General features: G+C 34.5%; 1 protein-coding gene across 1 annotated transcript; it reads right to left on the reverse strand.

The window, feature by feature from the left end:
• Positions 1 to 22,827: 22,827 nt before the first annotated feature.
• Positions 22,828 to 49,399, reverse strand: LOC150099329 (uncharacterized). Its single transcript, XM_090404371.1, has 8 exons — positions 49,138 to 49,399; positions 46,242 to 46,599; positions 45,301 to 45,417; positions 44,168 to 44,327; positions 43,396 to 43,557; positions 35,921 to 35,985; positions 25,363 to 25,457; positions 22,828 to 23,386 (listed from the first exon to the last, which is right to left on the reverse strand). Exons 1-8 carry the CDS (start codon positions 49,397 to 49,399, stop codon positions 22,917 to 22,919), a joined length of 1,689 nt encoding a protein of 562 aa, XP_090260497.1. The 3' UTR covers positions 22,828 to 22,916.
• Between the last annotated feature and the right edge of the window lie 22,690 nt (positions 49,400 to 72,089).

The following is a 72,089-nucleotide window of genomic DNA, read 5'->3' on the forward strand; positions in this document are numbered from 1 at the left end:
ACCCATTCAACGATTACCACGCCATTGATATCAAGAAAAAAAAAACGATCAGCATTGCCTTCAGTTTTGACTTGCTCATTCTCGGTGACGTGGAATTTTTCCAGTGCATCGATTGTCTCTTTGTTTCTGGATCGTACTGGAAAAGCCACGTCTCATCTGCAAACTTCAGCAAACTTCTAAATTACCAATTTTAACAAACCTAACTTCTAATCTCTAAACCTTTCTTCCGTAGACTGATAATAAATTCAGAGAAGATATTATATTCAAGATAATAAATCTAATCCTTGGCAATACCGACTTCACTTGATATAATGAACACGTCCTTTCTTAGGATAACACTGAAGTCTACTTTTTCTTCCCATACTTATAATATGTACATCGTTCTCTCCACCTTAAACAGTTGGTTTTCACTTTGCTTCTTTCTTTATTTCGTTAGTCAATTATCTCTTTATAATTCACAAATCCTTTTAGTAATGAAATCCCACATTTCAGGTTGTTCCTCTGGAACGCCTCGAAAGTTGACTAAATGATGACCGCTGTTAAGTCGAATGATGACCCATTTCTCATTGTGTATCATCATTCTCTTTCACACAAGCGTTCAGTTGTTGCTGTTTTCATTTTGAACAAATATTTTCGTTGATGGATGAATCTCAGAGTTAATCTGCGATTCATCCATTCTAGTATAAATCTGTAAGACACGTATTTAAATATGGAATGCAATTTTTAATATAAAATATAGAGAAGTACATTGGTTAAAAGGAAGTATGAGTAATCTCTTTAAAAAGAAAAGTATCCTATAGAAGCAAAATATTTAAAATGCATTTTACTTGTCTTGTTATATCCAATTCATGAACGGAGTATTAACAAACGAGACACGTGTTAAACTAATGGTTATTGCTCTGATACCGCAGATCTTCGCTAGGAATCCATTAATCAAAATTGTTTATCTCTAAATTGAATTAGTCCATGATATTCATCATCTATTTGTTCAAAAGCAGTGTCATTCCGTTATCTTTCATAATTAATTGAGATGGCTTTAATAATTGGATAGCTTAACAGAAGTTAACTGATAAACAAAGAGACTCCAAGATGCTTTTGCATTTCCAACTCATAAAAAGGAACAACAGGATCAATTGCATAAAACGCCTTACGATTGATCAAATTTAACTAGATTGATAAATACTATACATGATATTGAATTGCTTAAAACGAATAATTAGTTTATCCATGTAATAAACAGCAGCGTGTTTGTTACTAATGAACATCCTTTTTTTCAGATGAATGATGATATAAGAAAATCTTTGTACGAAGAAGGATGATTGCTTGAAATTTATGGTAATATAAACCCAAATTTCTGAATCAAGTAGTCGTCTGAAGAAAGCAAAATGTTCACATTTTTGTTCTTGCAAGATAGAAGAAAGAATACTTATCAACGCCTATGGAAAACATGCAGCAAGAAGTTAATTATTATCCAACGCACGCAGCTTCCCACCATCATTTTAAAAATTATTTCGTCACGTAAGTAAATGTATAATTATCTCGCACACTTGCAGTAATAAATCATAAAACTGAGAATAACTTATTAGAATACACAATGTCAGGTGACAGACAAAATATCTTCATTTATTCAACCGTATATTTCCTTGATAATATCTAGTCGAAAACAAGTTTAGATTAAAATCTAGTAGGAAACATGACTATATTCTTAGTTCATCAAATAATGAAATAGTAACTTATTTCGTAAAAAGGGTTAATACCTTAGACTTTACAGAATGGAAATTATAAAGCCCAATTGAGTTTCCAAACTGAACATTACTCTTGAATCTTGGCGTTTTTTCTTTGTATTCTTAATAAATAAAATAAATTAAATAACGTATAGGACAAGAAATTAGAGTCTTGGAAAGCTGTAACCTATGAGCATTATAAATAAACTACTTGAAACTCTTCTGTACTCAGTCCGTAAATCAGAGCACGAAAACACCATCCAATATCTAATAGATTTAAAGAAGCTCTCAATGGATCATTAACCTCTGAAAATTGGCCTTCCGATATAGAGAGATTCTTTTCTTTTTATACAAGCAACTCTTAATAAAAAGAGTAGTCTCCATACATAAAGTGACAGTGTTAAAAAATAAATAATAATAACAATAAAAAGACAGAGAAATTTTACTGTTTGTAATGATGTTATTAATGAGAACAGTAAACAAGAGAGTTGGTGATAAAACCAAACCCTGGAATAAATGACTGCCATGAATACTTGGCTCATTGAAGACGCTAGGAGATATGGAGGCGCTTCAAACCGAATTTATGATCCCCTGAGGATATGAAAAGGGGTAACTGACTGTTCAATGACGTGTTCAGGGAAAGGGGCGGGATTAAGAAGTGATGAGATGAGATAGGTACAGTCCGCGAGTATCTTCCCGGTTGATGTGGGGGGGGAGAAGTGTCGGTGGTGGGGGAGGGGGAGATGGGAGTGAAAGGGTGCATCTATTTTTAGGGGATGGTGGGCTAGATTTCTATACGTATATTATTTTGTGTAGTGGGGAGAACACTTCGGTTTTCTAGTGTTGTTTCTTTGTTGTGGTTTGGATTTTTCAATGGTTGGGTTGTTCTCATGTTTGGATGGGAGGTAATATAAACCCAAATTTTATTTTATATGAGATTATATAAGCAATCAGTTATATCGCATTGATGTTTTAGATAAACAAATATCATTCCTAGGTTTTGGATTTTTTTTTGCAGAAGATTGGTTAGTTATTTGAGATTCTCATTTGCTAAGGCTGTAATTGAATTATAATTTTTATTTATTTCATCGATGTCCAGATGCATTGGTGTGATTTCTTGAGAATTTAATGAGTTTTCTTTTGTAGTATCGACTGCCAGACTTAAACAAAAAATCACACAGTGAGAATTACAGAATCAAGTTCAAATTACCCACAGCGTAAAAGAAACACACACTAGATAGGCTGACCATGCGTACCGTTTTGAACGGGACGGTACCGTTTTTTTTTTTTTTTTTTTTCATATTTCCCGGCCGTCCCGTCGTTTTAATAAAAATGTCAATTTTGTCCCGTTTTTATTAAAAACTATAAATATACTTTAATATTGGTCAATCATAAATTATTATTCATAATCTATAATCGTATATCAATATCATGGATACCAGTCATTTATATAACCATGGAGTCGCATTGTTCGATACTAAATATCGATATCTGCAGTGATTTATTCAGAGAAAATAAAAAATACATGTTGGCAACACTTGCGCGTCTCAGAAGCGGCTTCTGTTCTACTGTTGCGTTAGTTTTTGTTTTGCCTATATGCTAACCGGTGGCTTTGCTATTCGATGCCGGTGTTTTAAATTTTATATTTTTTAAAAGTTTTAGTCTCATTTTTTTAAAGCTTTAAGTCTATCCTTGCAATGCCAAAGAGACGAAACTGCAGTTTTAATAACGATCTCCAGAAAAATTCAAATTTATTAAACTGGACAAACTGTGTAGCGATGGAACAAAACTGGTATGCCAACATTGTTCGCCTACCTCATGGAGGCAGAAGCGACATCATCCAACATCTACATAGCTAGAAACATAAGGATGCTGAAAAGACTTTGGCTTCAGTTAAAAACATCAGCTCGTTTTTGGTGAGACGTGATGGTGATAGGTGAAAACGATAAAATTGAAGCAAGTGAAACTCTTGTTGCTTATCATTCTGTGCATCACGGCCAAAGTTTTTGCGCAAATGAATGCTTGTCGACATTGATAAATAAAATTTATGAAACCGAAATTTTCTTCAGCACGTGCCAAATCAGAAGCAATATTTACCAACATTTTATCACCATGCATATCGGGCAAAGTAATAGAGGATTTGATTAAAACAAGAATCATTGCGATCAGTTTAGATGCATCAAACAAAAAAGACAGCAAACTTTTTCCAATCTTTGTGCCGTACTTTTTGATTGTGGTGTTCGGGACAAAATTATAGACTTTATTTCCTTACCTGGTGAAACATCCGACCTACTGCGTGCTATGTTGAAGGAAGTGAGTGACAAATTTGTCTTACAAAACAGAATTGTTGATTTGTTTGCAGATAACACGAACACCAATTTTGGTTGGTGCAAAAGACGTCAAAAACTTGACACTGAACTGAAGAGGCAGATTATCGGTATTGGTTGTTGAGCAAAAATTATACACAATTGTCTCCAGTGTGCTGTCGACCGTTTACCAATTGATATTGAATGTTTTTCAGTGAAAGTATACAAATACGTCAATATATATATACAGGGTGTTCGGGATAAATTTGACAATTTCGTAAGGAAAAAGAAAATCTTCTTTGTATCTATTAAATTTAATGAATTGACAAAAAAACATTACAGGCAGAGTTAATTACAATACTATCAACAAGATTTACTCAAAATAACCACCATTAGCATCGATCACAGCTTCAATTCTGCTTCGGAACCTCGAACAAGCTGATGCTACAGTCTCCCTGGGAAGGGCCGCAAAAACTGTTTTAATTTTATCCATTAACTGGGCTTTTGTATTACTGGAAGTGCGATTGGTGTCTTTTTCAACTGCGCCCCATACAAAATAATCCATGGGGTTAAGGTCTGGGGAGTTTGGAGGCCAAACATTTGGACTGGTGAAGTCGTAGAAATTTTCAGACAACCATTTTTGACTTTTCCCAGAGGTGTGGCAAGAGGCCGAATCCTGCTGCCACACATACGGCCTACCATTGGCTACCCTTGTTATCCAGGGCTTGACTACAGTTAGCAACTCCACGAACAAAGCCCGAATTCCAATGCCAGGGTTCTTCAACACCTGTTCCTGCAGATTTGCGAGGAATTCTGCTGTACGAACGCAATCAGATCGTCTGCTAGGGATCTTTCTTCTTGCTACATCCTCGTAGTCACCATTGCAAGTCTCTAGTTCATGCCTGATTGTTTTTACTGTATTCAGGGAGCATTGGGCAGCAGTCGTAATATCCTTATTTTGATGGCGGGCACGAATCATCATGATACAAGTTATTCTCTTCCATGATTCAGGTGGGTTCCAGCTATCCATCCTTTCTGACATCTTGTATGTGAATGAAGAAGGGTCCAAACTTTTAAATGAAGAGAAGTGTGTGTTAATACATGTAACTTACGGAAAAATATAATTAATTATAAATATGTCAAATTTATCCCGAACACCCTGTATATATATATATATATATATATATATATATATACACACACAGTCAGAGTTTGAAGAACTGAAGAACTTTTCTAACTTTGCATAAAACAATTACGCTAAATTATTAGAGCATGGAAATACAAGATTTTTTTCCCCTTGGGTCCATCACTTGACAGAATTTTAAGCATGTTTAATGGGCTTCGTTCTTATTTTCTTTCTCAAGAAAAATGCCCTATTATGTTGCAAAAATTGTTTGAAGATCCCTGTTTGAAATTGCGGTTGTCGTTTGCAAGAGATCAAGTGTCTACGTTCCAAACATACATTAGCTTAATTGAAAAAAAGATAAGATTTCAGCTACAGAAGTAGCCACGAACATTGAAAATCTTGTAAACAATTCACAGTCCAAAACGAAATCAACTGTTTGTAACTACTGATGTCAAAAAACAACAACTGAAAAGGTTAGTACATTCGGAAGAAATTAATGAGGTTAAGAAGACACCTAAATGGACAAACATACAGGACAGCTTGAACGAATGACTCATCACACCCACAGAAACAGAAGAAACTCGTGTATTCGATCAGTGGAACCTCATAAAATTTATAATTGTGAGGCAGTTGGTTACATGGAATAAAGAAAACATCCCTGTATCTGATAGATGGGTACAGATATTTTTCTGAAATGAGAGATAAACGCCTAGACTTCCAAGTCTTTGGTAATATTGTAGAGTTTATTCTTTGTCTTCCAGGAAGTACAGCGCCTGTTGAGAGAATATTTTCTGTTATGAACAGTAGGTGGTCAAAGGAGAAATCTAGATTAAGTGTTGAGACAATGAGGGCTGTGTTAGTTGTAAGACAATACTATTTCACGGAGTGTGAGAAGTTTTGTGATAAGGTGTTGAAATACGAAATTTGCTGCGTAAGATCACTTCATCGGAGAAATATTCATGGTACGATCGTGGTTAAATACAGTCCCCCTCTAAGTCTACCTAAATTTTTGTATGGGTTCTGTCACTGAAGAATAATGGTAAGCTCAATATGTTTATGTAATAAAACTTTTTTTATCATCTTACTTTTTCATGAATATACAATATTACATAACCTCGTCCCGATTTTGCCATCCCAATGTCCCATTTTTGCCTCAAGGAAATATTGTCAGGAAACAAAAAATCATCAAATAGACATTTTTCTATTCCTTCTTCGCACGGAAGACAAAGAGAAGGTAATTTTCGGGTTAGGGAACATTAAAATGTTCGCAGAGAGCAGGAGGGAGGGCTGTAAATTACATTCTACACAGCTATCCATGCAAGCAAAGTGACATAATTTATTACACTGTCTACCTTTGAGAAGTGATGTAATTTATTACTCTGAGATCACTTTTAGAAATGTCCGATCAGCTCAGTACAGATGAAGACAGCGTTGGAACCTCCCTCCTTCTATTACTCAGTCTTCCAAGAAAGTGCGTGTTCTGTTGACACTAAAGAAAGGAAGAGAATTTCACAACGTATGCAAATATTATTTCTCATTGAAATTTGCAATCTCCTTCTTACTAGTCAGTCACTGGAATAGTTATAAAAGAGGTTTTTTGTGAAACTGGTATGCTGAATTAAGAACATGCGGTTCTTTAAATCTTCTTCTTCTTCTGCAGCTTCTCCCACTTAAGTGGAGTCACTGTTTATAATGAGTCTCCTCCACACCTTCCTGTCTTGGGCTGTCACCACATCCAAGTTCTTCATCCTCAAGTCCTCTTCTACCAGCTCCCTCCATCTCTTCTTTGGCCGCCCACGCTTCCGCCTTCCTTGCACATCCATCTGCATGACCCTTCTTCCCACATATTCGTCCTCCCTCCTCATCACATTACCAAACCATCTCAACCTTGCCTCCTGTATTTTCGCTCCTAAGTTCGTAACTTTCACTGTTCCCCTGACATAGTCATTTCTCACACGATCCTTTCTGGTCACACCGCACGTCCACCTAAGCATTCTCATCTCTGCTACTTCCATCCCGCTGATGTTATTTTTCCTCAGGGCCACAGGTTCTATAGCATATGTCATAGCTGGCCCCACTACTGTCCTATAGATTTTGCCTTTCAGATTGATCGGCACCCTCTTATCGCATAACACTCCAGCCATCTCCCTCCAGTTCCTCCAACCCGCTTGTATCCTGCATCCCACTTCCTTCTCAGCTCCTCCATCTTCTTCCACTGTTGAACCTAAGTATCTAAAGTCGCTCACCTTCCTGATGACATTTCCTTCCAGCTCCAGATCTGTCTCCTGTCCGCCGCCCACTGTGCAACACATATACACAAACACATAACATGCGGTTCTTTAAATATATCGATATATTCATGTAGAAAAGATACGTTTCTCTAGAACAGAGTTCAAATAAAATTAAATATGAGTATTGCTTTCCTACTTTTGTAGAGGGGGAAAAATCATTTTTTCAGCTTCTCACGCGATGATGTCTGCGTTTCTTAATAATCTCGATGTGGTTTTTTAGTCATGTATTGTTTCTTGATTTTGGTTTCGAGAGTCGGTTTTAATATTTGACTTTACGCTTATTGTCTGTCAGAGCTGTTTTAGTTGCATAGGGAGAGTTGGAATTTTCCTTCATGAAAAGAGTTTTTTTTTTTTTTTATCGCGGTTTTATTTTTTTAAAAGATGTATTGTTGTTGTTGTTTTTCGTTTTGAAAGTAGATTGGAAAATTTCGTTCACCTCTACTTGGTTGATAGTTTTCTTATTTTTGCCAGCTGGTTTATTTTAGTGTATTGTTTGTGTGAAGAGATTAACGGGTCCCTAACCCAAAAAGTATCATCGCTTTGTCTTCCCATGTGAAGAAGGAATAGAACAAAATGATTTTCTGTTTCCTCTAACGTGTGTTTCTTTAACCCTGTGAGTGATATGAACTTAATTCTGTATTGATCACTGGGTAATTTCTTGTTTAAGTCCGGCTATCGATGCTACAATAGAAAAATCATGAAATCGTCAAGAAGCCACACACACCAGTGCATCTGAACATCAATAAAATATATACAACTTATAATTCAATTACAGCCTTAGTAATATTGAATTCTACATATAGACAATTCTTTAAATCCTCAAGAAATCAATGCGTATATGAAATAAGTAACCAAACGTCTGCAAAAAATGCAAAAACCCAAGAATGATATTTCTTAATCGAAAACACTAATGCAATCTAAGTTAGTCATGTAACCAATAAGTTTCAGTGATTATATTAGTTTGAAAAATTTACTAAATTAACGCGAATTCGATATGTGCGCTAATCAGTTAGCGCGATTGAGTGAAATGATACTATTTCCGCTTTAAGCGAATGATATCGGTTAAAGCGATTTTTTTTTACGTGATGCGAAATTTTTTTGTCGCCAATCTGCGACGAGTGGAAAAGTTGGAAGTCGTTAAGAGACGTGAAAGTGGTGCTAGCAGTACAATGATTGTGCGAGATCTGGGATACAGCGAGTCTACAGTTTAGACTATGTTAAATAAGAGCAAAGAATACAAACAGGGAAAGTTGCTAACGCTTCTTTAAACATGCAGATCATCCGAAATTGAAGCCATTTAATGATCGAGATGGAGCGTCTTCTGTCACTCTGGATTGAGGATATAACCAAGAAAGAATACCTCTTAGTACAAACAATATTCAGGCAAAAGCTCTCAATATTTTTACATCATTGAAAGAGACCAAATTTCAAGAAGAATACGAAAGCTTTACTGCGAGTTTAGGATGGTTTGACCGTTTTAAAAAACTGGACTACGTAACGTAAGAATAACTGGAGAATCTGCTAGTGCTGATAAAGATTCTGCTGCCAAGTTTACTGAAGAATTACAAAGGATAATTCAGGAGGATGATTATGATGATCGGCAAATATTCAACGTCGACGAAATTGGTCTCTTTTGGAAGCGTATGCCAACAAAAACTTTCCTAACTAAAACTGAAACATCTCAACCAGGATACAAAGTGTCTAAAGATCGTCTTACGCTTTTATTAGGAGGAAGTGCAGAAGGCGACTTTAAACTCAAGCCTGTGTTAGTTTATCGTGCGCAAAAATCCAAGATCTAACATTATTGAAGAAATCAGCATAATTGGAAAAGAATTTGCATTTAAGGAACTGGATAATGAAGATGTGAGAAACTCGCTCGATTCCCATTCAGAACAGTTAAGCGAGAATGATCTCCTTCGACTAGAAGAACAGCGTGTATATGAAGAAGAAGAATATAAGGAATGCTAACAAGAAGAGAATGTTACGACTAAGAAGCTAACTGCAAAAGAACTTTGCTAGTTTTCAATCACATTGAGCATGCTAAAGAAAATGTTTTGATGCTGATCCTGATATGGAACGAAGCTTCGAAGTCAGCCGAAATCTTGATAAAGCGATCGTCAGCTATAGCACATTGCATCACAAGATGAAAACATCTAGCTCGATTCTATCTTTACGTAATTGTTTTGTAAAAAAAAAAAAAAAAAGAGGTAGCTCAATCAACTGTTTAGACATTAAACAAAAATTCAATTGATTTTTATTAACTTTGTTATTTTTTTATCCTCTAATATAGTTTATACTGTATTTTTTTTAACTTCACGCTAACTGATGGATGAATTATAATTATTCCTAGTGTTTGTTGTATTCGCTTAACGCGATTTCGCTTAGCGCACATGAATAGATGGATTAATTAATCGCGTTAAGCGAGGTTTTCCTGTATCTCGTTAACTTGGGTTATAGCGCATAAATCGTGAGAAACTTCAAGTGTTATATTAGGAACATTTTCGTTTTAAAGGGAAGAGATATACTCGTACAGAGGTCGGAACTCCATGGTTGCGCCGATATCAGAAAGGCGCCAGTCACGTGATGTTTTATGACAATTGTCACACTAAAAGAAGGCGCGTAGCTACGAATTTGCAACAACTTATATATCGCACGCCAGTTATTTACCGTATTCACCACAGGAAAACAGAAGAGTTATATTTTTTCTGGTTGAAATGTTCGCAGAATGCTCCGGATAGTCGACACTTGAATTTAGATTATTAGCACTAATAATGGGAATGCAAAGAATATGGTTGCAACGCTTAAGCTGTTCAGAGTTATTTAAAAGCCAGCTTGTTATCGCAAGGGCAATTTTATTTGATACAGAATATGTGGTGCCATCTACAAGCAACTGAGAAAAACACTATGAAGTTTCAATTTGAAAACATCGAATAACTTCAGTCGAATATTGTGATTCGAAATTCTTTAAACCTTTATACATATTAAGTTTCAAATACAGTATATTATTAATCCATATTTTTAAAATTATTATTATTATTATTGTTATTCGATGAAATTCGAATGCGAAATTCAAATTTTCTTTAAAATGTGAGTGTTCAGATTAATTTGTTCGCTACTGTCGGTATTTTTGCATTAGGGGTGGAATGCTAATTATGAGCCCCTCTAAAATTTTGCGCTATCTTTTAACCACACGTTATTCTTAGTTTTTATTTTGAAATAAGTGAAATAATATATTATTAATGCGTTTATGGATATGTTATGTGAAAATGCAAAAATTTCTAGCACAGCATATAAAAGAACAACGTATAGAATAACGCACCGGGCACATCACCATATGGGCGATGCAATGCCTCAGCTCTACCTAGTCATGTACTTAATTCTTCAGATTCAAAGGATAATTAGTCTACAAGACACGTAATATAGCAGGACGCATCAGAGATCTTACCCCGGTGTTATAATAGGACTGAAAGAAAGACAGAGTACTTGAATTAGTATACTTGCATCAAATGAATCCTCGCGAAAAGGGAAAATATTTATGCTATTAAAGAGCATAAGAATAATTAATTCTAATTTTTTTTGTCTGTTTCTTTTTGCATAGTTAACCACATAATCCTCGTAATCATAATTTCCGCTCACGCGTAGACCACGCTTTTTACCGTGTAGGCATTCGGAACCGAAAATCCTACGGAATAGGTTGGTTACTCCTAATTCCAGGAGGATCTTATGGCTGTAGCCGTGTGTGTTCACAGGGCAGGTTTGTCTGTTCTGGGTGGAAAAAAAAAAAACTATACCTCCGTATGAGACCGTCTAACTTACCTTTCGTCGAAAGGGACCAGATAAAGGTTCCTCACATCACGAGCGAGAATCGAAGCCACGTCTTTTTGACCAAAGGGCTTTGTCTATATTGACTGAGCTACGGAGGCTCCTAGCCATATAAACGAATATAAATGTCTTGCAGCCGAAAAAACTTTTGTCAAGGAATAAATATCAAACACTAAAATAAAACAAATCCTCTAATGCCTTTAATTCCCAGAGAAAATAGGAGGAGCTCCCTTAAGTCTTGAGTTAACCAAATCTTTGCAGACCAGTGGCATCCAGTCTCCATCCTTAAAGGCATCACTGGTAGTGAACCAAACTATCACTGAAAGAAGGCATCTGAGAGGGGAAAGCGAAAGGACGGGCAGATAGCTGCTGCTGCCATCTCGTGGCCCTATTCTATAATATTCGTATTATAGTGTTTAACAGTGCGAGCTCTACAGTTAGCTTTTTTAAGCTGTCGAGTGAAAGCACGAAAGGATCTATTTCTCAAGCTGTCACTCTTACTGCACAAAAATCTGATTCTTTTTAAAAACATTTGGAAACAAGCGCTCGTAATTTTCTTCCAGTTTCCTCACTTGAGTAGAATCCAAACTAGTCAAAGGAAATAGTGATTTCAAACCTGACGATATTTTTTGAAGGACATATTATCAGAAGAAATATTCCGATCAGAAATCTGACAGCATGAAGCCTCATATTTCATATTTTCGAAATTCGTATGATGATTCAGGTTGCCTTTGGTGTTAGGGGCATCTGTTGTAGACTTCGCAATGATCTGACCTCCAAGGATGATGAACGAATTTGTGGTGCACGTGCCCTGAGCGACAGACCTTGCAGTCGTGGTTGCCGATAGTGTAACTCATCGTTACTTGGCCTAATAATAACAGTTACTTTGGACGTATCATTATGAAACCACTACTGCATTGATCTGAAAGATCGGAGAAAAGCTAAACAGGAGTTACTTCAAATAAGAGTGGAATGCCGGGTTCGATGTCGCATATCATACCTTGAACAATTTTACTGGTTGATAACTCGAGTAGAAACCAGTAACTAATACTTGACTATATCTCCATAATACTCATATATCTCCATACGAGTCTGATTCTACAGAATGAGGCGGAACGTAGAATTCCTCAGCAGCAGTGAGAATGGGCTGCTTATTTGCAACCAAAATGAACGCCGCTCCCTTGTGCTGTCAACAGATAAAGATCCACTATCTGTTGTCATTGCTTATACCATTAACTAAGGTACCTTCATTTCGGGTACAGTATCTTCGCCAGGTCGCGCTTCTACCATCATTGACAGGGACTTTCAAAACATAAGCTATTAAAGAATAGACTGCACGCAGATAGCGCTATTCTGCGAGCCTTTAGCTCCTCGCACACAGTCAAGTCACATCTATCATACAAGCGCTTCACTAAATAACATTTGATCATACAGTTAACATATTGAGCAAGTTTCCATTTTTATAAATGAATTACAATTGTTCAGCAAGCTTAACGCCAAATAATGCTAAGTTGTAAAAATGCAACACACCTCTCAATAACTGATTAACTCGGATATATTTTCACTGGCGATTAATTCAATCAACAAGCACATGCGAATTAGGTTTAGCAAGGCACAACCACGAAACTCTCAAAATCTACGAAATAATCTGCAGATATTAATGACTTTACTCACCTGAAATCCTAAGAGACTTCCGATCATTTACGAATCATTAATATAAATCAACTTCTCTATAAACTATAAATACAAATTACCATACACGTAAACAAAAAATTCAGGACATTATCCAATGCGCCACCTAACTAGTAAATCTCATTTATACGTATTACCTGTTATAATTATCTCTTCGGTATTATTATGTATCATTTTTTCATTGGTTCATTTTAAAATCATATAAATTAATAGTAATTTTAATAAATATAAATAAATAAAATAGATTCAAATACGCCTCCGAATAAAATAAAAGAAAATAGAATAAAAGAAAATGTATTGAATGATTTGCAATTCTAATTTATTGCATAAAAAATAATTATTACTAAATATGAATTAGCATCATCTAAATCTACGTAGTTTGTACATTATATAACCACGTAAACACATAATAATGTAATATAAATTATAAACAAACTGTTATTTGAAAACATTCACAAAATAAGAATAATTTTTAAAGTGGTTCAAAATACTAGAATAATGCATTTTTTTTAATTCCCCACAAATTCTCAATGGGATTTAAATCTGGTGAGTTTGCTGGCCAAGGAATTACATCGATTTGCCTTTCTTTCAGCTATCTAGGAGTGGGTCTTGGAAGTGTGACAAGATGCTGGATTTTGCTGAAAAGGAAATAACGCCATAATCTAAAAAGTACGTAGATTTAGATGATGCTAATTCATATTCGGTAATAATTATTTTCTATGCAATAAATTAGAATTGCAAATCATTCAACACATTTTCTTTGATTATTCTAATTTTTTTTTTTTATTAGGAGATGTAATTATGTATTTCGTGTAATTGAAAATGCTTCCCTTTTCAAACTTAAATCATCTTAAAAGTAACGCAAGTTTTGTGTTTTCAAAAAAAAAAAAAATTAATTTTCACCTGCAAATCTAAACATCATGGAAGTACAAAGTAATATCAATGTCTGTTTCTTACTACTGTCATTGATATTACTTTGTACTTCTATGATGTTTAGATTTGAAAATTACATTTGTTAATTAATATGTTATACTTGTAAGTGACAAGTATGAAATGTCATACTTGTCACTTACAAGTATGACATTTCATAATATGGTTCATTTTTAAAGAAGTTTGCATTTCAAAATCATTTGATGCAACTTGAGCGATTTTCCTAGACTATTAATTTCGCATAGCAACGTACTTTCCTGAATGGCCTGTAGATGGCATAACACATCTCAAATAAAATTTCCTTTTCTAAGTTAAGGGATATTACATCCCATATTGTTTCATAGCTGAATAAGAAACTCAAAGAATTTCATACCGAATATAGAAACTATATAAAGTTCGGCGATTCCAAGCGTAAGCAAATACCTGGATAGTGCAACACCTAACCCATTTGGTAGTGCAACACTGAGACAACTCATAGTAAGGGTGGAGCAAGCTCGGATCACTATTCTTGGTATTTACCCAGCAACTTAAATAAGTTCATGTCGCCGAATTGAAGCCTTTGGCTCTTCATATAATTAGTAATTTATTAGGACAACTTCTTGGCAATTCTTATATAGTTCGCCCACCGATTAGAGATACCTCGACACTTCTGCGCATGTCAGAAAAAGGAGAATCCATTTTGATTAGCAGGTAATCAAGCTGTCTTCTGGGATGAGTTTATTTATTATTACACGTCGGAAAATTTAGCTTTTCTTTTACAAAGATTGCTGTTTTTAAAGTGTAACTATTTTGCTTGTATAACAGTTGGAAAAATGTACGTAGAGTATTCACAAAATTAAAAAAAGGTATAGCATGAAACAAAAATTTAACTACGTTTATTTTTAAGAAAGTTTTCTATAAAATAAAAATAATTACACAGAAAAACAGAAATTTTTTTAAATGAATTTAGATATTCTAAACTTACAGTTGAGAGAACTGAGACACTTTAATGTCCTAAACCGATTAATTATTTATGACTTGTTGTGACTCTTTTAACAAACCCATGCAAAAAAAAAAAAAATGTTGGAAAAAAATACCATTATCATCTGAATCGGTGTCCGTCCGAATCGCCATCACTTTCACTTAAACTGATCACCAAAGGTTCGCATAATTCTTCGATAATTCCGTCTCTGTCCTAATACATATTTTCCAATGAGGTGACATGAAAGCAATATTTTCCCCAGTTTTGAACTGTAATTCTTCCAATCGCCTGTTCTGAAAGCTTAAAAAGTTTCAACATTTCAATATCCCCAGTTACGTTGCGATGGCGAATGAAACTTTTCACTTCTGTCCAAACATGCTCAATAGCATTAATATCGCAATGATATGGTGGTAGCCTCAAAGCTAGAAATCCATGCTCTTTGAGCATCGTGTCGAATTTAAATAGTTTAGTTGTGGGCGAATTTCTTTTGACCAAATTAAGCAATTCAGTTTTTCGCATATCTGGGAATGAGGAATGTTATTTGCAGAGAGCCAATCCATAAGAACTTGCTTCTTATTACACCAATTTGGAATTTTGTTCAATCGAATTGAGTGATATGAAGCTTTATCATTTATAACAAGAGCATTTTTAGGATGGTTTGCAATAAGTTTTTCTTCTGCCCACTTTTCGAAGATCGTAGAATTCATTTGCCCATGGTAATCTCCAGTAGTTGAATTCGCTTTGTATAGTAAGTTTGAATTCGGTAAAAAAACCCATTTCTCCATCCGCACACAAAATTATTATGCGCCGCGAGGCATTTCCGGTTTGTAGCACTCCACATTCTTCTTTAGACTGCCAACATTTTCCATAAGTTAAATTACTCTCAATCCAAGTTTCATCTAGATACACAATCGGCCTTTTCTCCTCCCTGAAACGACTTATTGCTCTCAAATACTACGTTCTAGATAAAACAATGTCACTTCGCTCCTTGATAAGTTTCCTTTTATTCTGGGACTTCTTAAAATAAAATCCGATTGCATGAAGTATTTTTCTTAAAGTTTCTCTTTTCCGAAGAAAATTAATTTTTTCTTTAAGCACAGGAATCAATTTCGGAACAGTTGGCACTCTTTTCTCGACCACGTAAAATTCGTGAATAGTTCTTATAACGTCTACATCAAAATCTTTCAACGCTACGGTTTCGATGGTTTTCTTTCTCTTGCGCTTTTTTTTTTTTTTTTTTTTTTAGGAGATTTAAATTTTGGCTTACCTTCATCTTTTGAATCCCTACGAATTCTTTTAACAGTCGACCCCGATACGCCCGCAATTGCGCTTGCACGTTTTATGACTTGAGAAAGGGGAATAAGGAGATGGCCTTCGGACGATTCTTTTTCGCAGAATGTCAGCACGTTATTCAATATTCTTTTGCAAGAGCTACTGAAACGTTTAACAACAGAACTTGTTGACTGTAGTAGATCCATTACACAAATTAATAATAATAAAAAATGCAAAAAGGCGACAACAAAAATCAAGCTAGTACTACTACAGCGACAGACAAGAAAGCACGTGATTTCGTATGTTGGCGACCAATTCGTACATCCTTCATTTCTTTCTCCCCTTCAGCATGAATCGACTATTCTGGGCAAAATGCCATGGAGAGACCTACAAACGGTGGGCGAACTATAGTAGGATATATGTAAGTTCTGTTTGCTACAAACTTGGTATTATTTAGGTCTACCTACTCACTGATGAGACCTCGTCTGGGTAGTGACCTTCCTCATAATGTACAACAGTAATACAGCTCCTAGGAGCTGGGTTTCACATTATGGATAAATACCAAGAATAGTGATCGGAGGTGGTCCGCCCTTACTATGAGTTGCCTCAGTATGGCACTACCAAATGGGTTAGGTGTTGCACTATCCAGGTATTTGCTTACGCTTGGACTCGCCGAACTATATAGTTTCTATATTCGGCATGAAACTCTTTGAGTTTCTTATTCAACTATCAAGCAATATGGGATGTAATATCCCTTAACCTAAATAAGTTCATGTCGCCGAATTGAGGCCTTTGGCTCTTCATATAATTAGTAATTTATTAGGACACTTTCTTGGCAATTCTTATAGTAGGGTATATGTAAGTTCTGTTCGCTACAAACTTGGTATTGATGGGAATGGTGAATCTAGAAGATCGACCGTGAGATGCGGTGATTAATACCCTTGGAGGGTAATGGATGGCAATGCTGTAGCCAATGAAGTTTTAACTGAGGCTCGGCAATTGCGGTTACCCTCTTGCCATGATCAGTGCTTTAATAGCTCAATAACACCTTATCCCTTCATGCCCTCTACAGATAACGGGAAGATGAAAAGCATTCTTGCTTCGCCCCTTTAAGCCAGTCCTTATAAGGACTTAAACTTGGTATTATTTATTATTGGTATTATTATTGTAGGTCTACCTACTCACTGATGAGACCTCAATAAAGGTTGAAGCCGGTGCGGGTGAGACTTGGGTTCTGATAGGCTTTGCTTGGGGACAGGTTTTTTCCTGTCTCTGAGTGGGGCCACTGCTGAGATTATGGCTCTGCTTGGTGGTGGTGGTGGGGGTGAGCCTGTCACTGGGTAGAGCCAATGCTGAGACGTTCTTCTCGGTGACGGGGTGAGCCTGTCATTGAGTGGAACAACGCGGAGTTGGGCGATCTCTCGAGATCGTCTTATTTTTAGAGCCCGTTTCACTTATTCATAAGGTTGAAACCGGTCTGGGTAGTGACCTTCTCTCATAATGTAGAACAGTAATACAGCTCCTAGGAGCTGGGTTTCGCATTATGGGTAAATACCAAGAATAGTGATCGGAATTCGCTCCACTCTTACTATGAGTTACCTCAGTGTGGCACTACCAAAAGGGTTAGCTTCTCGTTTAGCATTTCCGAAATTCAGCTATTTCTATAGTTTTTTTTTTATCGCTAATGATTTTATTAATATCAATATATAGTAATGACATAAATAAATTACAGCTAAAATAGGCTATAATTATTTTTTTTTAAAATCCAAAATGACTTGCTAGCAAAATAAAGTTCAAGTAGTTTATGTAGATTGGATTATCTATATAATAGAAGAAAAAATGAAAAGACAGTTTAATGTTTGGCACTGTTTTGACTGCACACGTGCATTCAAAATGGTAGGGAAATGATGCAGTATTGAATCAACGCCTGTTCGCTAAGAAAGTGATACCTTTTCTGATCAGAAATTCATTGACTTTTCGCTTTTGATGGTAGCAGGAAGATTGCTGTAGATTTCTTCAGACAGCCATATAAATATTTTTAAATCTGGAGCTCTGAAATGTCACTGAAAATAACGCCTTAGTGTACGGAAACTAACTATTGATTACAGTTGCCTCGATGAATATCACAGTAGATTCTTGTACGATATAGTTCTCAAATGGGAACAAACCACATGGGATAAAGTTGATAGCTCGGCAGAGAATGGTGAAGAGAAGCCGTTCGTGGAGAGAACGACACTTCACTGGGCGAAAAAAAGACATCTGTCACTAACATTTAAGATGTCTAATAAAATTTGTCTAATAAAAAGGATGTTTCTTTAGTTCGTGACCTAAAGCCCAAGTTTAAACCCACATTGAATGTCATCAAAGACAGGAATGGAGCACTACTAACAGAAGAATTGGAAATCAAAAACAGATCGGAAGAATACTGTGAGCAATTGTGCAACAGAATGCATAAAGAAAATTTGGAGGAGACCTCTTGCCAGGTAAATTTCGATTTGGAACCTCCCCCACTTAGGCATGAAGTTAAAAGAGCAGTTAAGCAGCTTGACAGCAATTAGGCCCCAAGTACAGATGGAATCCTAGCAGAGGAGGAGGTAATAAAGGCCACAAGGGATGGAGGGATAAGAATATTTCATAGAGTGATTAAAAGGATATGGGAGACAGAATCATGGCCTAGAGCGTGGAGGAAGTCTGTTTTCATACCACTACATAAGAAGGGAGATATGAAGGATTGCAAATAATAGAACTATTAGTTTAATATCTCGTCCAAGTAAGATTTTATTGAAGATCATGCTAACTAGGATTAAGGCCAAAGTTGAGACAGAGATACCCGAGGAAGAACATGCAGGTTTTAGGAAATTTAAGGGTACCAGAGATCAGATCCTTTGCCTTAGACAGATCATAGAAAAATATAAAGAATTTAGACTTTCTCTATGGTAATATGTTTCCTAGACTACTCTTTTGATTGTGTTCAGCATGTGAAACTGTGGGAGATAATGAAAAGAATGGGTTTTCCTGAACATATTATCAGGTTGATAGCTAACTTATACAGGGAGCAAGAAGCCATGGTAAGAACACTGTTGGCTAACTGATTGTCTTCAGGTTGAAAGGGGGAGTTAGGCAAGGTTGTTTACTTTCTCCTCACTTATTTAGTATCTGTGCTGAGATATCATTCGTGAAAATTGGATGAGCTCATAGCAGGAATTAGGATATGTGGTAGATTGATCAGTAATCTGAGGTATACTGATAATACTTTACCCTCTGTAGAGGCATACTAGAACAAATTCTTGACAGAGTTATCGAGATCAGTAATAACAGAGGAGTTCGACTCAAGAAATACAGACAAGAATACTCCTGAGAAACAAGCGTATCTAATTTGAGAAAGAATTGAGGAAGTATCAGCAAGTTCGACTACTTGGGATCCATTATCAATGTGAAGAATTGCTGTTAAGAAGATGTCAGAAGAAGAATAGGAACGGCTATAACAACAGTCAGAGACTTGTCTATAATCTGAAAGTATGGACTATCTCCATGGTAACAAAGTTGAGGATTTTGAATGCATTAGTTTTTCCAACAGCGACTTATGGATGTAAGACCTGGAACATAAAGAAGTCAGATAAGAAAAGGATAGCTGATTTTGAGATGTGGTGTTACTGAAGACTGTTGAGAATATCATATACTGATACATATATCATATGCAAATGAATGGGTGTTAAAAAAGATCATGAGAACTTTAAGGCTCCTTAAGGATATTGACAGAAGAAAGTTAAAATACTTTGAACACATTGAAAGGATAGAAGGAGGATTCTGAGAACTGTAATAGAAGATAAAGTTCCTATAAAAAGGGGAATGGTTAAACTGTCAATGAGATGGATGGTTGGCTTGTGTGGAGTGATTGATATTCAGAGAATTTAAGTCTCCGGAAAAGCATACAAGAGAACCACATGGCGAGGATTGGCGTGCACATCACCAAGCATCCAAGTGACCATACGGCATCTGTGGATGTCCAATGAACAGATAATGATGGTGAATAAACTTTTTCTAAGTATTCATTCTTTATTCACACCATTTTTGAGCTGATTATGTAGAAAACCATAAATGACTGCACATTTTTAAACCGAACTCTTAACTTTTTTTATATTTTTAAAAGTACCACCATTACTAGAACTATGTGTTGTTAGGGGTTTAAAAACTCGAACTTTATTGTCAATCCATTTTCATCAAAAACTTATTTATACTTGTATGTACACATAAACAAATGCGCTCAAAAATGGTGTTATGTAGGTGATAGAAAAATTCTCTAATGAAATATCCTGCTCCTGTATCCAAGAATCTTTAACGCAGTGCTCAAAATAAAAATAAGAAAAGTACAGCAAATCAACCATATTACTTGCTATTGACTATCCACGCATGTTAGGTTGTATATAAGTACTCGTATATAGTCATAGCTTTTCTCCTGTATTTCATTCTCTTATATACAGGGTGGTCAAAATTAAACTATCACTGTTTAAGGCCTTGTGGAGGACAACCCAGTGATCCAAATGTTGCGAACTTTTCAGGCATGCATTGTGCGTCATTCGGATGCGAAATCCGAGAGAGAAAAAAGTACCAAAAAAACACTTCTAAAATTTGCCACTCTGAAATTCGGGGGGCGCTGTATGATGTAGATGTAGTAATATAGATGTAGTAATTTCTCTGTGTGTAAGAAGAAAAGCGACATAAGCATAAATAACACATTTTTATTCTCTTCCATTATGCATTCATGGGTTGTCCTTCCCAGTATGCCACAAACTGCATCCTTTGCACAATGTTCAATGGCAGAATGCAGCTGGTGAGGACTGATATTGAGCACGCGCTATATTGCGCACGTGCTGCATTACGGTGTCTTTCAGCGCAGGCAAGTTATCAGAATGATTCCGATAAACCCGGTCTTTGAGAAATCCCCAGAGCCAGAAGTTACAGGGGAGCAGATCAGGTGAAGGAGGCGACCATGCAGTGGAAAACGCACGTCTAATCACTTTGACTTCCCCAAGATGTTCTCGAAGAACATCCTGTACAGATCGACCGATGTGTATAGAGGCCCCAACCAGCATGAAAATGATTGAATCCAAGCAACAAGAGCTGCTGTAGTTGTGGAACAAAAATTGTTTATCATATCGCGATACCTCTAGTCACTAGCTGAGCAGGTCACAATATCCGACTGGCGAATGTCCTCAAAGAAGAATGGTCCAATGACAAACGAAGTTGTGAAACCGCACAGACAGTGACTTGGGTAGATGCAAAGGAATTTGTTGGATTACATGTGGGTTTTGCGTAGCTCATATTTTTTCACAGCTCCGTTTCAGTTGAAAATAAACCTCATTTCCCCACAAAATCATCAACGGCCACGTAGCTTCTAACTCCACTCGAACAAGAAATGTTAAAGCGAATGTCAGTCGACTTTCAAAGTCCCGCAGGCGCAACTCCTCGGTCAGGGTTATCTTGAATGGGTAGAAATGTAGAATCTTCAAGACATCTATGTAAGGCACATCCGTGTGTCTTGACACAGCACGTATACTGCAGGAATCAACGCTGTTATTCATGGCCTCTTCCACAACGGCAGTAACAACTTCATTCACTTGTTATTAACTAATTGATTTGCGACCTCTTCCAGGTCAAACTCCAAAACAACCCGTGTCAAAAAAAGATTAATCATTTGTCGCAGAGCACATGGAGATAGTGGATCTCGTCGACATTCGGACCATATGACGAAATTCGCGAAGTCCATCAACAGCATTGCAATTGTTAGTAGTACAGCTTCATGATCAAAGTACGTTGGGATAGGGTTAGTGCACTGTGGGCAATATTAACAACTAGAATAAAGGGGAAAATCCCGTGTCCATTTCTTTGAACCTTCTTGGTGCCTGTCGAGTTGCTTTCCATGCATTTAGTGTTTACAACGCTCCTCGTGGTGAATTATAGAACCACTTTTGTTGTTTTCTCACATATCGCTGCAGTATGATGCACTGTGTATTTCTGGAAGGTTTTAAGCATTTGGACCATTGGGTGGCGCTCTACAAGGCGTAAAACAGGGATAATTTTTGATCACCCTGTATATATATATATATTTTTTTTTTTTCATATGCATTAATATTTACACACAAACACATTACCAACCTTCTCAACATTCCCAATTAAATAATCATTACGTAGTAGTAACAGTTAACATCAGCAATCACATACATCTAATTTTTTCTGAAAGTGAGATAAATGTCAGTAAAAGTCAGATAATCTGCTTACACGATGTATGATGGAATAATTAATTTATTTTCGCTATAAAAATGTGGTTTTTATTAAGAAAATTTCGTAATATTTGAAACCGTAAGAACTATTCATCAACTGCTTTGGTCTCTAACACAGCAGATGGTAGTTTCTAGTTTTGCTGCAAGTGAATGGAGTGATCAATAGCTGATCTAATTTCGCGCTCCAAGTGATTTATTTAGATTATTGGTCCGTTGGACGCAATGACGTGAGCTCCTGCGCGCCCACCCACCCAAAATGATGATCTCGATAATAATAATAATTTACAGGTAATTACATTTTTATAACGCCATCTATCTAGAGTACTTTTAATGTATTTCTACTTTCTATAATCACTCTATTAGTGTAGGAAATTTGATGCAAATTAATTAACACAGTATTCATTGCCTCTTATGTAGAAGGATTTAACATTTTAATACAACATACTGTACAAAATAACACCTCGGCGGTGAGTGAGTAATTCTTACAGAATACTATACAGGCATTAAGAGTTTACGTTTTCTGAAGACAATGCACAGGACCTTCCCTAATAAATGCAGTCATCGAAGTGGAAGCGGGATTACTGTGTACAATTGTGGGAACCACTCGAGCAGTAGGTTTGCATTCGTCTCTGTTTGCTTCATAACCAATGAATCCGATTTGTGGAGGTGAAGGAACAGGAGAAAAGTAAGGAACGGATGGATAAACAGCGATATATTTCGGAGGAGAAAGAAGAGGATGATGTGGTGGAGGAGGCTGGATTTCGTTCCATCCTGTAACTAAATTCATTTCCGGTGGTTGAAATGCTGGAACCGGTTGCAAAATGGGATTAGCAGTAGCCACTGGAGACAAGGGTACTCGTCCATTTCTGACAGCGTTAACCTCGAACCAAGGAGATCCGTAAAACTGGTTTCCTTGGACAAATGAAACGGAACTGACAAGGCCATTCCTCTGAACTGGTGGAATATACTGCATTTGTCCCACTGAAAAATAAAACAGTTATTAATTTCGATGAATATAAATAGTGATTCTATAACTTAATTAAAAATAACTATTATTACCATTAACTAAAGATGTGGTATATATTTATGTGTTACTGACTGCCAGATTATCAGTTCCGCAGACAAAGGATTGGTTATAAAAATAATACTTGCAGTTTTTTTATTAAATTAAAATACGTTTAAACAATCAATAATCTGAAAAATATGAAATAATTTGTGATATTCTAAAGAGTGAAATGAGGATAAAGCAATAGAGAAATTGATGTACAGCAATACAACAACACGTTAATAATCTCGTATGTTTTATTAAAATAGTAAGAGACGTTTTTGTTAGTTGTAGTTGTAAATTGAACTCATGAATTTTAAAAAATGGTAACTCCTCAAGCATGCAAATTCGCACTTGGTTAAAATTATCAACAATTCCTCCTGGGGATTCGAACTAGGTACTAAAACCATATTGGTTTTGGTGTCAAATTGACTGCATGCCTCGTAAAAATGCAACGGATTCAAATGACACAGCTCATAAAACATCACGTTTGCAAAAATTCTGGATAATTTTATTGAGCTTACAGAGTTTGCTGTTTTATTTGCGTTTAAAACTGATTTAAATTTAAATAGAAAGCGGCTATTCCTGTTTTTTTTTTTTTTTCATAATTTTCATTTTCATTTTCTCTTCCAAAAATTCTAATCTACGAAAATTTCCCAGTTAGTTTGCAACATACTTTTCATTTAAATGGATCTGAAATGATCTATAACCTTGAACTAGACTGATTCCAGTGGAATTTAAGATATGCAAATTTTCTTTATTTATTTAAATGCAATATTTACTTTTAGGTAATACTGATGCTGTCCTAGTGTATTTCGGTGGAGTCTATCCTGTTATTAATCGTTTGCTCTTTTAATTATTTTTAAATGTTCCAGTTAAAAACATTACTGCATTTAGCGTCAGTATTACAGCTCTAGAGCTGTAATACTGACGCTAAATCCATTTAAATGAAAAGTCTAGAGACGTTATGGCTAACGAATATTAGCATAAAATCAATTTTAATTAGTAAGAACTCTTCAATCGGATTCAACAACTCTTCTAAGGATTTAAAAATCGGTGTGAATGATGATCAATGTGCTTCTTCTATTGATTGCAAAAACAGCGATGTATGCTGACAGGACACTACAGTTTTATTTTTCTCGAATGCTAATTTCCATCAATCGCACATTTTTTTTAGTTGATGTAGAGTGCCTAGAAATAATCATCGAGAATAATTTTTGCAAGGTCTTGAACAGTGTTCGCTGGAATCATTTTTACAGACCAAAATCATCTACTCTTGAGACAGGAATCATTTTGGGAAAGAAAAAAAAAGTAGAAGTCGCTGGAGTAGCGGATTTATTTAAGTGAGTGAAGATGTTTTCAATACCAGTGACTTAAATTCATCGATGTTCATCTGTTCTCAGATGAATACCAACAATTTTGAATATTTTCTTTTATGTGAAACAACATGGAACATTTTGATGATTGTGGATTTGATGAAAAGTAGCTCAGGGGAATTTCTGTTTGTTGTTTCTTGCGGTTGTGATTTTCGGCCAAAATGCGAATGGAACTTGAAACTCTTCGAGTGGAACATTCTGTAGATGGTATTTCAAAGATTGTCTGTCGTTTATCGGTGTATTTTTTTTTTATTATTTATTTCGGTCTTAGCCAACACGGCAAAAGAGATTCGACAGTCTTTTGTTGCTGTTGCGGAATGATTTTATTCTCTATTCTAATCACAATTCCAGCAATAAAAGTACCATAAAACTAATAAATAAATAAGTGACAAATAACGAAATGAAAAAATAAACAAAAACAAACGTTTGGGTTTGTTTTTGTTTGTTTTTTCTTATTTTGTTTATTGTTTATTAAATGAACAAGAGCATAAAAAATAATGAAATAAGTAAAGAAATAATGAAAAATTACTAATTACCACTGAGTATTCTTTCATTCATTGTCGACATGAATGTCTCATCGAAAGTGGGCACTGGAAGTTGTCGCCTCTGCACCACTTCATCCATTCCATCTCTAAATAAAAAGATCTGTTGATTATTCTATTCAGTTTATAGGATAACAGCGAACTATTGATTTTTTTTCCCTTTGAGTAATTTAAGCATCAAAGGAATCTATAGTTCTGCATTAAAGAACAACAGAAGCTATCATAGAAATAATGGCAGCAATAATAACGTATTTTATTTGTATTTAAAAATGACTGTTCTAAATTATGAATACTTCGGAAACATACTTTTAAAAAGGATGTGATATTTGCCCTTAAGATGAAAATAACCGCGTTTCTAATTCTCTCTAAGACTTGAGAAAATCTCTCATAAAGGTTTTCTTTTAAGATAAAAAAGTTTACTAGGGATTCTCACGTAAATATCAGCTAATCGGCTAATGCCGATAACAGAGTTTTCTTCCAGAAGTTCGTGTTTTATATGCCACAAAACAGGCAAAGGACCAGACAATAAAGGCAATTAACAAACATAATACATTGGTCTCGTAGCCATATATGCTTCAGCTGTAATGCCATTCGAACAAAATTTTAGTTGTGAATGACTACAAACAATGTAAATAAAATCCATAATGCTTTCTTCTTGGAAAATTGGACTCGAATTCCTTCAAAGATGAGAGACAGCAAAGTCTCAGGTCTTCGTTACCTCCACATTGAGTTCACACAGTGCTAACCTTTTAACTACATATACTGTAAACGTATGTTGGCCTACTTATTTTAAAGCAGATATGTGGCCTTATGATTTATGAAGTATAACAGATAGTCTCCGGCATTTTACTGAAGATTGGTTCACAATTAAATTCATATAACCTGGAATACCCCAAAACTCGATTTGAATCTGTATTCCTTATGGAAACTGGATTAATGAATAATTCTTAAACCAGTGATTCACGAGCATATTAAAGTGGACCGTCCAATACGTTCTCCCTTATTTTGCAAGAGAGACCCTACACTTCGGGACCTCAATGTTCTATTAATTTGGATTGCAGTGCCATTACGATCCCACAAGGAAACTACAACAGTAACTCACAGTTCAGTCTTTACAGTCAACTCCAAAATCAGGTTTTAGACCTTTCTAAACCAAGGGAATGCAACCACGCAGGCTGAAAATTGCAAACATCATGATCAACATTTCTTCGGTGTATCTCTAATTCTGTTTCTTGATTATTTCATTTATTTTTTAAATTTCGTAATCCTTCAACACACATTAACAGGTATTAAAAGTGCAATCTGCGAATAATTTACGTTCGAGTTTTCTGCTTTGGATCAACGGTGATTCAGAATTTTGTCCATTCAAAGACTTGTTAATATCAACTACTTCATAAGGGATGATATCGCTTTAACTTTTGTAACGCGTTACTAGCATGAGTTACCTTTCAATTATTGTATGTTTTTTATTTAAAAAATAAATAAAACAAATAAAGATAAAAGTTGTCTACGTCAGTGATTTATTTAGTGTGTAAATACACACACACACACACAACATACAACAAGATTAAATGTTAGCAAGAAGTTAGTACAATGCATGCATATGTGCCGCATATATATATACATACATACACTGCTTGGAAAAAAATTAGCGGACACCATAGGATATAAGGAACAAACGTCATAGCGCCCGTCTTAATGTAGAACCGCCTTTCGCTGCGATGACTACAGCAATCCTACGGGACATACTTTCCAGCGTAGGATAGCAAGCATTGTAAATTTTGGACCATTCTTCTTATAAGCATCTAATGAGGTTCTGGACTGTTGTGGATCGGACGTCTGTTGACCTAGCTCGACGCTCCAGAATGTTCAATAGAGTTGAGATCAGGACTTTGTGGGGTCCAGTCGTGTGGTGACGTACATGGCCATAAACCACGCAGTTACAGCAGCAGCCTTAGGGCACCGGGCATTGTCTTGCAGAAAGAAAAAATGATCATTTTCAACATTAGACAACGCCAAAAAGTAGGAAGCATTACATTGTGCAGATGGTTCTGATACCTCTCGGAGTTCAGTGTTAGTGGCACCACAGAGGTGAGAGGCCAAACCAGGAAAAACAGGACCATACCATACCATCACTCCACTACTTCCGAATTTCATAAGAGAAGTTCACTAGGCATCCGCCACGCATGTCCATCTGCTCGGTAGAGGGTGTGGCGTGATTCATCTCCATAACACAGTTTTCCAAGTTAAAACGTCCCACTGTACACGCTCTTTGCACCACTAAAGACGACGCTCCATGTTGGTTTAGATAATGTGGGGGTTGCACATCGTGGTCCTCCCATGGAAACCATGTTGCGAGCCTCGATTCTGAATGTTTCTGTGCAGATTTGTGTTCCAGTTGATGCCGGAACTCCATTCAACGTGTCGGCTGACGAATGGCGGGGTTTTACATGTTATCATTCGTAGCGCCTTAGGGTCGTGTTCGGTGAGTGTGGTGAGTCGTCTACTGAGGGTAGTACTTGCATTTGACTCTCTGCGCTTCCATCTCAGTATGGTATCATTGATTGCTGACCTGTGATAGCCCATTTTGTCAACAATTTGCTGAACAGATTAGGCCTGCAACATGGCATCCTATCACAATGCCTCTTACTGACTCCGTCAGTTCCCTTTTCACAGCCATTTCACCCGGACACACTTCAACAGACTTGGGAGCATCATATTCCTCCAATTTATACTGGCTACAATATATATATATATATATATATTGTAGCCGGTACAATATACATTACAATATAGCCGGCTACAATATATATATATATATATATATATATATATATATATATATATATATATATATATGTGTGTGTGTGTGTGTGTGTGTGTGTGTGTGTGTGTGTGTGTGTGTGTGTGTGTGTGTGTGTGTGTGTGTGTTAAAGATACCAAGCTATCCGAAGCCTATTCATCACAACCTGAAATATCCAGGTGTATACAAGTTATGGTGCGATTGTAATATTCCTTATTTTGGACAGACTAACAAACCTATTGAATTACGTATAGAGGAGCATAAGAGAGACATCTCCTATAAAAGATCACATGCATCTGAACTATCCAGTCACGTTCTTTTCTCAACCAATCCTCATGATGATCTACAGAGTCACTCAATTTGCTGGGATAAATCCGAAAACATTTTTTGCTGCAGTGATGAGTTTGAAAGGAAAATCGTGGAGTCCAGGGAAATCCTCTTTAATCCTGAACATTGAACAGCAATTTGAGTTATAACATCCCTGATAGCCATGCTGCAGTTGTTCAATACTGGCGCTCACGAGAACCTGCAAGCACACATGCAACAAACAATAGCGCGTTGGATAGAACAACTTGAAAAATACGTTTTTTGTGTCAATTATGTATTGCATTTTTTGCCTGTAATTCTCAGTTTTTTGTAACTTCAATTTTTATTATTGCGTTCCACCTTTAGTGGATACCTGATGAAGGCTGTAAAAGGCTGAAACTAGTTGTATCGTTTTCATTAAAACTTAATATTTTATCTCGGTTTAAAGTCATTAAATATTTATTTTAAAAAAATAAATAAATAAATAAAAAAATAAAAACAAAAAAAAAAATATATATATATATATATATATTTACTCGTATATATATCGTATAAGCCTGTGTAGCTCAGTGGATGTGGCGTTTGTATACCACGGCGCTAGGCCGCATGAAGGAAGACTTGGTTTCGAGTCTAGTCGGCGACTACAGGAAATTTTTCTAAGCCTTTTTTCGGCCAGAGATCGACTAACTAGAGAACCGGTCGAAAAAAGGCTTAGAAAAATTTTTGAACTGCCCACTCAATCTCCAAAAGTTAGATAGGGCTAAATGGCCTCGCCTACTCCCGTATACGGGAATAAAAAAAAAAAAAAAAAAAGGCGTTAGCTGATATATCGTATATATACACTACTCGAAATATATATATATATATATATATATATATATATATATATACACGAAGGGAACATAATGCCCCTACACAACTCACCATCTCCTCTACTTAATCCTCCAACTATAAAACGACACTACTACCATCAACATCCAACGCCATCAACTCCCTCCCCCCCAGCACCACCACCAACAGTATATTTTTCTGCGTGTTTTCACCGCCGATTTGTCTCTACGCGAGATGAAAACCCGAATTTCTAAGAGAAGAAACCTGCTACCTATGTATGAGATCGGGTAACTCACCGTCAATTAAAAAATCCCATGTAAAAATTCCTCTCGTCACGATGTCATATAAATATAGCGTAAAATAAAGTAACCAGAATGTTAAAGTTATGAAGTGAGTTTGCTAAAATAACGATAATAATATTAGTATTGATAATTGAAGAAATGATGAGCCAATACTGTCTTGTATAATCACTTTAGCACACTGAAGCCTGGAGATTTTCATTTTCTAATACATTCACTAATGCAATTTTTGTTTTATAAATGTATTAATAAATGGGTTAGAAAATGTGAAATTCCACTTGAGAAATTGGCACAAATACTGAACATGCAACGTAATACAGTACAATGTATTTATCTATTTTCCCATGGGACACAAGTGCCTTTTGTAACAGCTGCAGGGATGTCTGCAATTAGTAGCGCTTTCTTGAATCAAGAACCTTAAACGCATAAGTAAAATACATTGTAAACATTTCATTTTAATCAACTATCTCACCAAAACTAAGAGACTTAACTTTTAGAGAACAAGTCACTGTAATCAAATCATTGGTCAGTAAGGTGTCGCAAAAATGAAACAGCAACGAACTCATGAAATATCACAATCGCAACTGTCGCGAATGGGTTTCCTTGTACTGCAGTCGAAAAGATGCAAAAAATGGCTTGTTTATGCCATAAATTCATTAATACATCATTATATTAAAAAATCGCTGAATACATTGCATACAAAAGATATTCATACCGCCAACATGTGCAACTCTGGTGCATTGAAATTCCTGGCCAGTGATCCTTCAGGTCTTCTTTCGATAATCGCAAATATTCTTATATTTTACTTTGAAAAATTCACTATGCAATTAAGCGTTACGGTCTGTATTTACAATACTGAAGTTGCAATAAATAAAATATTTATTTTATTTATTGCAACTTTTTTATTTATTTTATTTATGCCAGCCTGGTTGGCCGAGTAGTCAGCGTATCCACTCTCCAGCCAAAAAGCTGCGGGTTCGAATCCAGACGTAGGCATGGATGTTTGTGATTGTCTGTAAAAATATTAGTGCTGATGTGGTAGATGGCGTTGGTGTAGGTGAAGATGAAGATGGTATTTGTGATTCGTTGTAGTTGGATTGAGTGGTGGAGACAGAGAGCTGTAGAGTAGGTGACCTCCGTCGATGAGTCTTTGCACTCCCTGGAGGTGTTATGTAATAATAATATTATTTAATTTTTGATATCGGGTGTGATGTATCAGTTTGCATCTTCGAAGCTTGTATGAAGTTTATCAAAGGATGAACTTGGTTAATTATTGTTGATTGGTGTGTTTCTGTGTTGGAGATAGATCTAATATAGTACACTGTAGTAGGGTGGGAAACCCACCCACCCACCCACCCACACCCACACACACACAGAGAGAGAGAGAGAGGGGGGGATGCCATAATGCGTTATTTGGTGGAAAGACTGAGCTAGTATAGGGCGTCTCATTACAAACGTAAGATACGCAATGAGCGTATTTCTCTTTCACAGTATGTCCTACAATATCCTACAGAAGCCTTAAGGCACTCTTTAGGATATTGTACTTAGCAAAGTTTCTGTTTTCAAATAGAGCTCTGGATCATTTTTCCATGGAGATTGTTGAATTTATATGTGATATAGTCAGTTGCGTAAAGTCGTGTTATACGATGTGTTCTTCTGGCTAAGCTTGACTTGGCATAAGAGTAATATTTTAAGATAAATCGGTAGTGGCATAAGGTTTGGCTGCCAGTTCTGTCCTTGCAGTGCGAATAAAACTGGTATCATCTCTTCGTTTCAAAAAGAGTCTAATCATTTTATACTAAACCATATTAATCAATTTAATTTATAGTCTATACAGAATACATTTGTTAGAGCATATCCTAATATGTTTTCGCAAGTAGCTTCTATGTTAGTGTTTTCTATGTATTTAGAAAGTAAGTCTTTCGGAGGGTACTTGCTATTTTGCGTAGTTTTCTTTGTAAACTATTTTTGTGCCTATTTCACGTAATTTCTCACCCACCTGTTCAGAGGCTCATCTATTCCGATGTGTCTTAACTTTACTGACAGAGTTTCATATATATGAATGTGATGAATGCTTTAGTGAAGGCGATAAGGACATGACAGCTATGTGTTTATCTAAGGTAGCATTAATTATGTCTTTAAAATCATTCAAGAAAGAGTGAGAGATGTTGATGTTGTTATCTTATTTTTCTGGAAATCGTACTGTGTTTTTGGAATTATATGAATATTTTTGCATGTGTTGCGAATTTGTGAAAAAAGATCCGCTCCAAAATTTGGTTGATAACTAGCGGTGTAGCTAGAGGTCTGTAGTAAATGATTGTGTTTCTTTTCTCATGTTTGTATTTAGGTGTGTCTAGCGCGGTCTTTAATATGCTGAATATGTGTTCACTTTCAAAGATTTTGTTCATTAATTTTACAGCGGATCTGACCTGGAGCTAATGAAGTTGTGTTTTATGCTTTCAAAGGCAGTGGCTTCGAAAGTATATCACAGCATCTTGTTAATGAGATGACAAGTTTTTAAATAAATTTATGAGTAGTTAATTTTTCTTTATTATAGTTTCATTTTGCATTTCTAATCTGTGTTGTAAGATTGTTCCTTGTTTTCTAATATTCGGTTTTTAATGCTGCGTTATTTGAGTATCGATTTAATTGTTTCCATCAAGTTCTCTATGTATATCAAAAAATAAAATTATGCTTTGTGTTATCCAAGAATTTTGGCTTATCGGTATTGCGCAGTTTAATTTTTCTTTTTTTTACGTTTTTTTATACGTTTCGGACCATGTAAGTTTAATGTTTGGGTATAAAATATCTACAGGATCCGGTAATGTAATGTATTTCCATTTTTTCTTATTGCAATGACTGAAAACGCCGGCAAAGGTTGGTCGATTGGTAGAGCCTCTGCTACTAATGGCTCAGTTCAGTAAGTTTGAGCGCGGTTAGTAGTTGGAAGGGATCCAATCGTTTGATGATGTTGGCACACTCTCCCTCAATGAGTCTTTGGACTCCCTGGACTCCATTACTTTTCGTATACAAATCATCGTAAGGATTCTGTCCTAGTATTCAGGTTTAAATGGTGAAAAAGTATGCTAGTTTGCATTTCATTAGCTGATACTGTCTAGCTATTTTGTGTTTGTAGTGTTCATATATCTATATAATCTATGCAAGAAATTGTGGTAATATTTCCGACTATTTCTTCTCTGGTATATGACCTTATTGCTGATGTTAAGATAATTGAGCTAGGTATTGTAAGGTGTTCTTATAGTGTATTTGTAATGTAATGTTTATATCCCAATTATGATTCAGTATTCACTTATACATAATTCTAGATACGAGAGCCAACTATTTAGTTTGTAAATAGCATTTACTGATTACCAGCTTAATTAGTTCGATACCGTTCAAACTTAGTTAATTTCTTTTACTTTATTATTCGTTTATTATTTATTTTTATTTATTTATTTATTTTTATAATTTTTTGGTAATATTAGTATCTCATCGTCTCTTTGTTATTTGTCGGAAGCCTGGAGTTTGGTATTTATTTGCTTCATCAGTAGCAATGAATGATTCAATTAAGACCAACACAACTTTTATATCAATATGATCCTTCAAATCCTTGCTTCTATAGAGCGAATATAACAGTTGACCAGAATTCTGATGTTATTAAGTCAGTTTGATGATCCATGCTCATCGTTTAATATATCTTCCATTCTTTTTTAATATGTTAAAAGTCTTTTGTTTTCGCTGTATTAGCTTATTTATGTTTTCTGAGCTTTCGATATATACTAGCTTTGATTTCTGTGAGTTTCTCAAGAATAATTTTGCATTCCTGACCCATAAAAATTAGCAATTTTCCTATATTTGCTTTACCTGCCTGATACAACAGATGATTCCGGCAGTACAATGGTGAAAAGTTCACGGACAAGAAGAGTGGAGTATCTTGAAGTAACTTCAAGTCCTTGGAAGTTGGCTTTATCAGTCTGCTGGTTTTTATGATATTGATTTTTAACTTGCTTTAAGCCAAACTATGACAAGTTGATTGAAACATTTGTACTGTAGTTTTAAGGAAAACGTTCTTGGCCCAGTTCAGATGACTATTTTATTAGATTGTGCTGTCTGTCATTTAGTCACACGTCATTTTGTAATAAAAATATTATTACACGTAATAATAATAATAAATATGAATCCTAAAAATATTATTAGCAAACACGTAACTACACTTAATTTACTAAAATAATTGAAAATCGATTCAATCTGATCAAAAGGAACAGAAGGCTGCGAGGGGGGGGGGGGAGATTGATAATGCGTTGGAAGTTTAGAATGAACAGAGAGGAGGAAATGTCTATGAAAACCAAGCGAGAGCAAATGTCGCTTCACAGTTGAATATACATGCAATGAACGTGACTTGTTAGTCGCATAATCAGTTCCCATGCTCCACAGCTCGAGAGAAAAGAAAACAAACCCCATGAATATGTCTCAGCTTGAAGAGGTGCTGGCGCCAAGCTGACATGTGTGATTACCTTTGACGGAGCTTGTCACATCACTTTTTTTTTTTTAGCCGAGACTTTCGAACTAGTCCAGTGTATCGACGCCAATAACCTGGCAAACACTGATTTCAAACTGATATCGTCCTTCAAATATTTTATTAATTTAGACATAAATCTATAAACCACAATCCAGTTTTCTTATGTTCTATGCAAATGAATAGATTAGTTCATTAAAGTTTCCGTCTTCATAGCTCATTTCTTGATTGCGTTAACTATGAAACCACTATATTTGCGCATTAATAAAATACGACAATATTCACATAAATATTGTTATTAAAAGTATAAATAAATAAATATAGATCCTTATACATATCGATATATAAACTGTTATATGATACATAATAATATATCGTATAAACAGTATAATAATCGTCGTAATAATGGTCATGACTATTTCATTAATTGTATGAATGAATTATTATTCACAAAGGATCGGAATGAAAATAAAAAATATGACTTAGTTATCTGATATTATCAAAATTTCAATAGCGAATACACTAAAAAAATCCATTAAACATAAATAATTACATAAAATGTAAATATTAAAATATGCTACAGCATCATAAACTACCTTTCAATATTTTCTTTTGAATTTGTTTTATATCCCAATGTAAATATAAATTATATTTGAAACCTGAGATAGCTATACATTTTCCGCATTAAAATATAGTAGGAATTATATGTTCACCAACGATAACATCGTTTACAGTCTGTTATATAAACACAGATCATTAAGGCCCCTAGCGGCAAAAAAATAAAATAAAATAAAATTATAGAATTTAACCTTAATTCTATCGAATGATGAAACCGTGCATGATATTTTATTTTCGTTTGTGGAAAAATTTTCATTTTTCATTTTGTAAATCACCACGTATAGTTTATAAATACATTTTCCTAAAAATATAGTATGTATCTATGTATGTATGTATGTATGTATATTCATAAACGATGATATCCTTTTAGACGATGATGTCGTCTGCTACATAAATACATCATTGGATACCCCTAGTGGCAAAAAATTTACAAAATATAACCAGAATTCTAACGAATGATGAATTCTAGCGAATTACATTTTATTTTGTTTGGGGAAAATTGCTAATTTTATTATAAATAAATCATCACCACAGCTATCGACAGAACATAATATAATTCAAAGGTTACGAAATAAAGTCCTAATTGTTATATTTGTTGATAGCAAGCAAGAGCTTACCATATATCAGTACTGACAGGTCAGTAAACAATCTTATTATAACAGGACATTTGCCACTTAACTAAAGAACTGATCCCAAAGTTCAGTCTTCAAGAACTTCGCAGGCAAGCACCGATTACTAAGAAAGTTTCTGATTCTTAAACTATTTTATTTTTACTAAAAAGAAGAAAACTGTAAAGTCGAAATATTTCGATATACTTTGGATTGTACTTGGAATTAAAAGGAAAAAAATTAAAAATTTCTTAATATATTATATATGAAGACATTTACATTACTTTTTATTATTTTTAAATGATCTAGATTCAGCTTTCAATTAAATTAAAAGTTAAGTTAAAATAACAAAAGCACAAATCTTTTGTTCATTTATTTAAAGTGATAATCCTGATTTAAAAAAGGGAGCGATTATAAATAAATAAATTTTAAGTATTGACTTAAAATCTTTTCGTTTTAAATTTGACTTTAATAAATCAACAAAATGTAAAATCCTTTAATCTCCCTGAGAGAGCGATTAAAGAATCAAAGAGCATTCATATCTCAATCGTAAACAGCTGTCATCACTTACCGACTCTTGATGGCTTCTCTAAAACCCTTTGCGAATGGATTACTGGCAATCTTCAGCTTTGTAATCTAAGTAGAGAGCAAGCACATCATAAATTTCGTGATTTTATTTTTGCACTATAATTTTGCTGGCAATCTTATTGTTAATGGATACTTAAAACCCGGAAGTAATGGTAAGGAAAGATCGTGTTTATCAACTTACCGACCACATTATCGACGAACGTAACACGGGAGCAGAGGAAATTGCTTGTTGTTAACACAGTAGACTCGAGTGCATAACACACTAAGTTTTAGATCTATTAACATCAGCATATTAGTCTACTGCTTTCAGACTTGAGAGTGTTATCTCTAAGTTAGCGTTCGATTGAAGTTCTGTTACGTTATATTTGCAAATAATATCATTTCTGATTGTTATCTATTTATCTTTGAAAAGATTGATTAAAACATTTTATTGTCAGAGTAAATTTTTGTTAGGATCATCCATAAATTAAGTTATATTCAGCACTGCAGCACCCCCAATTTTTCTTGATATATATAAATATATTTATTAATTTATTTATATTTGCTTGTAATGTTTAATTTTATTATTATCGTATTTTATCCTATACAATTCACTCATTTTGTATAAAATAATAATACAAACCCATCTTTGGTTTGTATTATTATTTTATACAAAATGAGTAGCACTGAGGAGGGTGAAGGACGCTAGTAGCACTGTGTTTACCACAGTGTCATATTGCTACGCGAGCAAGCATATGCACGTTATTAGCGTAATGCAGCACTGTCCGTCGCGCAGTTCCACTGTTGTTTATATGCAGTTTGCGCCAGTAGTAGAGTGTTCGTAGTGCTTATCGTGTTTACTCCGTCTCTTTAAATATTTGGACATTACAATTAAAGACACAACATTTATTATAGCTTTTATTTTAGAACATTATTGGGGTTATGATAATGGATTTTATTTTAAGTAATTTTGAATTATACTAAACTGTATAATTTTATCGATAATAAACAATATTTTTTCATGAAACAAAACAAGAAGAATATTTTTTATTTTTAAGTAATTTTGAATTATACCAAACTGTATAATTTTATCGATAATAAACAATATTTTTTCATGTTTAATTTTTTTTAATTTTTACTATAATTATTTTTCTGAATTTATATGTACATATTAAATATTTAATAAGTACATAATTTAAATCCAATTGTTTAAATATTGGTAGTAGCCATATCCAACGATATCATCATGAAATATCTTTATATTTCGTACTTGATTCTTTTTTTCATGCGGTTTGGGCAATTTGATTTGAAGAAGAATAAAAAAAAAAAAAAAAAAAAAAAAAAAAAAACTCCTAACCTAACCTAACCTAAATTACGATCATCTCCCTTGTAATATCTTTATATTTCGTACTTAATTCTTTTTTTTTTTTCATGCGGTTTCTGCCGCCATAGCCACTAACGATATGGGCATCATGCAATATCTGAAATATTTCTTCAGTGTGAACGTAATTTTTAATCAAATCGCCATATGCATATTACAATACCGTATATGATGTCTATATGTTATGGGCCAAGCCACTTTAGTTTTTGACTCTTTCACTTTTTCTATCATTGTCAAATGCGCTGATTTTGTAGAAATTTGAGTGACCTTTGATTCAGCATATATATATATATATTAAAGATGCCAAGAAATTACATTCTTGGTTTTAATCCTTTAACCAAGTATTTTGCGCGTAAAAATATATTCACGTCTGAGCTACTTGTATACAGAGGCCAATGATTTCATATCAATCGCCTTAGTGTGCAAAGCACACACCCTTTTCGGAAGTGTATGATGCTATGCATAATGGGAAGGGCCACTACCCTTACCGGTCTCGACCATTATTGAGGTCTTACCAGTGGAAGCCAGAACCGGAAGAGATACAAAGATTCAAGTAATGCAGAAGTCATGTATTTCTCATATGCAAATAGCTAAATGGTGCTGGACTTCAGTAAAATTCTCTGGATGAGATATAGATGTTGAAAGTTCTTTTTTTTTTTTACCTTGGTACTAGTCTGTCTCCCACTGATGAGACCTCAATAAAGGTTCGAAACCGGTATGGGTAATGCCACTTTCTATTATGCATATGATTATATACGTCCGAAAATGGTGTGCGCTTTGCATTATGGGATGCTTACTAAGGCAATTGATGTGAAGTCATTGGCCTCTATATATAAGAGTACAAGTAGACCAGACGTGAATATATTTCCGCACAAAACATTGTTTTGCACCCTTGGTTAAAGGATTAAAACCAAGAGTATGATTTCTTGACATCTTTAATTTATGTTAGTGCCAAGATACTAGCATAAATTAAATAAACCCTTAGAAAGAGTAAAGGACTTTCAATACCTTGGATCGTACATCAGCAATACAGAAAATGATATCAGAAAACGTAAACAGTTGGCTCTAGTCTTCCATAACAAACTCCGCCCCATCTGGGAATCATCATTAGTATCATTGAAGACAAAATTAAGACTATACCATGCAACCAGTAGATCCATCTTCTTGTATGGTTCTCAAACCTGGACAATAAGCACCAAAAAAAAAAAAAAAAAAAACTACAGATCTAATTAACTCCTTTGGAACTACATGCCTCAGACTGATCCTTGAATACACCTGGATGAACCGCGTCACTAACTCTGCTGCGCTAAATTTGGCTAGGCAAGAACCACTTGTCAGTATAGTAAAAACTACAATTCAGATCACTTGGGCATCAACTCAAATATCCTGAAGTCTCACCCTTTTTGGAAATCCTCATCCTGTACAAACCAGAAGATGGCAAACGCATTAGAGGAAGACCATGCAAACAATTTTGGCAATACATATGTGAAACCATCAGTAAGCTGAAGTGCAAAACTCCATCTGACATCTACCAGTTAGCTCAAGATAGAGAGACTTGGAAGACCATAATTTTCAATATTTAATTTTTAATATAAATCTCATTTCCCTTTTCACATTGTATCATATTGTGAATAAACTATGTATGTACCAAGATAAATTTTTTCAAAAAATAATAAAAATTAAAAAAAAAAAAATTTCAACATTATACCCCCCCCCACACACACACACGCTGCTTGGAAAGAAGTCAATGGACGCACCCATGGGCAAGTTGCATCGTGCCAAATAAACAGGTGTTTATATCTAGTATAATTTGGAGGAATATGATGCTCCCAAGCCAGTGCAACCGTGTCTGGGTGAAATGGCTGCGAGAAGGGAACTGACAAAGTTTGAAAGAGTCGTTGTGATAGGATGTCATGTTGCAGACCTATCTGTTCAGCTTATTGTTGACAAATTGAGCCATCCCAGGTCAACAGTCAGCGATACTATCATACTGGGATGGAAGTGCACCTGCAATTATTACCCGTAGTGTACGACCTACCACACTCACCGTACGTCCTACGCTCGCCGTAGGACGCTAAGAATGATAACATGCAAAAGCCCGTCATTCGTCAGCAGGCACGTTGAATGCGGATTTTCCGGGCATCAACTGGAACACGAATCTGCACAAAAACATTCAGAATAGAGGATCACAACATGGTTTCCATGGTAGAACCAAAATATGCAAACCTCACATTACCCAACCAACATAACAGAGTCGTTTTCAGTGGTGCAAAGAGCGTGTACAGCGGGCCGTGGAAGCTTGGAAAGCTGTGTCATGGAGCTACGAATCACACTGCACTGTCTATCGAGCAGATGGACGGGTAATATATATATATTGCTCAGGTGCTGAACGTAGCTCACTGATGAACTATTCTTTATTCGTCGCACCATCCTATCCAATGCCGAAAACATTAAAAAAAGAATGGTCAATGCCAGGATCTCACATCCCTCTCACCATACTAATTCTAATTAAGTAGTGCTATTATCATTCCCTTATATCCAGGTTGCTTTATTAAAAAAACAGAACTTTAAAGAAATATAATCTCCGCACTGCATTCAAATCTCATATGAAGCTAGCCTGCTCTTTCGCTTTCCTAAAGATCAACTCCTTTTTCCTTCATGGTTCCAAATGTATTCAAAATTCCTAGTTCTTGATTCATAGTTGTCATATTATCGACAATATCCATCTTGAAGAACACAAGAAATATATATCTCACCACAATGATGGTCAGTCATTGTGGCGAGATATCCAAACCATGTTCAGGTCTATCTGAACATGGTTTGGATATCTTGCATCGCACTTCACTGAATCAAATGGGGGAATTATGCTTCACAATAGTAAATACAAACATGACAGCCTGTTTTTTTTTTTTTTTTTGAAAAGAAAAATCTTGAGAAATATGGTTCTGCGAAACTTCCCAAGATTTGGGAAACAGTCCTCCCCAACAACCAAAGCTCCCATAGAAAGCGCCACTCTTAGGGCTTTAAGCTTCCAGTCGAACGTCTTCCATTTATTTTTTGTGTTGTTAGTATACATTAGTAGAATTCCTATATTGAATTCCAGATGATATCTCCGTGACAGACGAAATATTGGAATCATTAAACTTGTGTTTAATTATTTCACTGTGTTGTTTTCTTTCCATTAAACCTGAAGATCGGCGTTCCATAATAAAACTTTTTTTTTTTTTTTTTTGTAGAACTGTTAATATCTTGACACTAACTGATTAGAATGGGAATGCATCTGTACAACTCTTTGAGTACATGAACAGCTGCCACGTTAGATAATTGGCATAGTTTTGTTTTAAAAAGTTGCTGCATTGAAAATACTAGCACGTTTTTGTTGAAACCGTCTGCAACTATTTTAGGTATTACTTACCAACGAAGCTAACAGCCGAAATGTTCTAGAGTGTACTACAGCACGGTCTTAAACCAAGTGTCTCCCCACGCGAAATGTATCTCGGGTTTCCTCTGTCACCAAAGATTATTTTAGTCCTTCCTTTTTATTTGTCTTATTGAGAATGAATTTTGTTAAGTTAGTAATGATTCAAAGTCACTTCCCTTATAAAAACGATAGGTGTAAACTAAGCCTCGGCTCCCATCCCATAAGGTTCAACTCTCCAGGAAACGTCCTTGTTTGTTGACAAGTGAGAATCAATATAACAAGAAACAATGTCTATCACTTTAGCTGTTTTTTTTTTTTTAACTCCTGAAAAGTGTATTATAATGCACACGAAAGTAGTATAAATTTAAATTTAAATTGTTCAATAAACAATCTCCAAGTGACATTTATACCGGACATATATTCAACATTTTCCCATCCACACAAGTCTCCGATGCAAGACTGCTAAATTTCTATATAAGAACAAAAAGTGTTTGTTTGTTTAAGGAATAAATTCCCAACGATAAGTGACGCTAAAATAAAAGAAGAAATTTGTATTAGACTATAAATGCAGACACCAATTTTGACAACAAACTAAATGAAGCAGAGAAAAGAAAAATTAACATGATTTGGTCTTTAAGTATATTTACTTGAACTTTCTTGTAACGTCAAGTCTAAAGATTAAATTAATATTCTGAAAGAAATTATTATTATTATTATTATTATTATTATTATTATTATTATTATTATTATTATTATTATTAAGTGACAACTCCAAGGAGTTTAAAGAATCGTCGAGGGAGGGCACCTACTCTACAACCCCCCCGTCTCCACCACTTAATCAGCGAACTGCCACTACCATCATCACCTGCACCAACGCCATCTATTGCCCGCCGCCACCACTAGTAATTTTGTTTATAAATTGCGTGTGTTCTTATGGCTAATTTGTATTTGTCTGTATGCGGGATGAAAAACCCGAGTTCCTAAGGTGATATAAATTCACGGTTACAATATGTTGTTAAATGTGCATTTATTTGATTCATATGTGGATTTCTTGCCGACCAACAAGTACAATAAGTGATTAGTGGTGAAAGCTTCAATTAGGATACCATAGACAACCAAGAAAGATTGAATGTGCTGCCTATTGCCGGCTTCTTATCAAGAAAACTCTAGAAGGTTCTTAAAAACGGGAACATGCCAGTAAATAATAATAATAATAATAATAATAATAATAATAATAATAATAATAATAATAATAATAATATTAATAATAATAATAACTTTCCACATCCTTCTGAAAGGAGAGGGGGAAAAAGTGGCTCCAGTCAAATGAGCACCGACAATCAGCTATTTTATGGAACTCCGAAAGATCCTTTGTTTTTCCTATTGTGTTCAACACTATTGACGATTACTGACCAACAGCATTTTTAAGTAGTTGTGAAGAATACATGGTGACGTGACAAGTATTTAGCATAGAACCTGTATTTATATATATATATATATATATATATATATATATATATATATATATATATATATATACAAGGTAAAATACTTTCTACATATATATATATATATATATATATATATATATGTAGAAAGTATTTTACCTTGGGTATAATAAATGTTAAAAATACCAAACAATTTTAAACCTGGTTTTACTCCATTTCCCAAGTAAGCAAACAGACAAACAAGTCAAGTTTGCGCCTGCAAGTGTTGCAAGTCTAGCTGACCCTGCACGTAGTGCAAGACCAAGGCAACTCATGGTAAAAGTAGAATAAGCTTTTCTATTTTTACCATGATCACTAATCTTAATATTTACCCATAATGCAAAGCACATCTCCTTGAGGAGATGTATGATGCTTTGTATTAAAGGCAAGGGGCCACTACCCAGACCGGTTTCGACCTTTATTGAGGTCTCATCAGTGGGAGCCAGGCTAGAAATACCAAGATTTTAGTAATAGTGACCTCAATAAAGGTCGAAACCGGTCTGGGTAGTGGCCCCTTGCCTTTAATACAAAACATCATACATCCCCTTCTTGGAGATGTGTTTTGACATTAAGGGTAAATATTAAGATTAGTGATCAGAGTTTATTCTACTTTTACCATGAATTGCCTTGGTCTTGCACTACGTGCAGGGTCAGCTAGACTTGCAAACACTTGCAGGCGCAAACTTGACTTGTTTGTCTGTTTGCTTACTTGGGAAATGGAGTAAAACCAGGTTTAAAATTGCTTCGTATCTTAAACATAATTCAGTAGCGAACTAAACTATAAAAAGCCCACTGGTGGGAATTCTGAAAGAATCAGCCATAAAAACATTCAAAAAAAGTATTTAAATTAAGGAAATATTAAATCCCACATTATTTTAAAACCGAATAAGAAACCTTATTCGGGTTTCTTATTCGGTTTTAAAACAGTGTGAGATTTAATATCCCCTTAATTTAAATAATGTTTATGTCGCCGAAATGAAGCCTGTTGGCTCTTTATACTTAAGTAATTCAAAAAGATATTTAGAATTCTAAACATCGATGGATAAAGTAATTTAAATTTAATTTTAAGAAAATAGGATTGAAGTTACATATTTCATGTCTGTTTGTCGTAAAGACAAGTCGTAGTTACACCATTAAATCATTTTAAATGGTTACAAACTTTAAGAAGAAAAAAAACATTTTTATCTTACCTGCTGGTTTTGATAAGCTGTTACAGTAATGAACACAGTCTCGATAAACGTAAAGGTCAGTGGATGAGATTTTGCAATCTGGATTTCGGGATCAGTGTGCATATCGTCGGTTCGTAGTATGCGTATTCGGGGTTGGTACTTATGCATCGAATGTAAAGCCACCTGGAAATTAAATAACATTATTTTCAACATATAATTTAATAAAAATAGACGCATTTTAAAATATACTCATTGGAGGTTACATGTCCGAAAACCCAAGTCCGTGTTACTGATTTAAATCATTAACTTGTTCATTTAAATCATTGGCGACATAAAAAAATAATGGAAATTTCTTTAATAATTTCATATAGATATAAAATATATAAATCTGTAATCCAATTGTCCATATGGACTAAAATTAAACTTTGCCGAATAGGCTAAGTTATTTTGAATTAATAACGAAGTAGGCAAAACCAAAAAGGAACAGTGCGTTATGTTTTTCAATTGTGTATGCTACAATCCAGTCAAAAAAAAAAAAGATTCCATTGGAAATTTGCTAGCTCTAATTCAATTGCAAAACATAGAAAGAATTGATTTCTCAATATATTACTTATTCCATATTGTACGATATTAAACCTAGATATTAATGATCTATTTTTACTAAACACAAGTAGACAGGCATGGTCGTCTGCTTAACCTAGCTACCTCTGCAATTTTAAACCCCGGATGTTGCTAAAAAAAATAAAAGTGTATTTTAATCAATGTAAACAGAGATATTTTATAATACACTTACCTGACCTTTTACAATAGGCTGTTTATTATTAGTTAATTTCAGTTTATCGAAGCTGACCAGTTGCGCCATCCACTGTCGACCAGTTGCTGGACTATCGTGATGTACGTAAAAATTTTGGGAAAGCGGTGGATCTCCGGGACCAGCAGCCATCCACTGAGAACTGAGAAAGAATTATATATATATATATATATATATATATATAAGTTATATTACTTATATATTTATATATAAGTATATAAACATCTATTTCTTAATCGAAATAAAAATAAATGTTTTTAAAAAATTCCTTATCATGGTACTGATGTGCTTTAGCTTTACAACCTTTCGTATGTGCCAGATACATAAAAAAAAAAAAGTTAAAGAAACAAACATGCTTTGGTAATAATGTGCCTTGCACGCTTTGGTAATAATGTGCCTTGCACACTTTGCGTTGTAATGTTTATGCACGTGTAACATTATGGTAGGGAGGATACGTTTAGAAGCGTCAACTCCTCCAGTATTCTAGATCGGCTTGTCTGCTTGGTCGAAGATAGTTCTTCCACTATTCGATCAACGCGTTCCAATCAGATGGACAGGAATGTTTGTGAGTGTGACTTCTCTCCCCTGTCATCTGATGATTCCTGTCGCTAATTGAAAGCTATACATTTTCACTTCTATGATGATTGCTATTACAACAGATATGGCGATGGTAACTCCCTCTTTTTTGTAAGAATGAAAGAAAATTTAATTTCTAAACATGAAATAAAGGATAAGTGAAAAGTAGTCATTCCGATAAGAAATATGACTTGAGGTCAACGAGCATCAATTCACAAAAAGAGAAAGAACCACGAAAACTACAAAAATAAGTCTCATTCAATTCTTATGCTTTTTAAAACGAAAATTATTTCTCACTCAGTAAAGTTCAAGCCTAAATTTCTTTTACATACTGAAAACTGTCAAACCGTGTACAGTTTATATGAGAATTGCGCCATTTATAAAAAAAAAAAAAAAAAAAAAAAAAAAAATGCGAAACGATAGGCCACAAACCATGAATTCACTCTGAGTTTATTGCTTGTTTTTCTCCTTTAAAAATACATCGTTTGATTTGCTAGTAAATGAAATTACAACATGAAATAATAGCATCCAATCCTCACCTGGGATAGACATATCGATAGCGATGATCATCTTCTGGAACAGTCTCGACCCATACAATATAATGGGCATTGGGGTTGAGACCTGATATCCTTACTTTCAGAGCGGGGAACAGACGTCTAAATAAAATAAACAATTAATAATTATAATAAAACAATAAACTAAATTATTAGTTTAAGTTCAAGAAAAATTTTAAGAAAAATTTGATTTTTTAAATGTCACTCTTGGAAGTACGACCCATCTATTATTTCTAATTGCAAAATTGCGATTATTATTCAATTATAATAGTAAGTATTCTTTCAGCTGTGTTGAGTGCAATTCCCAACATTCTCCATTGCTGCCTGACAAATCGTTGATATTTAAATATGATATCATAACGAACTCACTGTTTTAGCGCTGTGACCAACTGGAAGTGTTTGAGTGGACACAACGAAACGTTGACCGAAATCTTCGATAGGCAAAACTCTTTGCTTACATGCTATCATGGACCAGCCTGTTAAATTGAAGAATTCTGGTATGAAAAACTTCAGGGCATTGTCAACAGAGATTTTATGTGTAGAATGACATTCGAAGACCCAATAATCATCGGGAAATATTTCCATATCATTTAAAGGGGGAAATAAAAAAAAGGAATTGATACGGATAAATGTAGTACCAAAAATGAGGAAGAATTTAAGGTCATGATAAAATATCAGCCTACGCAGAAACTTCAAAAATGGCAATGGAATCTTTTAAAACAAATCAAATTATAAATAACTTTTTTATATATTTAACTGACATATTATTATTAAATTTATAAAATTTCTTTTAATATATTCTTTAAAAATTGTAATTATCCAAGATTCAAGTTATTAGACAAATTATACGGCGCTGATTTTTCTTCTACAATTTACTCTCAAAAATTAATTTTATATTATAATGTTATAATTAGATCACTACTTACCTTCCGGCTTTTGTTATAATCATCTCATTTCCTAGACGATGGAATTGAGACCAGAGTTCATGTTCATGTAATTCGACCTTTATTTCTTCCTGCTCAACAAAAGTGTTGTTTTCTGTGCGATGATCGATTTGTTTCACTCTGTGAAGATTTTCGGATTCTTCAAATTCATTTTCAGTTCCGTTACTTCTTCCAGTTGCATTTTTCATACACCCTTGAATGTTGATATTTTGTGAATTGTTATGAACAACGACATCTGGTGTCAAGGCTGGAGATTCCACTGAAGATAATAACCAAGTATTAGATTTGCAATTTTGCTGTTGAGTAGGTTCGCATAAAAATTGTAGATCTGTTTTCGTTTCTGAAATAATTATTTAATGCGTATTTAATTGGAAAAAAAAAACAGAATAACAATATTCGTTTCATAATGTAATACAATTTGAGGCAATAAGATAACATAGTTATTAATAAGAATTTTATATTATACTTCGTATCATCATATGCTACTACCACATGAAGACTACGAGTTGTAATTCAATAAATTATCTTTTTTATTTTCAACTCATGCAGTTAGTATTTTTATAAAACTCATAGTTTTTGTAAATACAAGTTGAATAAAAAACTTTATATATATACAACTCATAGTTGCTATGTGGCAACTATTCTGGAAAATAGATTAAACTTTTTTTTCCAGTGAATCATAACATCAGGTCAGTAGAAGATAAATGTAGCTGAGTTACTGACGGATCCCTAATCGCGCGCGCGCGCGCGCGCGTGTGTGTGTGTGTGTGTGTGTGTGTGTGTGTGTGTGTGTGTGTGTGTGTGTGTGTGTGTGTGTGTGTGTGTGTGTGTGTGTGTGTGTGTGTGACTCAAACTCAACTCGGATACAAAATTCCGGAAGAACTCTTTATTGTTGGCGACCAACGAGCTTGACCAAAATGATAACAAGTGTTTAAGAAATGGATGAGTGACCATAGTGTAGCTATGATCGAAGATCGATGAACTTATAGAGTTTAAAATAGAATTCTGATCCTAAATTGCTATTTTACTCTGCGGTAATTAATCAACACATCCAGGTCAGAATTAATCCACCCTAACTGAAACCGCGCTCAGACAAATACGAAATGCAAGAGGATTGATCTTTGTAGTCCTGTTTCCACAATAGGCAACAAGGAAGGTAAAATAATATCAAGTTCAGATCAATTACATTTTTAAGTCTTGAATCCGAATGCAATTGTTACTTTTGATATATTGAGTCCACTTATTTGGTCTTTCATGGATATGAGAAACATTATGGGAAATTAGTTATCGGACATCCCTTCCCATGTCTCAAACTGAGAACCGAATAGCAAGACCACCTTCCCATACAATTCTTCACAAGTTCTCAGCCTAATTCGAGAATCCGTAAAAAATTCAGCACACTGACTTCCATACCTTTTATCCTCTGAGTTTCAAGATGTAATTTTTTATGTGTCCTGCATCCACAGAACGTTATAAATCTATAGTACATGATAGAGCGATGAGCTAATGATTTTTATCATAAATAATCTCCTACCTAAACACTGCCATAGACATCCATTCCCCAAGGAGGGATGCAAACTCGGTGCCTGTTGGTTTAAGAGCGGATACATGAAAAACACCAACAACCAGAACAATGAATGTGCAAGTAAATAACATAGAATTTCAATATATAATGAAATAAGATGTCAAGAATGTTTTAAAATAACACCATAGAGATCTTACGTGATGCTGAAAATTGAGATTTCTGATTTTATGACTCATCCAGTGACTACAAAATGTATTTCATTAAGAAATTAATAAGCTAATCTAGCATTATTACATAAAAAAAGATATTAGCATAACATTAACATCAAAGGCTGATCATTTTCGTATTATGAGCGCTTTGCCTGTCAAGTTAAATAGTTTAAACGTGCATATTGTCAATGTATACAGATGAAACCCACTTGGAGATAAACGAAATTTAAAGGCTGGGGGGGGGATGCGATTTTCAATCTTCCTTACAATGGATAGTTAATTTCGGTACAGGAAAGGTGTGTACTCATCATTTCCCACCAAATCCGATTTTCTACGCTGTTTCCGGTTTGCAGAACTGTAAAATCCGGTATTTTGAGTTTAATTAACAGAATTACCTCCACGTGCCGGGCTTGCCTATTTTAGGAGGTCTCTCTCTCTCTCTCTCTCTCTCTCTCTCTCTCTCTGTATATGTATAGATATAGAAACATTTGTCATCTGAGTTTCAAGATGTAAGTTTTTATGTGTCCTGCATCCACAAAACGTTATAAATCTATAGGGCATTTTAGAGCGATGAGCTAATGATTGTTATCATTACTTTATTTATTTATTTTGGTACTTTTTATTTTTTTTTTACGTTACTTCAGTTATCATTTTATTATACTTCAAAACGTTGCATGGATTGTTTGATAAATAATAATACAAAGAAAATGTTGAGTGTCGGACATATGTAATTATTATAATTAGTATAACATTGTAATAACTTCATGAACTGGCTTTAATTACACTAATCCTAGTTTCACAAATATTTTTGTGATTTATGTAAAAAGTAATTCGATGATATGTTTTAGACATCTTGCTTCTCGGTCATCTAAATATTCAGAAATAAAATTTATAACCGTTTTATACATGGCATTTCTAATAATATATCTATCTAGAAGTATATCATTATTTTTATAATAATGCATGGCATCCTAGTTACGATACTTAATATAGAGCAACATCACTATGGACAGATCCGTCTTAACCAGGTGTCATTTGGATAGCATTAGATTGAAGGATCAGCTTGCTTACTTATATTTTAAATAATAAGAAGAAGACTTAGTTGTCGAAATCGTGTGATAACAAAGTATGAAAAGAAAATTACCTTTGGATCTAACTGCTGGACATCTCTCTTCGTTCTCCGTTTTGGTAAGATGATTGTCACAGTTCATTTGAGATCTATCCATAGGCACCGAGGTTGGCACGTCTTCCAGAGGTTGCATATTTTCATCAACATTATCGCGTCGATTATCTGAAGAGTCCTTTCGATAGCGTTTAAGATCGCGATGTCCCAGTAAAGCATCAACTGAAAATGCCATAGCTCTGACACTTAGCTGAGTTCTTGTGTCTTCGATACGTCGCTTCATAATTGTTCTAAATGCGAAGATTCACCAATAATAATAATAATAAAGATAGACTTCATTCAAATACGAGTTTCGTTTGCTGGATATAATGTCACTTCTTTCACCACCGACTTTGATGTGTGTGTGTGTGTGTGTGTATCCGCGTGTATGTGATGTGCAATTTGTTAACGTCAGAGAGGTGGAGTTATCTCATTCTCTTCCCCACCCCACCCCCCAACAACAACCGATAGCTATTAAAGGTAAATCTGGAGTGTCTTTTCATTTGATTTTCTCAAAAGTCACTGCTGGATTCCCACTGGGAGTTTAAAGAGCTTTAGAAAGCGGATTGGAAGTAAAGATGAGTCTTATCAAATGACACTCTTCTCACCAGCCACGTGCTGTTAGCTACATCGTGGTGTCCCGCCTTCCGTTAAGTTTCCTATCTTCACACGTTCCTTATCTGTCTAGTCTCCGCCTCTTTATTTTTAAAGACTCGTGTGGATAATAAATCTAAACGAACAAATTATTTTTCCTGAATGTTGTTACACAATACGAAATATATATGGACAAGATTACCTTTCACAACCTTTGATCATCCATTGTCCTTTTTTAAGCAAGAGCTAATTAGCAAATAGATTATCCGGGTAAGTTACAAGGAATTAATTAGCAACTTATTGGTATTCATTTTGTATAAAATAATATTAGGATATGAAGTAAAAAATTGTAAATGAAAAATGTATGACGATTTTTTTCATAATGTACAAATATAGATTGCGTTAATGTTTAAATTATGAATTATATCTGTTTGCCTGCGAAGTGAACCAAGAGCGTCTCTGCTCTGAAACTAATAGGCTGCGGGTCCGAATCGCACTGTGTCATAGATGTTGGTGCATGTCTTTAGGTACTGATTTTGACCGTGGGCGCGAGGTCACCATTTTGCGAAAGATGAATTCGACCTCAGTTCTCACTACTCGAACAGCATATATAAATAATAAGTCTTGTTATGGATTATAAAATGATCCTTAATAATAAAATCATTTTTTAAAAAGTACATGATATATATTTTTTTTTTCATGGTTCATTTTCTTGTCAACCTGCGAGCTCAATATTCGTGAGATCTGCAATCCTATATAAAAGATTGTCATCAAAATACATCTCCAGACATAAAACAGAAGTTGCACCCAACTATAGTATCTTTGCAATGAGTGGTCAGTTTAGTGAAACATATTTACCTCATGAGTGGCATTCATTGTAGCCCTCAAAACAATCTGAAATTCTCGAAATACGGACATCATGTGCTGAAAGCGTTCCATGGAAATATTGGCCCAATGCGGACTCGATCGCATTCCTCAGCAACCTCAGAATGAACTTTATTTAGTTCTTAAAAGCATTCTTAAGTGTATGCATCGAATAGAGCTTATTATTCTACTGATGCAAATATTTGCTAGATATAATAACGATAAGCATCGAGATACCAAGTCAGTGGACTTTATATGTTGAAATAGGAATCTAACGTGTGTCAGAAAAAAAAAAAAAAAAACATTCTCATTCCATCACCACCACCGAATGATATTGTTACTTGCATGATGAGCCATTCATAGTTGCTTGTTTTTAATCTAATAAGAGTGTATTGGAAGAGATAGTCTTCTTCTAGACTCTATCTATACGTTCCGACATATTTTGCACTCCGAGCTGCTCTTTTGTGTTATTATAACTAACGGGGCCCCGACTGCTAGGCTTCGCTCTTCTTGTAAACATCAATGGCTTCACATTAACAAGGTGCTTATCCAAAGAACTGCAATTGGTCATCCTCTGGCATGAAATTTTTGTGCGTTCACACTCAGAAGCAGCATTTTTTTATAATAGTATGGGGCCTTCAGACGTCGCTTTGCCAAATGTGATCCAAACACACTAGCACATCTTGAGCCTACTACTACAGCACCGAAAATAACTTTGACAGCACAGTTTATCTATTATCACATTGAATAATATATGGACACACACACACACACACACACACACACACACACACACACACACACACACACACACACACACACACACACACACACACACACACACACACACACACACACACAGTTATTAATATTTGCTTACCTGCTTTATATAGTTTAGAACGAAATCGCTATCTGGTGAAGTGAAGGATTCCATGATTGATTGCAATTCCTGCTAATAAACTCCCATCTCAGTACATACTACAGGACTACATCCTCTTTAGTTCAGTGGATATCGACAGTACTTCTGGTTAGAAGAATATGGGTGGGTTCAAATGACGTCTAGGATGCGAAGAATCATTGTAAGACTTTGCAATTGAGCTTAGGTCAGTTGAAATCAACCAACAAAGCATGAACGGGTTAGTGATGGATTGATTTTTTTTCTTCTTCTGAAACTCAGCAAACCAGCCAAAGAATGAGCAGATTAAGAGGAATAATATACTGGATTGATAGATAATCTTAGTTATTTCTGTTCATAATTTCAAACTATACTACAGGACAAGAATATACCACCTCATATAATCTTTTCTCGGCATTCAATTACATTTAATATCTGATGATGATGATCATCATCATCCTCGTTCCGCTTTTTAAGCCTAGAGTGGCCTGTTCTGCCCTTAGAAGTCATCATTGAATCTCTTTTATTTATGTTTATAGTTTTTTTTTCTATTATTAATTCCTGGTTTAATTCTTTCATAATTTCTTTTGTAATCGACTAGAGTATACTTTGCAGCTTTGCTCATAAACTTCATTTCAAGTGTTATTAATCTTTGTCTTTTTTTTATTGTCCAGATTTCACTTCCATACAATAGGACTGGTAGGGCTAATGTAATGTATACTTTTAGTCTGTTTTTTTTTTTTTTAAACTAGGTTTGGTTTAAATATAGATTTAATTACACCTCTATATATAATACACTGTATTATATATAGTGGCCTGTTCTGGCCTTTTTAAATATTTTGCAATTTTTACGTTTATATTTTTTTCATTTTCATATGTGATCGTACATCCTAGGTAATTAAATGAATTCACCTGTCCTAAGATCGTGTTATCGATTACTATCTTAGTTCCTACTGGATCTTGTCCTTTAAAAGCCATAGTTTTTGATTTTTCTGTTGATATTATCATACCATAATCTTTGGCTTTTAGATCTCATTTCGGATCTCATCATCAGAATCTTCAGAATTTGTAATTATTATTTGGTCGTTGGCAAAAAGGAGAGTGTTTAAGTTCACAGTAGGAGAAAGTTTAATACCTTGATGGAAAATTTTATTTCATTTATTATTTTCTCTCTCTTGGATATAATAATTCATAATTTAATCTTATTTGTATTTGATTATTTTCATATATTCTTATGATAACTTTTAGAATATTATTTTGTATTTATCTTTCTTTTAACTTTATCAAATGCTTTTTCACAGTCAATAAATACATTTAGTGTTTCTAAATTGTATTCTCTTCTTTTCTCTATTATTAATTTTAGGCAAAAGGCCGGGTTTATACACGATCGTCCTTTTCTAAATCCATTTTGTACTTCTAAAATAAAGCTTTCAGAATATTTTATTAGTTTATTATTTAAAATTCTGCTATATATTTTATAACAGGAATTTAAAATACTTATTTATCTATATTTTAGGGTCTCTATTAACTTTTCTTAAAGATAAAGATTACTATTGCTTTTTTCCATTCTAATGTTGGGTTGGGTTACTTGTTTAATATTTGATAATAATATTTATTCAGTCTTCAACTTATGAAGTAAAATAAACTAATAAAACACAAAACACTTATTAAAACACGTATTAGTTAAGAGGCTGTCTGTTAATGTCTGTCTAATGGGTTAAAAAAATAAAGAACCATGCTTTTTTCATGGGCTTTTATCATAGAAGATTTCTCACACACACACACCTCTCTTACCAAATCACCCCACATCCTACTGCCAGATAATCTCTTTCCACTACGCAATACTCATACTAGCCCTACAGATACAAAAGCCATAAATACTGACCTTTTTAAGTTTTAAAATAACACTTGAGTCACTTATCCTGTAATCGTTTATTTTTCATAATCATTCAATTTTCGTCGAAGCTTACACAATCATCAACTGAAATAAATCAGCTTTAGGTGGTAAGCGAATTTCATAGGCTGGTGTAAGACTATGACAATCGGATTGGAGAATAGTGTTAGCTGTGCGTCGAGATTTTTTTATTTTAATTACTTTTTTTTTAATGATTTCCTATTTTGCTTATTTTAAACAAGAAAAATACTACGTTTGATGACATCATATTGTTACAAAAGAAAATTTAAACCTCTTAACAATAGTTATTGTGATCGTATTGAAGGCTGAGTGACTATTTTTAATATTTGTGTCCTGTACTTACCGAGGTTGAGCACACACACACACACACACACACATGAGTTTTTCCTTTGGCTTGTTCGGACATCGTAAGATAGTTCCATTCATAAGTTTTACTAAATAAGGTATCAATGTCAGCAGATTATTGGCTGGTCAGTTACACGTCATTGGGATGGTGATATATTATAAACAAGTGTAATGACTAGCCAATAATCTGCTGACATGGCTTCCGGAATTAGCTTAACGAACAATGGATTAAAAAAAAAAGTTCATTTCAACAGCGGAAACCACAAAAACGAGTTTGACAACAAATATGAACTCTTACAAAATAAAATTCTATTTTTTTTTAAATTTTTTTAATATTTATTTTTATTCTCTTTTTAGTGGGAAACTTTTCCCCATTGAAGGGGAAAAAATGTTAGTTCGTTGTTTATATGATACTAAACGCAAAAGATATGAAGTCAGTGTATTATGTTCTGTTAACTACGCTGTGATTTCTAGCTTTGTTGCATGTTATATGAGATGGAAAATTCTGCCATCAACTAAATAGGACCGGTTAGATCACCTTTAGCTGCAAAACGCGTATAAAGATTCATTTTATATTACCATGGGAATGGACCCCAACCCAGGTCGAATTCTACAGCTTTGAACTAACTACCATTCTTTTTCTCGTGACCTTAACAGAAAACATGATTTAAGGGTAGATAATAAGGTCGACTTTTCCCTAATATTTTGACTCGGAGGTCAAAATATTAGCTACATTCCAATGCTACATAGAATCTGCCAACAACACGTGACAAAGGATACTGGCAAGCACTGTTTATAAATAGGAGTACGGTAGAAGGTATCATCTGCTCTGAAGGGCGAGTGCCACAATGAGAAAGGAAGCGTAACTTGAGTTACTTCGAACATTGGATGATAGTGGGAGATACAAAAAGATTTGCAATTGTTGTCCTACTAAGATAGCCCAGTGTAATAGAGTCTCGGATATATACTAATAATAGTGTAATAAATAAATAAAAATATATCCCTTGCGCATCACTACTTAGTTTTTTTTTTGTTGTTGTTGTTTTTGTTGTTTATTTGTTACACCATTTTCAGTATATCAAACATAATGATGAATGCCAGAGAACTGATGAAGAATCATAGAGTCCAATCAATGTATTACAGATATTGTATAACAATGGAGTTGGAGGAAATATCTGAATGCATTTTGCATCAGATACTGTCCCTGGTGACGTATAGCAACAGATTACCATGCATCAAAAACAAGGGGCTACAACAAGTTGGACTGAGAAACATTGCCACTGAGTACCTAAAAGGAGGCAGAGCAAGAAAACGGTTGTATGAAGAAAATAATCTTGATTTCTTGTGGAAGAAAAGTTAAAGGTATGGCGCCAGTAACAAGAAACCATGGCCCCATAACTTAAATTGATCACTAACTTCGTCATGGATTCTCCATTGCCAATGGAAGGCCGTACAAGGAGTGATGGCTGGGTTATATGTTTCCTTCTGCGAGTGGAATGGAGTGGATATGCTTATCTGAACATTGTTGCCAACCAATTATCACAGGGCACGTGTCATATAGAAATGAGTGCAGGAACTATTGGTGATTTTACCTTAATGGATTGACATTCCCTCTCCTTAGTTTCTTCATTATGATACCAGTTAGCATTTCTGGAACATCGCGGAACAAGATGTGCGTTAGAGGGGTCATGCTAGTAGATCTAGTATGGTTTACCATCATCTGTCTATGAGTATAGAGTGTTTCCAGGACCATCTGGAATTGATACTCCAGGTACCAATGTTGATAAAATGCTCTATTAAGTGGGAATCCCTGATAAACTCGCTACACAGAGTTCTTTATTTCCTTAGAAATGGGCATCTTGAGATATAAAAATCAACCGTAAATTTAAAAATTGTTCTTAGAACCAGTTTTAATTATATAATTATATGAGACTCGAAAAGGCTTTCAGAAAAAAAAAAAAAAAAAAAAAAAACATCTGGTACGTTACGGTTCTACCACACCGCTGTTTGTGCTCTTTATTAATCTTGCAATTGCGTGTGATCTCCAGCAAGTTTGTTTTGTTTAGCAATTGATAATTTTCAGTAACGAAAAAGTTCATATAATCTTTATAAATTCCTAAAAAAAAAAAATCATTCTAAAACGATTATGTCTTAATCAGCGGATGTACTAGATACGCCGAAAGATAGAAGAAGAAATGTTTTCTTCATTTTCAAAAGAATAGGCTGAATGGATGAAAGTAACAGAATATGACTAATTTTGCATTTTTGTATTTGTGATTTAAGCCAATAGAAAGTACAATTTTGTCACTAAGTCCAAATTAGTATGAATATCGGCAATGAAAAGTTCAAAATTATGAAAATTAGCACAGAAAACTTCAGCTGCATTCTGAATGGAGATCCTATAGAAAAAGTAAAATATTTCATCTTTTTTAGGAGGTGTTTTTAGTGAACATGGCAGATTAAATCTGAAAATAGTCAATATAATAAACTAAGATGGTATGATGGGTGGCCAGCTGAATAAATTTATATGGAATAAGAGAGAAATTGGCCAAAACACCAAACTAGCAGTATACAAAGCAGTTTTGAAAGCAGTTTTAAGTTATGGATCTGAGATCTGAGTTAGAAATAAAACACTTGATCAAAGACTGAGGAAGATTAGGGGTTGAACCGATGGCATCAATGGTAGAATCATATTAAAATTGAAGATATTAGAAAAGAACTTTACAAGAGGTGTTCAATGCCAAGATGGTAGAGAGACTCGAATGAAGACCAAAGTCTAGATGGATTGATTCAGTCAGAATTGCCTTATTAGCAAGAAATGTTAGATATGAAAATATTAGAATTCTCACAAGGAATGACTGATTTGGAGGAAAACTGGGGATAAGGAGATTAATAATAATGTAAACTTAATCAAATTTGACCAGTTTTAATTTTTTGGAAATTTTGAGGCATTTGTTTCATAGAAGACACTCTTCAATCAAGGTAATGTTGAGCATACTGTTCCACTACATGTATACATAAAACACACCCACAAAAAAAAATAAAAAATAAAATAAATAAATAAATAAATAAATCAGACTTTTGAATTCAAACTAGAACCTACAAGATAGAGTACAGAATGGGGAAAAGAGCAGTCGGTATACCTAAAGCAAGAGCTCTCATCTTAAAAATAAAAAAAATCAGTTTGTCTGAAAAGTACATACGATGAGCATTAAAATAGCAATAAAAAAAAATCTGAAATTGGACGCTCTGGAAATACGCTGTGATTCATTTTTAACCCTCAGAAATTGTGAAAAGTCTGTACTTCCGCCGAATAAAAATGTCAGTCATAATGCCAGGAAAAATCTTTAAAAAAAAAAAAATCATTTATCTTAAAGGACAGAGGGACAAAATAATTCGCTTTCAACAAAATCAAAAATTATTCAAATCCCTTCTTCAAGCCCCTAATGATTTCATTTGGGAATGATCTTTTTAGTGGGAATATTTGCATCAGCAACTGCAAATCTTCTTTAATAAATATAATGTTTAATTTAATTAGGAATAACTAAAGGTCGAAATCCGAAAATGAAAAACATCTTTCATGATAAAGTTATCTGTCATTTCTAAATACAGCTGAATAAATATAATTTAGAAGAAAAGGTTGCCTAAGAAATCGGTATATTTAAAAAAACATGTTCACCTAAATGATTCCTTCTTTTTGCTCTCAAATTATACCCCCCCCTTTTTTTTTTCTTCTTTAATCACCCTTAAAAGAGTCTCTTCAACTAAAGCAAAAAACCAACTACTGTATGTTCAGATTACACTACTGGGATACTCGATTTGACTAAGTACCGTGTCTGGTCTCGGGAGCAGAATTGTCAACAATCTAATCTTAGATTATCAAAGTAAAAATGTGCTATAAGTTGTCAGTTTTTCGTGAGTGAGATTATCATTAAAAAAAAAAAAAACTATGTGTAAAAATAAAGCATTGCCAAGTGGGTGTTTTGGGTCCTTTGTTATAAGACTTTGCACTGTGTCGTCTCGTAACTATAAAATGTCTGCAGCCTATGTTAAGAAAATAAAGTGAAATAATAATAAGATATATTTATTATTTTATTCACACCCGAGTACTACACTTTATTCACTTTATGACTAGATGTATTAAGCCTACATTCTTTTTCATAGGAAAAATGATTACATTTAATTAAATTAAGATGCCACTTGATCACGAGAATTAAAACGCAAAGCAGCAAAAATTCTACTTGTTCTCACCATGATAATAAATACATGTGTATAACTTCCCTTTTTCTTATTAATAAAGGACTACATTGCTTTCCCTAATAAACTTAAATATTCCTGTACACTTTTGTAAAATGGTAAAATTGCAGTGCTTCAAAGATCGCAATGTATTTTGAGCTAAGCTTCAATATCTAGTCCAACTCCTACTTTATGTTCATCTTGGTTGAAGTTTTTACCATGTATAAGATATGATAAGGTCATCAGAATACCTGTTGAATTCTATGACTAAAGAAGGCTTATCTGGCTGAAATTATTAGTTTTTGCTCTAACAAACCTATCGTCCTCCCATTCCACAACTCATGCCAATTCTTGTAGTATTGGAGTCTGAAACTCAAGACAACAAAACTCCGATTTCTAATCTATCATTTACTTGTTCATAGAAAGATCCTCCAAATTTCTGTCCATCAGTGACATTAGTTGGAGTTGCAATAAAATCATGTTGCTGAAATCCAACAGCAAAAGTTGGTTTGTCAATTTTGTTGTTATTTGGATCGAGGCACCAACTAGCTCTCCTTTGTGATGGACTGTTGCATTGTGAATGACTGGTTTAATATCCTGAAAGTCAATATCACTATTAAAATGGAACTTATCACTTTTAAAAACTAATTTTAGTGTCCCTGACTTCTTCCCAGTTTGCGAAATGAACCTTAAATCCATAATAATAAATTTCATTTAATCCTTTATCCAAGTGTAAGCAAACAAAGGAGATACTAAGACAAGAAGTGATGAGAACTAGGTCCACCTTTACCACGAGTTGCCTCAGTCCTGAAGATACTTCAGGCGCAAACTTTGTTTGCTTACACTTGGATAAAGGATTAAACTAAATTTATTATACTCTAAGCAAGTGGGGAAAAACTTCCAACTTAAATATAGTTAGCTTTCAAACCCTTTAGTACTCAAACTGTAGTCTTCGATAGTTAGTTGTGCATCCGAAGTATTATCAGTATTCCACTTTTCCTTTATGATTATTTATTCCATGAGCACTAAATTTAGATTTAGATTCCAATTACCCTGCCATTATTCCAGAATCATTGCCCGTAATTCAAACAGCATTCAACTCAACACCAGTACTAGTTTTAAACTTGTAATTAAGTTTCGGTAGTGAATAAAAACAGTTTTTATGAAAGTTGTCTCGTGATTATTTGCCATGGTCTGCTGCATAACATGGTGAAGTCATATTGTGATTCTACACCGATACTGTTAATTGTCCTACTAAACAGCGATAAAAAAAAAAATAATAATAATAATAACCTGTGCCTGTTTGGTATAATTTTGGGCTTTTTAAATAGTATTTCTCAAACGAATTATATAATTCATTTAAATACTCCCAAAAGTTAATAAAATATAAACTGAACTTGTAAATTAAAAAATAGGCTTATTCAGCGAATTTACTTAAAAACTATTATGGATTAGTTAAGGGGATAAAAATCCCTTATTGTTTTTCAGCCAGTAAGCGAAACTACGATCTGAACGTTTCATGCCGACGAACTGGCAGCGGATCAAAGCGTAAGTGACCACTTGGTAGTGCCACACCAAGGCAACTCGTTGCAAAGGTGGAGCAAGTTCCCTCACTAGTCTTGATATTTTCTCATAATGTAAAACACAGCTCCTAGGAGATGTAGTACTGCTTTACATTATGAGGAGAGGTCACTACTCAGACCGGTTTCAACCTTTTTTGAGGCCTCATCAGTGAGTAGCTAGACCTAGAATATCAGGTCTAGCTACTCACGAAGGCACTACCAAGTACACTATGTACATTATTTTTTATGTACATAAAAAACAATGTACATTTTTTACATTATGAGAAAATATCAAGAATAGTGAGGGATCTTGCTCCACCTTTGCAACGAGTTGCCTTGGTGTGGCACTACCAAGTGGTCACTTACGCTTGGATCCGCCGACAGTTCGTCGGCATGAAACGTTCAGATCGTAGTTTCCGATCTTAGTTTCGCTTACTGGCTGAAAAACAATAAGGGATTTTTATCCCCTTAACCTTATCAACCTCGCCAGAAAAATAGCTGTTTGGCTTTTCATCTTAACTATTATGGATTATTATTAATTATTAACAGGCGATCTTCTCTAAACTCCATTAAAAACTATTAACCATTTCCTGGCTGAGGCTACTGACTTTTAGTTCATAAAGTAATAAATCAATCTTGTGGATTATTTGTCCATAAAAGAAACATTTAGTTATTCCACTTGAAACTTAACTCTCATTGTGAAGCAAATCTGCTGCTTTTAACTTATATGAGAACGATATAAAACTGACAGGCGATCCCGCTGATTTAATCCAGCATAAGTGCCCTCGGCAAGCACTGCACATATCCGCTCGTCAATTAGTACAATGGCCTGCGACCATCGTTATCGCTGTTGACCGCTACTCCTGGAAATGATTTGTTTAATCTAATCCCGCTAGTAATCACTTTCCGTAGCGAAGTTCACGGTTGACCGATCCGATAAGGGAGGCACATGCAAGGCGTTAACCCCATAGCGCTAATGACATATACAGTTGCCGCCTTCTGCCTACTTTAGATTTGTCCGTCTGCTTTTCATAAACGACTGTAGCGACTCCTTTGGTGGTCAAATGAACAGTTTGCTTTAAATTGGTGTTGTCACCTTGGTAACAACATAATAATTGTTAGTGGTAGCTTTAACTTGTGGGTTTCACCAGAGTATGCATTTTATAATAACATGACTGGAATTGAGTATATGTATACTGTGGTTTATTAGCTCACTTTATATTGTATTATGGGAAGTCTAAGTTTAGCTGAACACTTGAAAAAGAAATGAAACAGATTAATCACGTGATTAAACTACTAACGAATGTTCTGTCTATTAGTGCAATATACCACACAAGTAAATTGCATTCAAAAAAAATATTATTATGTAACAAATTTTGCAGAGAATCTAGGAAATCTTATAATTTATTACATTTAAAATAATAAATAAATATCAACATAATGCTTTCTTCCTTGGTCAATAGAACGTATACGAATTCGTAAGCGTGTCAGAACTACTCTTAATTTTTTTTTTAGTTAATTGATTTCAGTAATTTCTGAAAATTACAGTATAACTTTGTCGGTAAATGCATATTAGTTTTATATATATAACAGAAAGAAGGTACTCATGCACTGGATGAAACACTGCTATTTCATGAACAAGTAAACTTGCTGACAGATATTCATTCATGACATTTTCGTCAGCCGTAGTGCAAGATGTGAATGAAAGAAAGATTTCGTAGTCTTGCCGCTCTGTGTACAATCTGATTTCCGGTCTCTTCTTGTTGTGAATAGATCGCGACTGGGGGGTACATGTTGATTAGTTCTGGCACTCCTGTTCACTCAATGCAATTTACTCAGGACTCTTCAGCATAGCAGAGATCCGCCAGTATTCTCGACTAAAATTATAATAGTCTTTCTATAATTCAGCTATTATTAAACATTTAAAAAAATCGATGTGTGCAAATCTCTAACAGCTGACTCGTTTAACATAAGATGGCTTATTTCTCATTTTATAAGCTAATTATCAAAGTAATTGTATCGTAAACTACATCTACACCAATTAAAAATGAAACAGTTACTGATAGATTCGATTTCTTTTTTTTTTTTCTTTTTTTCTTTTTTTCTGACACTCCTTGGATTCAGGTTTGATCCAATGCCCGTTGGATTTCAAAGCAATCTCCGGATATTTCGAAATTATCCAAAACACATTTCTCTTGCCTCCTATTACCATATATAAACTGATGGAAATTATCTGGAAATGTACTACAAATGGCGTCACTAACAGATATTTCTACTGAATGAATCCATTCATATCTTTGAAGTACCCTATAATATTTCACAAATCGCAAAACTTGCTTTTAAACTTTTATCTAAAAATGGATAAATTATAACCCAAATAATAAAAAAAAACACTGCAGGGGAGATCGAATTTAATCTTTTCTAATCTTGTTGAGGGGTTGATTATTGACATATCCGTTGTTCTCACCTTTTATAATCGTATACCTTCTCCAATCATATGCTTGTTATAAAATGACTTTTGTTCGGCAGTAGAAGTCATTTGGAATTTTTTTAATATATCTGATGCCCCCTGCTGGGATAGGGAACTCACAAGAGATAAAACAGAACAATACTATTTTTGATAGGGCATATCAGATGAACGTTATTTAGATGAAGATATTCTGTCTCCGGTACATCTTATCTAATGACAAACAAATATGTTGGGATGAAATAAAATCCTAATAAAGCAACTAATTATAACGCAAGTAACAAAATATGCACTCTGGGGGATTGCATTTACATCTGGGGGAGAGATCGATAAAATTTACATTAATAATTGCTAGAGACCTTGAAGATTATATCAAAATAGAGTAGTCAAAGTGAATCCAATATTCAAAAGAATGTTTAGCGAAAAAAAAAAAAAAAAAAGAACGTTTAGCGAAAAAAAAAAAAAAGAATGTTTAGCAAAAAAAAAGAATGTTTAGCGGGGAGGGGGGAATGTTTAGTGAAAAAAAAAAAATTTTAATCACAGAATATCACCAAGTAAAATACTTTTTTTATTTTATTTTATTTATTTATTTATTTTTAGGTGTATTCCTCAGCACCTAAACTAATTTAAAATTAGTTTAGGTACCAACAGGTCTGAAAAAACGAATCTATAAATTAGTTTTCTAACTGCATAATAAAATAGTTTGACGAACAATACAAATGGCAGGCGTAAACTTCTGTGGCTAATTGGTTCAAAAGACATATTTCGGTGATTACACCACATTTTTTATTATTCAGTTCTATAAAACACTGAAATAATAGTTCCCGACAAGTTTCGTAAATCGTAGGATTTACATCTTCAGGGGATAAATAGTATAACTTAAAGTTTAAACAAGAGAATTAATAAATACAAATCATAACCGTCTGGCTATTCAAAAAACTCACATAGTAGAATGCAGATATATTCTTAAAAAACCAGGAGTCTACAAAATCCATTGCTCTTGAGGGATTTGTTACGTAGGACAGACAGGAAGATCTGGAGAAATACGCATGGCTGAACACCAAAAAGACGTACAATACAAAAGAGAACAAAAAACGGGTCTTGCTTTCCATACCACTTCCACTGGACACGATGTACTCTGGCAAATAACGACGATGTCATACATAGAAAACAACAGTTATATAAGAAAATTTAAAGAAGCTGCTGATATGCTAAAAAACCCAACCCAATGCAATAAAAATCAAGGTTTAATTCTCCATCAAGTGTGGTCAGCTCTAATAAAAAATCTACCTCAATCTGAGCTCGGACTGTATGAACGAGAACAAGCACACGTGACATCATTCAGTATTGTTCAACGTGAATAATGTTATATATCTGCATTCTGCTATTTGAGTTTTATGAATAGCCAGACGGTTATGATTTGTATTTATTAATTCTCTTGTTTAAACTTTAAGTTATACTATTTACCCTCTGAAGATGTAAATCCTACGATTTGCGAAACTTGTCGGGAACTATTATTTCAGTGTTTTATAATAAAATTGAATAATAAAAAATGTGGTGTAATCACCGCAATATGTCTTTTGAACAATACAAATATCGTAATACTTCCAAGTTCCCATGGCAACTACAAGTTATGCGTAGTAAGATGCGCGCTGTTACTTTCAGATTCCAATATCCTGTTTATACGTTTAAATGACACAACTAATATTCTTTGAGTTAAAAAATAAAATAAATAAATAAAATATGGTATACATGATGGTTAGATGATTGTACGGTTAACTATACATCTGACTGCAACGAGAGTAGTTTAAATTTAAAATAATAATAATAATAATAATAATAATAATAATAATAATAATAATAATAATAATAATAATAATAATAATAAATTTAATTGTGTAGGGATTTGAACCCGTAAAAAAAATATAACAAATCAGCATGAAGCAGTGGGGAAAAAAAAAATACTAATAATAATAAATTTACATTCGCAAAAAAATTCGCATCGTCTACAATAATGAAAGTAGGAGGAAGGCATCATTGTATTAATGCACAAAAACTATTTTTTGTGCAAATCTTTACGTTCCTTCCTTTATTGATACAAGCGAAATTATTACAAATTTGTGGACCTCCTTAATTCCACTTACCATCATCATTATCATAATTTCTGATATGTCCTCTCAAGAGTTGCAACGATACTATGTTAGTAAGAAATGATTAAGTTTGCGTTATTATTAACATCCTGTCTTATCAATTTTCCTCCAAATTAGTCTGTTTTTATCAAGACTCCAATATCTTCAGATCTGTCTTCGATTTACGATGGGGCTCTTTCTAAGGATGCCGTCATAAGTCCGAAAGGTCGTAAGTGCGAAATCACTATAAACCATAAGGATTTCAGTTAACATGCCTGAATACTGAAATGTATAGGTCTGTTCTTTTACGTTGTTGACTAATTTTACTCTATGTTTATAGTGAAATAATACAATGAATAAATTATAACATAAAGTTCCGTAGACAGTAAAATAATCAGCTGGAAACACATGGAGAATCGTATTCGATCTGCTGCTTTATTAATTGGATGATTCACTGGAGAGGGGGGGGAAGGCTAGATCAACAACAAATTCTACAAATTCAGGAATTGCAACAAAGCGTTTTGAGGATGGTTCACTAGATGCATAACTTGTGAAAAGTATAGGCTTACTTAAATATAAAGAGCCAACAGGCTTCATTTCGGCGATATAAACATTAATTAAATAAAGGGGATATTAGATCCCACATTGTTTTAAAACCGAAATGAAGCCTGTTGGCTCTTTATATTTAAGTAACTTAATGGTTGCACCTTTTTGGACAACTCGTATAGCAGAGTATATAAGTTCTTTTTGCTATACCCTTTGGTATTAATTTGGTCTAGCTACTCCCTGATGAAGCCTCAAAAAAAGCTGAAACCGGTGGGGAGGTTATTATGAGTTCGCTCTCTTAAGGTTTTTGCCTTAAGGGAGCAATTTGAGTCTCCGGGGAAAGTGTTTTCCGGCACGGCCCAGTGAGGGGCTTTGTCGGTGAATGCTTTTCTTGGAATATGAGCGGTTCTGCTCGGTGGTGGTGGGTGGAAGGCCATCACAGAGTGGAGCCAACGCTGAGATGGACGGTCTTTCGCCCACAATTGAGTGACCTAGGGATCGTCCGAATTTTTAGAGACGGCTTTACTTATTCATAAGGCTGAAACCGGTCTGGGTAGTGACCTCCCTACCATAATGTAATAACAGCATACATTTTCTAGGAAATGTGTTTTTACATTATGGAAAATACCAAAGAATAGCGATTAGAACTTTCCCCGCCTTTGCAACGAGTTACCTGAGATTGTACTACGTACTAGGACTACTTGCATTAGTTCACGCTAGTAATCGCCGATACTTTTATAGTTTTTTTTATACTATATTCGGCATGAAACTCTCTGGTTACAATCTTTGAGTTTCTTATTCGGTTTTAAAACAGTATAGGCTTATCTTTGGGACAGGGAAGCAGGAGTGGGTTCGTTTAAAAATTTCTGCATTGCGTCCGACTTAGTCTGCAAACTTTGCCTCTTCTTTTCTTCATATATTTCTGTGCAGAAATCAATTTTAACTTTCTTTATTCATTATATTTTACTAAATCTCTGCATGTGGGAGTCCATTTCCCCTAAACAACCAAATTTCTTATTAATAGAAGCAAATGCCTACGTCAATTTTCATTTTTATTACTTTTTTAATAATAATAATATAATAATAATAATAAAAATAATAATAATAATAATAATAATAATAATAATAATAATAATAATAGGTTATTTTGATGTTTCTTTTTGTAATCGGATTTATTTCCTGTTGCTTTTAGAAGGTCCTCTTGTATAATTGCTTGAAGCATTTGCACAGAGCTACTTCGATGTAACTTTTTAAGCTAATTTCTTCTTCTTTTTCCACAGTCTGTCTCACTTGCAGCAGACCCCGTCCACCTATTTTCCTCGGTAGGTACAACCGGTCAACATCATTCCATGGATGTAATGCATGATGCATAGTCATTAATTTTCTAGTTTTGCGGTCCAATTTATCCAGGTCTTCTTTTGTCCAATCTATAAATAATAATAATAAAAACAGAACAAGATGAAGTTTTTGGGCTCGACTTCATCTTGTTCTTCTGGTTTTTGTCTCTTTTTATTCGTATTCTTCTGTTTTTTTTTTAAATATATATTCTTCTTTCTACAATTTCTGTATACTTCTGGTTCTATAAGGGCTTCATCTGAGAGCTCTTCTTCCTCAGCTTCCACTAACTGCTCTATATCTTTATTGTCCACCCCAATTCCAACTCTTTAGCTGGAAGCAGTATCTTGTCACCAATATCTCGTGAAGCTTTCTATTTGTCGAATTCTGTAAATATATGGACATGTATTTTCAGCAGCAGCTTCTTCTTCCAAACGCCATTCATACACTTTGCTATTACCTCACTTCAAATGCTACATCTACCTTTTTGGTACAATGCAAGATATTGTATATAGGTAACTCTTTATACGATGGGGACTGCGTTCTCGAGAATTGCACGCATATATCGAAAACGCATAAAACAGGAAATAACATCAGATAATATTATGTTTCTATTAGATAATAGAAGTGCATTTATTTTCATACATATTAAGGCATTTTTTATTTTATTCGTTTGGGTTTCCTCCCATCCTTGTTGAACCCTCCTAATAAGTACTATATCATGACTGTATCCTGTGTGTTCACGGGGTTGGTGTGCCTGCTTGCGGGATGAAAATCCCCCAGATAAACTTGGGGGAGGGGGACCTGCTGTCCACGCCCAAGACTGGCTAACTTGGCTATGACTGAGAAAGATCCTTAAGCTCCCTCACATCGTCGACGGGAATCGAACCTAGGACGCTCCTTCGCCAGACATATGGTTGCGAAGCGCATAGCCACTACGCTAACCGCGCGTACATATTAAGGCATAAGAACAGTAAATAAAATATTTAGTATGCATAAAACAAATAATTAAAGCAGTTCCTTATTTTCAAGATTAACAATGCCAAAGTCATGTTCTTCGAAGAGAACCGTGGCACTCTATCAGCTTAAAAACTTGAGATAGTCGTTGAGCACTCTTAAACATTTCTCAAGACCTCCATAGAACTTCATTCAGATTCTTTACCGATGTGCTTTTCCACAGCCAGAAACTGTTTATTGTTCAGGGTGCCGAAATTATTTGCAGATAAAGACAATACCCCATAGACCAATACTTACTGTCCTCTTCCGTGGAGGGTCGAGTCTTCCGTGTTTTCACAACAACCTCCAGAAGTCTCGATTTCTTGCGTGACTGGTGAGCTGTCTATAAGTTTGTAATCCGCAGCTGGCCTTTATTGATGTTATCCATTTAGTTCTTGGGCTTCCTTTTTTTTTTTCTTTTTTCTTCTAATCTTGCATACAGAGCAAGATTGGGTAGCCGTTTCCATACCACTGAAGTTGTCTTCTTTTGATCTTTTTTATTAATGAGTCTGTATAGTTTAGATCTTGTGTTACGGTTTCATTTGTTTTCTTTTCTGTCCATTTTGTTCTATTTATTTTTCTGGGACATTTCATCTCGAAAGCCTCCAGTTTTCGCATCTCTCTCTTCTTGAGTGTCCAATTTTCTGAAGCACAGTGGGCATTATAGTTGCATTATATAATTTTATTTTTAGATGTTTGGAGACTTTATTATTTTTCCAGATTTTACCTAGCTTATTAAATGATGACCAGGAAGTCGATATTCTATTTTTAATAGTAGTCATGATATTTAAGTGTTCTGTTATTACTGTTTACCTGTTCAATTGTTGATCCATTCCAGGAGAAGTTTACTTTTTCTTCGTTTATTCCAATTACTAAGATTTTTGTTTTGTCCGTATTTATGGCCATGTTCTATTCTTTAGCCATATTGTTTAGTTTGACTATTAAGTTCAACATTGTTTCTTTTGTGTCCGCTCGCATTACGATGTCAACTGCATATTTTATGTTATTAAGGTTATAACCATTTATGTTGATCCCTTTTTCTTATTCCAAGGCTTGGTTAACCATATCCTCTAGGTAGTTGTTAAAAGGGTACGGGGAGATGGGACATCCTGGGGGGGCTACTCCTTTACTGGAGTTTATTTTATCTGTTGTTATACTGTTAAATCTAATTATTGCTTCTGTGAGACTATAATATTTTTCTAAGAAGTCTAGGATGTCTTCATCGATTCGTTTCTGCTTTAATATTCTTAATAAAGTTACTCTATTTATTGAGTCGAATGCCTGTTTAAAACCTATAAAACAGTAATAGATTTTTTTGTTATGTTCCCAATACAATTCTGCTAGTCTTTGTATCATGAAGATCTGATCCAATGTGGAGCGATTCTTTCTGAAGACTGCCTGTTCTTTACTAAGAATGATCTCATATGTGCTCTTATTCTGTTCTGTAAGACTCTTGTAAATATTTTGTAAGCATGGCTGAGTAATGTGACTGGTCTGTAATTTTTACAATCTTTCTTATCACTTTCTTGTAAATTGATAATTCCTGTTCTCCAAACTTTTGGTATTTCTCCTGATTTAATGATCTTGTTGAAAAGTGTGGTAAATAATTTTAGTGCTGTTTGCTTTCCTTCTTTCCAGAGTTCTGATGGAATTTGGTCTATCCCTGGTGCTGTGTCAGATTTCATTTGTTTTAGAGCAGTGTTTCTCAACCTGTGGTCCGCGACGATGGTACAGGTGGTCCGCAGGCAGGCAAATTAATTAAATAATTATATTTTTTAATTATCCAAACAAAACAAATTAAAATTTAATAAGTTAAAAAAATTATTGAAATGAAATGGAGACTTAAAAAAAATCCAACAAATAGCGTCAGAATGTTCAAAGACAGAAGCGATAAAACTATATCTTGTTCACTTCACCACTCTTTTATTATTCATCATTCTGCCGCTAAATTTGTAGCGGCAAAATGACGAATAATAAAATAGGAGTGAAGTGACCAACAATATAGTTTTATTGCCATAGACAGCATGGCAAGATTTCTTAAACGCCAAAAAAGTGCCGCCCGGGGTGGATTCCCCCCCTCCCCCACACACACACCCCAGCTACGCCTCTGCAACTTAGTGGTCCGTAGAATTGTTTTAGGCATTTTACTGGTCCTTGGGCTTAGAAAGGAGAATGCTCTAAAGGAGCGTTTCTCAACGCTCCTTTAGAGCATTCTCCACTTCCGATGGAAGGATCATTAAGGTGTCATGTCTTAATGATGGGGCCTTGTTATTAGGTAGTTATTGCTTTCATTCTTGAAGGTTTCTTGGTAGTGTTCCATCCATACTGCTTTTATTACATTTGGATTTCCAGTTTCCTCACCCTGATGGTTAATCATTGTTAGAGGTAGTGGTGATTTTTTTTTTTTTTTTTTGTAATTTCTTTAATTGTGTTATGTAATATGTTTGAGTTATGGTGTTTATATGCCTCTTGCCTTTTTCTGCTTTTTTGTTTAGCCAGTTTTCTTTAGCCTGTCTGCAGAGTTTATCAATTTGATTTTTGAGATGTTTGTATTTCTTCTTATTTTCTTCTGAGGTATATCTGTTTATTTTGATTTTAGTTTTCTTTTTTCTTCACCTTTTTCTAAAATTTCAGATGTTATCCATTTATTTTTGGATCTCTTATAAATTTCTGAAGTTTCCCTTGCCGAGTTAATATTTCTTTTCCTGTTTTCCAAAGGTTTTCGGTTTCATTTGTTTGAGTCCTATTTATTTCTTCAATTTTCATAATGTAGTCTAATCTTATTTGCTTTACTTTTTAACTTTTCCATGTGGAGTTTATCAATCCTATTTCTTTTATAGTTGACTTTGAATTTTATCCACATTGTTGCACAGAGGAGTTCATAGTCTGTATCGAGATCTAGGCTTTTGAGTGTTCTTACGTTTTTGATTGAGGTTGTCCATTTATTTCTAAATAGGATATAATCTATACAATTTGGTGTTTCTCTATCTGGTGAGGTCCAGGTATATTTAAAACTAGGTGTTTGTTAAAACATTGTATTTTAGAGGAGAAGGTTGTTTTCTTTGCTGAAATTAAGCATAGTTTCTCCCCTTTCATTTTTGGTTCCGATTCCAAATTTCCCCATTACATCTTTGAGGTCTTCTCTGAAAGTTCCGATCTTAGACTTGAAATCTCTGATTATGAATAAGATGTCTCTGGAGTTAGTCTTATTCATAATCGGAGTTAGTCATTGTCTATTTCTTTTTGGAGATCGTTGTAGAATAGTTCGATGTCTCCTTCATTGTGGCTTGCGTCCGGTGAGTAAATCTGAAAAACCTTTATGTGTAGTCCTTTTTCTTTGGTTTTTAATCTAATTCCTATTATTCTGGATGAGATAGGCTTGATATCTGTTATACTTGCAGTAAGATTTTGTTTTATTAGAATTGAAACCCCTTCTCTATGTACATTGTCTCGAATGGCATAATTTGCCCTCTGGCATGTTTAGGCATCCTTCTCCTGTCCAGTGGGTTTCTGAGATTCCCAATATTTCACTTTATCCTTTTCAGATTTTGTTGTAGAATTTGGATATCTACTTTTTATTTCCTGCTTTTTATAGAGATCTGATATTTATGGTAGCTATATACTTATCACATTTTGCTGACCACAGACGATTTCTCGCCAACATTATGCGAGGCTCGTGTTGGCACGTTACCCAACGTACCCAACGTGTCAACACACGGGAATACATTTCATACAGTAGTATGAGATGTATTCTCGGTAGTCGTGTAATCCATGGAAATTTCTGGCATTTTAGTATGGCCGGCTTGCCATTCCTGTGCCACATCCTTTGGTCCACGACTCTTTATTCTTTATTCAGAGCAACACGTTGCTGCTTTCCTCATCTGCTACCTAAGGGACGCGTCTGATAGGAGTCTGGTCTCCCCCAAGTAGACCAATAAGACAAGATTATTATGCTCATTTCTCATACTGTGGCGACACCTGACTGGTAGAGTAATTCATAAATCTTTCTACTCGTACTAATACGATTAAATTTTGAAATTAGTCCAATTTTCTTTCAATTTCGAATCACTATCATTTCATTCATATCATCTTAGTTCAACTAAGAAACAAATTAGATAGTTAAGTCAGTCGAATTTCCGAGAACTTTTTAGTGAGCGCAACTCATTAACTTTCCCACTTGATGCATGTAAGATAATATACATTAAGCATTTTCATTATTTAGTTTCTTCTTCTTCTTCTTCTTCTTCTCCTCAAGGATCAGGTATTTACCTGTTCCGGTTTCATGGTCTTTCCATCTTGCAGCTGAACTCCCCTCCCCTCCCCTCTCTCTCTCTCCTTTCCCTTTAGTCTATATTTATCCACCGCTTTTGGTAGGTATCCAATATCTTTCCATCCTAAATAGATGCTCTTCCCATTTCTCTCTGTATTCCTTTATATTTTCGTTTTACATTGTAAATATAGAGCTCTCTTTTCTGATGTCTTCATTGTTTCCAAATTTGTGCATCCTTTAATTGCGCTTAAAAACTTCATTTCCGCAGCTTGTATTTTAGTTTCATCTTTCTTTTTAACAATCCGTGTTTCCGAACCATATAACGGAGTGAAACTGGCTACTACTTTATAAATTTAAGTTGAGTTTCTCGTCTTGTTTCTTTATTGAGTCCTTTTAAGTGTTTTAGATTTTCTGAAATTTCTTTATATTTCATTTATATCTTTATCTTTTAAATATGTTAGCGGTCTAAATAATTTATTTTCTATGATCTCACATGATCATAGAAAATTTTTGAACTGTTTTTGATCTAACATGATCTCTACCTTCAAATGTCATAACTTTTGTTTTCTTTTGTGAAAATTTTAGATTGGATTGTTGGCTTATTTTGATTAATTCATAAATTGATTTTTGTAGGTCACCATTGTCTTGTGATACAATCGCATTATTTGCGTACGGCATTGTATTGACAACGTTCTTCTGGTTAACCATGATACCTTGGTTTATTGTTCTTGTCTATATTTTGATAATCATATACAGGATGGTTCAAAATTCCACGTACAA

This window comes from Typopeltis vanoorti, chromosome 14 (genome assembly GCF_054136105.1).
Source record: "Typopeltis vanoorti isolate ZY-2024b chromosome 14, IOZ_Tvanoo_1.0, whole genome shotgun sequence".
In the NCBI taxonomy this organism is placed as follows: Eukaryota; Metazoa; Arthropoda; class Arachnida; order Uropygi; family Thelyphonidae; genus Typopeltis; species Typopeltis vanoorti.

Bases quoted from the DNA above. Each gene is read 5' to 3' on its own strand.
- LOC150099329 (XM_090404371.1), bottom strand. From the start codon at position 49,399: ATGAAGCGACGTATCGAAGACACAAGAACTCAGCTAAGTGTCAGAGCT. The intron at 43,558-44,167 runs GTAAGTGTATTA...TTTAATTTCCAG, and splicing joins AGCCTATTGTAAAAGGTCAG to GTGGCTTTACATTCGATGCA. The intron at 23,387-25,362 runs GTAATTAGTAAT...TTTATTTTTCAG, and splicing joins GAATGAAAGAATACTCAGTG to TGGGACAAATGCAGTATATT.